The 72089-nt window shown below is 39.5% G+C and overlaps 1 protein-coding gene across 2 annotated transcripts; it reads right to left on the bottom strand.

The window, feature by feature from the left end:
- Positions 1-13690: 13690 nt before the first annotated feature.
- Positions 13691-61439, bottom strand: WDR75 (WD repeat domain 75). Of its 2 annotated transcripts, XM_066345565.1 has the most exons (22): positions 61306-61439; positions 57618-57747; positions 55331-55396; positions 54227-54317; positions 51025-51149; positions 48426-48496; positions 45135-45254; positions 44577-44665; positions 41644-41802; positions 40753-40812; positions 40546-40661; positions 39327-39502; positions 37522-37679; positions 36862-37042; positions 35985-36079; positions 35126-35221; positions 34353-34522; positions 33974-34033; positions 31871-32017; positions 31465-31553; positions 30824-31048; positions 13691-14640 (listed from the first exon to the last, which is right to left on the bottom strand). In XM_066345565.1, exons 1-21 carry the CDS (start codon positions 61392-61394, stop codon positions 30838-30840), a joined length of 2499 nt encoding a protein of 832 aa, XP_066201662.1. In that variant the 5' UTR covers positions 61395-61439; the 3' UTR covers positions 13691-14640; positions 30824-30837. The 2 variants fall into 2 exon arrangements, with proteins under 2 accessions (XP_066201662.1, XP_066201661.1); XM_066345564.1 differs by lacking the exon at positions 13691-14640 and having other exon boundaries at positions 30149-31048.
- Between the last annotated feature and the right edge of the window lie 10650 nt (positions 61440-72089).

Below are 72089 nucleotides of genomic sequence, written 5' to 3'. Positions count from 1 at the left end.
TCAATTCCTTTACTGACTACCCAAGTCCAGTGTGAACCTACCTGGCCTCGGCCATCAGCATTACAGACAATGAGGTTCTTCCTAATGAATATTAAAGGATATTTATTAAAATAGAAATAGAAGAAGTCTATAGAGCAAAAGGAACCAATCCCTTGTGGATATCAAGGAAAAACTTAAATTTTGGGGGGAGTCAAAAGTCATACTGAGATTTTCTATTGTGCAGTAGGGTGTCCCTAACCTCCTGCATTGTTCGAGTGAACTAGACTAACTTTCAGTTTTATTTTACTGAAATTATTTTCTTTAGAGGACAGCTTTTCTGTGGAAATTTTTCAATGAAGATTTTTTATTATTATTATTAGTGATGGAACATAGTATTTGACCTTTATTTGGGTGCATTATTACTATCAAAACTGATTTTCCCAGGTCAAATTTGCAAATCTAACTTTTACAAGGATATTGAATTCTTCCATTAATTTTAGGCAAATTTTTATTATGTATAGTTTTTCCAATTTTTTTTCTGGGTTAATGTGTGGAGCCAATTTCCTAACTATTTATTAATAATAAAGTGGGGTCTGGACCACACAGAGAGACCGAAGAAAGAAGTCGGGTGCAGAAAAGCAGGTAGATTTGGGGTGGGGACATGAGAGAATGTTTATCTAATAGCTTCTATTTTCCCGTGATGAATGAGGCAAGGCAAGCAACTAAGAGTGAAGGAGGAGAAGGATATGAGGGCGTTTTTGGAGAGAAGAAAATGTGATGTGGTTATTTTGGAGAAAGGAGAAGTCATCATATTAGGCAAGTATGGTAGGATTGTTGGTTCATGTTGTGATCTTTTGAGTTGGTGGCCATGGATTTTGAGTGAGACTAGCTGTGTCTTCCTCGCACTATGTTCAACTGCTTGAATTCAGGAGCATGACAGACAGTTGAGTTTCACCTGAGTTGGCTTCCTTAACATCTCCTCACATAATCTGATCAGGTGTGAATTTCACAAGAGTCATATTTATCTGCTAGATTGGTATAGAGTATTTTGCTCATATCCGTCCCAAATTTGATCTCCTAGTCTTCTAAGAGAGGCTTACGTATTATTCCAACTTGTGGAGGGTTAAGGAGGCTGATCATTCTTCATCCAAGAGGATCTTGGTGAACTAGGTGCCCTGCAGTACTGAGTGAGGCTTATTTAAGTACAAGCTTCACACCCACTTCTGAGAATGACTAGATTCTTGTCTTATGTTTTAAAATTTGGCTCTACGGTTCCCGTCACTGGCTGCCAGGCAGCGGCGAACAGTAGTGGAGTGGGAGAAGGGTTCTGCGACGATGGGCCGAGCGAAGGCCTTGGGGGAACCACTGGCGGTGCTGTAGCAGGGGCGGTGCAACACCGCACGCAGGGGTCGCCAAGTGGCCGGCACCAGATGCCACGTGGCTCGAAATCCAGTCCAAAATCTGTGTTCTCAGCTCTCAAGCCAAGCCAGTTCCAACTGTGCCTTGGGCAGCCCTTCATAAAGTGATTTTAATAGCAATGCTCAAATTGTCACTAGAAAGAACTGAATCATTAACAATTGTCAAGTATTATATGAACATCAAACACAGATTAAGTAGTGGAATAACTGAAATCTAGTCTCTGCGATTTAAGGAAGAAGAAACCAGACTTACTGTTTTATATTTTAATATTTTTCCTCTTAGTTTATTCTTTTGAAAGACTATAAAAATCTCAGATCCATGACCAAGTTTTTAAAGTGTGATGAACATTTTTTAACAGAATATTTTACAGGCTTTTGTGTGACTAAATTTATATAGTTAATATCTTTTATTGAGAAATACATTAGAAAAAGCTAGGTTGATTTGTTAGCATGTTTAAATACACTTGTATTTTATTAGTCATGGGCTGCTTGTGGTGTTGGGAAAGGGGAGCTCCAGAGTCAGATTGCCTGGTTTCTAATCCTGCTCCGTCACTTTCTAGTATGTAACACAGGGAACTTCTAGGCATCTCAGTTTCTTAATATTTAAAGTGGGGAATATAGTGTGGTAGGCAGTTAGGCATGAGCAGAGTAGGAAGGACAAGCCAGGCAAAGAGGGTCACCAGGGGGAAAGGTGCCTAGCAACAGGCAAAACTGGGAAAACAAGAACCTCACCCCCAGGATAACCTTTCCTCCACCAGCATGATCACTGGTTAGACCTCATTAGAGGGCAGATGACAAGGGGGGCAAATAATAGCTTTTAAGCATTAAGGCTTCAGGACAATGAGGTCCTGACCCATATCGAATACATCTAGGTCTCCCTTGTATTTCAACTCCTGGCCCAGAAAAGCAGCACAGCCAGACAAGCAATGCTAGGATTGCCTCAGGACCAGCTGCATTGACTAATGACACCCTGCTTTGGTGCTGACCCTTCAGGGGAGACAACCTAAACGGTCACAACTGGGAAGTTGATGAATATACTACTGAGACGCTCCCTTGGGACCTCCCCTAGGATCTCCACCCTTAAAGGCTTAAGAGCCCTTAGGACGAAGGCCCCAACTTGCTCTCCCTCCCAGGAGTATGCCCATGCCTTCCCCCTCTTCTTCCCCCCAGGTGTCTTTCTGTGTCTCCTAAGTTCTAAAGGACCCTGTAGACTAGAGGCAGTATTCGCAGCTGCCATCAAAGCCGCCTGGCCTGTGCAGGTTCAGGTTTGATTCGGACAGATGGTAAGGAATCAACAGAGCCGAAAACTGGTGGTCCATTTCCCTTTATTCTAGACTTGCACTCGGCAGATGAGTAAAGACACACAGTGGGCTCCAAAACCCACTTATTCAGTGCTCACAAAGCTACTGACTTATCCGAGTTTCCTAGAATCAAAGGCATCTCCCTCACCAGTCTTATTTACCTCTGTTCCCCATCTCCTTCTCCTCCGTGAACTGGATTCTCCTTCCCCATTCCGCCATTTTGGCTGCCTCTCTCCTCCACGTGGCCTTTCTCTGCCTTGTTATTGCATGGGCTGTTCCTCTCTACAAGAACGTGGCCACTCTCCCCCGGAACAAAGTGATCTCTCTCCAAATGGCCTCCTAGCTCCTCCTTTTAAAAACCTTTTGGGGCGAAAGCCCTCCCCTAACATGCATTAGCATAACCATACCCCTTCCTAAGCAAGAAGGGCAGTTAATATTATCACCTAGGTGACGACCATCCACGTGGGCAGTGCCATCTTTAACAAAGTGAGCAAAATATATTTTTTTTTGCCCGACAGATCCCAAGAGACTTGCAAACAGGGGAGCAATGGGCAGCAGCAGCTCATATAGGGCTAACCCTCTGAACCTGTCTCCAAGGCCTTCTTTTTTCAAACTTTCCCGTGAGCCAAAGCAGCCCTGCCTAGGCTCTCTCCTTTTGCTTTTTCTGTCCTAAACCTTTCCTTGTTTCACTGCCTTCCTGCTTGACTTCCTGCATGAAGTCAAGGAATTACACACTACTAGCCAGCCCTAGGCAGACCCGCTCTGGGCCAGGTCTCCTTTGGCAACCATTGTACTTACTCCATAGAGTTGGTTTGATGGGCCAATGATTTTTGACAACATAAGCACTTAGAAGAGTACCTGGTACATAATATATGCATTTTTAAAAAGAACACACATAATTCCGTTGGACTCATTTTTTTAGTCGACATGTAATCTCCAGAATGCTGTGTAATTTAGAGACTAAGAACTGAAGTCTTGCCCTGGCCAGTTGGCTCAGCAGTAGCACATCACACTTGTGCGTGGAAGTCCCGGGTTCTATTCCCAATTAGGGCACACAAGACAAATGACCATCTGCCTCTCCACCACCTGCCTCCTCCCCTCCTGCAGCCATGGCAAAGTTGGCCCTGAGCACTGAAGATGGCTCCATGGTCTCACCTCAGGCACTAAAATAGTTCAGTTGCTGAGCAACAGAGCAATGTCCCAGATGGGCAGGGCATTTCCCCCTAGTAGGCTTGCTGGGTGGATCCTGGTCAGGGCACATGTGGGTGTCTGCATCTGCCTCCCCACCTCTGTCATAATGATAATAATAATAATAATAATAATAATAATAATAGAATTGAATTCCTGGATGGCAGGGGCTGTGATGTTGATCTGCATCCTGAGCCCCATGCCTGGCAAGTAGTGGATGCCTGAGTGAATGAAATCAGACAAATTGGGTTCCAGTCATAGCTTTGCTATTTAAAAGCAACTACCTAAGTCTCTTGATCTTTCAGGTGTGTCAATGTAAAGACATTTCCAAACCTGTAAAAACTTTTATGAGTTTATTTGAGCCAAACTGCTGACAATTGCCAGGAAGCAACATCTCAACAGATTGAGGAAGTGCTCCAGAAAATGGTAGTTTCACCAGTAGAATCGAAGGGGAAATGTAAGGGGGTGACATGAAATTGATTGGTGATAGATTAGGGAGGCAGAAGAAAGCAAAGTGGGGGGGGGGATCTCTGGGATTAGGTAAAAAGTAAAAATGACATGTTGAAACTTCTTTTACATAAGGAGATAACACCAATGGCACAATCCATGAAAGAAAGAATTGATAAATTGAACTTCATTAAAATTAAAAACTTCCACTCTTGGAAAAACAATGTTAAGAGAATAAGAAGACAGCACAGACTGGGAGAAAATATCTGTAAAAGACACATTTCATAAAGGACTCTTATCCAAAATATATACAAAAGATCTCTTAAAACTCTACAATAAGAAAACAAACTGATTAAACAATGAGCTAAAGACACTGAAAGACACCTTACCAAAGAAGATATACATATGGCAATGAAACTGCATATAAAAAGATGCTTTATATCATAAGTGATCAGGGAAATGCAAATTAAAACAACAAGATACCACTGCACTCCTATTACAATGCCCAGATCTGAAACACTGACAGCGCCAAATAGTGACAAGGATGTGGAACAACAGAAACTCTGATTCATCGTTGGCAGGAATGCGAAATGGCACAGTCACTTTGAAAGTCAGTTTGGTGGTTTCTTACAAAACTAAACATATTCTTACCATGTAATTCAGCAACCACACTCCTGGGATTTACCCAGAGAACTTGACAACTCAAACAGAAACCTGCACATAGAAGTTTACAACTGCATTCATAATTGTTAAACCTGTAAGAAACCAAGTTGTTTTCAGTAGGTGAATAGATGAATAAACTGTGCTACATACTGACAATGAAATATTATTGAGTGCTAAAAAGAAGTGAGCTATAAAGCAATGAAAAGGACACAGAGGAGCCTTAAAAGCAAATTACCAAGTGAAAGAAGGCAATAAGAAAGGACTACATACTGTATGATTTTAGTTATATGACATTCTGGGAAAGACAACACTATAAAAACAATAAAAAGGATCATTGGTTTCCAGGTGTTACAGTGTGGAGTAAAAAAAAAACAATTATGTCATCTTAGATTATCACATACTCATTCCTCAGTATTCAATTCATGCCATATAGCACCAAGTGGTGCTTCAATGGATTCTTACACAATTTCTTTTCTTTTTTTTTTTAGTGAGCAAGAGATATGGAGGGACAGATAGGGACAGACAGACAGGAAGAGAGATAAAAACCATCAACCCTTTTTTTCCTTTATTTTTTTAAATGAGAGATAGGGAGGCAGACAGACAAGCTCCCACCTGCACCCTGACCAGAATTCACCAAGCAAGCCCCCACTGGACAACACTCTGCCCATGTGGGCTACTACTTTGTTGCTTGGCAACCAAGCTATTTTTAGCACCTGAGGCAAGGCCATGAAGCCATCCTCAGTGCTTAAATCATTGGAGCCATAGCTGCAGGAGGGGAAAAGAGACAGAGTGAGAGAAAGGGGAGAGGGAGGGGTGGAGAAGTAGATGGTCACTTTTCCTGTGTGCCCTGACTGGGAATCAAATCTAGGACTTCCACATGCTGGGCCAACACTCTACTGTTGAGCCAACAGCTAGGGCGGTACCTTAGTTTTCATTGATTGCTTCCTCATATGTGCCTTGACCGAGGGGCTCCAGCTGAGCCAGTGACCCCTTACTCAAGCCAGTGACCTTGGGCTTTGAGCCAGTGACCTTTGGGCTTAAGCCAGCAACCATAGAATTGTGTCTATGATCCCATACTCAAGCTGGTGAGCCCACACTCAAGCAGGGGACCTCAGGGTTTCAAATCTGGATCCTCAGCACCCCAAGCTGATGTTCTATTCACTGCACCACCAGCTGGTCAGGCTGCAATTTCTTAAACTGCTTTCTTTTAAGAATATTTAACAACTTTGCCTGATCTGTGGTGATGTAGTGAATAAAGCATCGACCTGGAATGTTGAAGTCGCCGGTTTGAAACACTGGGCTTACCCAGTTAAGGCACATATGGGAGTTGATGCTTCCTGCTCCTCCTCCACTTTTCTTTCTCTCTGTCTCTCTCTCTAAAATGAATAAATAAAATCTAAGAAAAAGAAGAATATTTAACACCTTTATGTCATAAGAAGTTGAACTACTCAAAGTAATCTATAGATTGAACACAATTTTTATAAAAAATCCAATGGCATATTTCATAGAACTAGAAGAAATAATCCAAAATTTTATATGGAACCATAAAAAATCCCAAATAGCTATTGCAATTTTGAGAAAGAAGAACAAAATTGGAGGAATCATGCTACCTGACATCAAATTATATTATAAGGTCATAGTAATCAAAACTACATGGTACTGGCATAAAAACAGACATACAGTATATATTAGTGGAACAGAATAGAGAGCCCCAAAATAAATCCATGCCTATATAGTCAATTAATATTGAACAAAGGAGAGAAGAAATTTAATAGGTAAAGAAAGTCTAGTCAATAAATGGTGCTTGGAAAATTGAACAGATAGATACATGCAAAAAAAAAAAAATGAAACTAGACAACCTTCTTTCACCATATACAAAAATAAAGTAAAGCCTGACCAGGCCATGGCACAGTGGATAGAGAATTAGCCTGGGATGCTGAGGACCGAGGTTCAAAACTCTGAGGTTACTGGCTTGAGTGCAGGCTCATCAGCTTGAGTGCAGGGTCACTGGCTTAAGCATGGGATCATATATGACCGCATGGTTGCTGGCTTGAGCTTAAAGGTCGCTGGCTTGGCTAGAGACCCCTGTTCAAGGCACATATAAGAAACCAATCAATGAGCAATTGGGTGCCAAAACTACGAGTTGACACTTCTCATCTCTCTCCCTTCCTGTCTGTCACAAAAATAAATAAATAAATAATAAAGTAAAAATGAATTAAAGACTTAAATGTAGGACTTGATATCATTTTAAAGATCCTAGAAGAAAACATAGGTGGCGGTAAAATCTTGGACATTGCTCTTAGTTATATATATATATATATATATATATATATATATATATATATATATATATATATACACATATATATATATTAATATATTCTTGGGCAAGGGAAATGAAAGGAAACTAAACTAAACAAATGGAACTACATCAAACTAAAAGTATTTGCACAGAAAAAAAATCATTAGCACAATAAAAAGACAACCTCCTGAATGAGAGAACATATTCACCCAACATAGATCTGATAAAGAGTTACTATCCAAAATTTACAAAGAACTTATAAAACTAAAGACCAAAAAACCAAACAAGCCAATTAAAAAGTGGGAAAAGGACTTGAGTAGATACTCCTTCAAAGAAAACATACAAATGGCAAACAGACATGAAAAGATGCTCAAAAGAGCCTTGGCTGGTTAGCTTGGTTGGTTAGAGCACTGTCCTGATAAACCAAGGTTTGGGTTTGATCCCTGGTCAGGGCACATACAAGAATCAACCAATAAATACATAAATAAGTGGAACAATAAATAGATCTCTCTCTCTTTTTCTGCCTCAAATAAAAAAAAAAAAGATGCTCAACATCATTAATCATCAGAGAAATGCAAATTAAAACAACAATGAGATATCACCTCACACCTATAAGAATGACTATCATCAATAAATTAACAAACAAGAAGTGTTGAAAAGGATGTATAGAAAAAGGAACCCTTATGCACTGTTGGTAGAAATGCACATTGGTGCAGCCACTGTGGAAAGCAGTATAGAAGTTCCTCAAAATATTAGAAATGCAACTGCCTTATGGTGCAGCAATTCCACTTCTGGATTCAAAGAAACCTGAAACACTAATTTGAAAGAATATATACACCCTATGTTCACTGGAGCATTATTTACAAATAGCCAAGCTATGAAAGCAGCTCAAGTGCCCATCAGTAGACAAGTGAATAAAAAAGTTATGGTACATATATACAATGAAATATTACTCAGCCATAATAAGGAACAAATTCTTAACCATTTGCAACAATATGAATGGATTTAGAGAGTATTATGCTAACTGAAATAAATCAGTTAGACAAATACCAAATAATTTCATTAATATGTGAACTCTATAAACAATATAAACAAAACAACAACAAATAACAGACTCATAGACACAGAGAACAGTCTAATGGTTGTCAGAAGGGAGGGAGATGAGGGCCAGGTGAAACAAGTGAAAGGATTCAGATGTACTAATTGGTAGTTACAAAATAGTCATGGGATGTAAAGTATAGCATAGGAAATACGGTCAATACTATGGAGCAGGTAAAATAGGCTTATGGTTTTTCATATGTAAAAAGACATGCAGAGTATGATTATTACAATGGCTTTATTAACTCAAAAAAATGTCACGGTTAAAATGACAATGCTCCTGCATATGGAGCAAAAGCATTTACTGTATTTTGTCAAACCTTTCGAATTATGTGTATTTCTTACAATCTTTAAAGTCAAGGTATTATTGAAGTGTACCCAGCAAATATTTTAAGGTCAATTTAAAAAAATTTAAAAGGGGGGAGTCATATCCTGGAACTCCTATGGTTCTACCATATTATACTTTTTACCTAAAAAAAATTTTAAATTTCTTTTGAATGCTGATGAACAGGAGACACCAAATCTTTTTCTCCTGCAAACTACTACCTTCTTTATTTGATCCAGATAATGAAACTTTTGTCTTTTTCCAAATAGCTCCAGATATATGGAAAAGATTTATATAGGTGGATGGGGATCCTCAAACCCCTCAGCGAGATCTGAACATGGCCTTTAAGATACCAAGAGCCAGAAAAAGCCCAATAGAGATCAGGGGAACTACCAGCTTTTAGGATACGCCCTTAAAGGCTCCAATGCCCCAAAGGGGTCTCATAGGATGCCATCTGGGTCCTGCTTCAATAGTGGAAAGGAAGGTCATTGAGCTAAAGCCTGCCAGACTTACATGCTTCGGCTGTGAGGAAACAGGGACACTGGAAGGTAGGCTTCTCCCTCGCTCCTCTAAGGGAGGGTTTAGTCTCTTCCAGCCCTGCTCCAGCCACCTATGACCTAACCTTGCCCAGAATGCTGGGGTTTGCCACTGAAGGCTGAAGGTGCCCACAGCCGTCGGCCCCATCTATGACACTGTGGACGAGCCTAGGGTATTTCTTCCAAGAAGCAGGTAAACTGATCTCATTTGCACAAGGGCCACTTAACTATGTCTTGCCTGAATAGTCAGGTTTTTTATTCTTCCTTCGAAGATCTCTGCTGTGGGTATTGGTAGTCCTATTTTCTGCTGCTTTGTTTAATATATAGTGTTTTCTTTATTCCTCCTACCTCAGTGCCCCACTCATATTTCAGACTGGGGCCTACTCCTAATTTAGAGCTCTCTTTCCCCCTTTTGCCAACTTCTATTATGAACCTACCTTTGCCACCCAGCTTAGTGTATCCCAAGGTTCTCTTTACCAAGCCACAGTTGCAGAGCTCCAGGGAAAAGCAACCTGGTCTCATCTCTCCAGGCAGAGGAGAACAGAAGCTCAATCTCCACACATGCTGCAGATGGCTTTTCCAGTCTACCTGAATCACTACCAGCTAGAAGCAGCAGTTGGGACTTGGATGTGAGCTGCAAAGTATAGAAATGTGACAACAATTCCAGTGCCATGCAGACTTTTCCTGGATGTGGACTTTCCCTGGTCTCCTGCTCCTTGTGACAGCTCATAACAGACTGATCTGGGGTTGGGTTGCATTTTTCAGGGATTTGGCATGGTGTTGGGGCCAACTTGGACTTGGTGAACATGTTAAGGACACTACTCTTTTATGGATTCTTGCTGTATTGGCCAAGAGTTTGCTTAAAGGCTTTAATCACTGTAAAAAAAAAATAGAAGACTGGATAAAGAAGATGTGGCACATATACACCATGCTATACTATTCAACCATAAGAAATGATGACATCGGATCACTTACAACAAAATGGTGGGATCTTGATAACATTATACAGAGTGAAATAAGTAAATCAGAAAAAAAACAAGAACTGCAGGATTCCATACATTGGTGGGACATAAAAACGAGACTAAGCCTGACCAGGAGGTGGCACAGTGGGTAGAGTGTTGGACTGGGATGCGGAAGGACCCAGGTTCGAGACCCCGAGGTCACCAGCTTGAGCGCGAGCTCATCTGGCTTGAGCAAAGCTCACCAGCTTGGACCCAAGGTCGCTGGCTCCAGCAAGGGGTTACTCGGTCTGCTGAAGGCCCATGGTCAAGACACATATGAGAAAGCAATCAATGAACAACTAAGGTGTCGCAACGAAAAACTGATGATTGATGCTTCTCATCTCTCTCTGTTCCTGTCTGTCTGTCCCTATCTGTCTCTCTCTCTCTGACTCTCTGTCCCTGTAAATAAATAAAATTAAATTAAAAAAAAAAAAGAGACTAAGAGACATGGACAAGAGTGTGGTGGTTACGGGGGGAGGGGGGAGAGAAGGAGGGAGAGGGGGAGGGGCACAAAGAAAACTAGATAGAAGGTGACGGAGGACAATCTGACTTTGGGTGATGGGTATGCAACAGAATTGAATGACAAGATAACCTGGACATGTTTTCTTTGAATATATGTACCCTGATTTATTGGTGTCACCCATTAAAATAAAAATTTATTTAAAAAAATGTCACAATGGCACTGTAGACCTTCTATTGCCTACCCCTGTATTGTAATAACTATGCATGGTGCCAGGTGAGTACTAGAAGTATCAGAGGGAACACTTTGTAAAGTATATGATTGTCTGACCACTATACTACATATCTGAAACTAATATAAAATAATATTAAATGTAAACTGTAATGGAAAAAAATTAAAAAATGAAGAGATTGAATGAGCCTGATTAGGCAGTGGTACAGTGGATGGAGCATCGAACTGAGATGAAGAGGACCCAGGTTTGAAACCCTGAAGTTGCCAGCTTGAGCATGGGCTCATCCAGCTTAAGTGTAGGTTCACCAGCTTGAGCATGGGGTTGCTGGCTTGAGCATGAGATCATAGACATAACCCCATGGTTGCTGGCTTGAGACCAAGGGTCACTGGCTTAAAGCTCAAAGTCACTGACTTGAGCCCAAGGTCATTGGCTTGAGCAAGGGGTCACACACTCTGCTGTCAAGGCACTCATGAAAAAGCAATCAATGAACAACTAACGTACCTCAGTGAAGAACTGATGCTTTTCATCTCTCTCCCTTCCTGTCTGTCTGTCCCTATCTGTTCCTCTTTCTATCTCTCTCTTGGTCTCTGTCACACACACAAAAAAGAAAAGAAGTTGAATGAGAGATACAGTTATTATAATCATTAAATTATAATAATAATGTTATTGGGTACTTACATAGTATTACATAGAACTCATTTAGTGAAAAAGAGTTTGATTTTATATTCAAAGATCTGAATTAGAATTTGAATTCTTGCCTGACCAGGTGGTGGCACAGTGGATAGAACATTGATCTGGGATGCAGAGAACCCAGATTTAAAACCCTGAAGTCACTGGTTTGAGCTCTGGCTCACCAGCTTGAGTGTGGGGTTGCTGGCTTGAGCGTGGGATCAGAGACATGACCCCATGGTCACTGGCTTGAGTCCAAGGTCACTGGCTCAGCTGAAAACCTCCAGTCAAGGTACTTATGAGAAAGAAGAACAAAAATGATACTTCTCATCTCTTTCCCTTTCAGTCTGTCCCCATCTGTCACTCTCTCTATCTCTGTCTCTCTCACTAAAAATAAAAAATAACAAAAATTTGAAATTTCTTGCTTATTTATCATATGACTTAAGTCAACTATTTAACAGAATAGTTAATCACTCTTTTTCCTAATATATACTTATAAAGATCCCTGAAGTATTCCATGGGCATTGTATTTTGTAAATTGTGGAGGGTTTTGGATATAAAAGTTTCTATTAGTAGTATGTATCTAGAACAGCTGTGCTAAGTACCAGTGAGGCAGCGATTTCCATGTGGCAGTTCTGAGCCGGTATATCTGGTTAGAATCTTCGCTTGCTGTTTAACAGTAAGCCTGCCTCATGGGCCTGCTCTGAAATTGTGTAAGCTTTCAGGTCCCACTGGCCTATACCCACTGATCACATGTATTGTGGCAACATGTGGACAGGAACCGCTGCTTTCTCGAGTCATCACAAAGTATAAACTCCAAAAATTATTGAATAAAATTGAATTTTTTAACACTAAAAATTTCCAGGCACTCCTTGGTATGATTAGAACACTGTGGATCTTCGCAGGGAAATAAAGATTCCCTGAATCTCCTGCTGCCCCAAGAGAAAGCCCTCCCCTCCCAACACTCCTCACAGACCATGAGTTGGATGTGGACCCACTTACTTGATTAAGGGCTCTGATCTTAAAACTGGGAAAATATCCACATTTGTGCTGCCTGTCACCACTCAGACAATTAAAGAGAGACAAGGATTGGTGATCTGAGAAGATGGAGGTTCTGTATCCAAAACCCACCTTAACACCTCGCCTCAGACAACCTTTTCTATAAGGGGAAGAACGGGGTCCGTAGGGGGGTTGGAATGTAGGGGAAAGTTAGTTAGATAAAACTTGCAGTCCAGGGATTCTTCTAGTATTTCTTCATCTGCTGACCAGTAATTCTTTATCTACATCCTTGTCAGCAAACATTCCATCCTTGGAGCATCAGGGGCCTAGATCCTGTTTTTTGTGGATCTCCTGGGCCTAGGGCACAAAGGTGGGTTGCTCACAGCCTCAGGATGTCATGTAGGCCCATTCATGTATCCAACTCCTAGAACAAAGCTTTTTACTTTCATTACTCATTAATCCTATTTATAATTTCGTACTATTACTAAATCTAAATTTCTAATTTTTTTTTAAAATTAAATTCATTGAGAAGAGGGTAGGTAGAGAGACAGAATCCCACATGCGCCCTGACTGGGATCCACCCATCAAGGCCATTAGAGGGCGATGTTCTGCCCATCTGGGGCCCTTGCAACTGGAACCACTTTTTTAAGCACCTGAGGTGGAGGCCGTGGAGCCATCCTTAGTGCTCAACTCATTCTAATCAAGCAAGGGCTGCAGGAGGTGGGGAGAAGAGAAAGAGAGAGAAGTGAGAGGGGGAAGGGTGGAGAAGCAGATGGGCGCTTCTCCTGTGTGCTGTGACCAGAAATTGAATCCGGGACATCCACACGCCAGGCTGATGCTCTACCACTGAGTCAACCGGCCAGGGCCAAATTTCTAACTCTTGAGTTACCCTATCAATCTGAAATAATAAAATAGCTCTTTTACCCCTGAGACAGCCACATATTTACAACACATACTAGGCCCCTAGGTTAAGCCCCAGGACAGCGGTTCTATCTCCTTTAGTGACAGAACTTGAAACCCAGACCTTGAAGAAATCTCTGGGCCATAAATATTGAGACACATGGGGGTATTGAGACACATAGAGGTATTTTTTTAATATAAGGATCCAGGACTCAGACTCATATTTCTAAGGGGACTTAGAAGGGGAAGGAAACAGCTGCCCCCTTCCTCTTGTAATGCAGAGAGAGAAAATTCACTTTTTGTCATTACACACCTATCTAGTGTCCAGCTACTTGTATAAGACATTTGACCTGGCTCTCATTGCAATACTGTGGGGGTGAGCACGTTTCGTATTTACAGTTAGGGAATCAACATGAAATCTGTCTCTGATCTAGAATATCTCGTGTGCATATTTAGGAAAAAATATTAAAGATTAATATTAAAACTTCAATAGTTTTGACATAATGACCAAGATGTGACCTGAATTGTCTGCCACATGCTTACATATACAAACACACTTTGTTTAGAAAAACACGTATGACTGTGGGGCTGGACCTAGGCAGAAGCATGCAATGACTGAGAAGTGAAAGGGGAGGGACACAGCTGGGACTTGGGAGGCCATAAGCCCCCATGCCTGGAGGGATTGCTGTGACAAGTTAAAGGGCCAGAGGTTGGAAGTCTTGGAAGTCAGAGTTCTTTTGTAAATTATCAGCTGCCTTTTGAGGAGTTACACCCTTGGGTGAGGGTGGGTGTTTCAGAGGGGGAGGGGGAGGCAGGCGGTGTCCCATCAGCCCCAGGGAGGCTCCTTCCCCAGCAGCCGCAGGTCCCCTCAGAGACAGACCATCCTGTCAGGAAGGGCCAGGATAGAAAGCAGCCCTTCACGGTGGGTCCACAGCCCCGGCTTGGCCTCCATGATGGGGAAGCTTCGGGGACCTGCAATCTCCGGGGCTTGCAGGGGTGATGAAATCCAGAAGCTTCAAAGCATCATCTCTTTAGCTCCATCTTCCAAAGGCGAGACTGCAGCAGCAGAGCCTAGGGTGGAGCCAGTCATTTTCTTGGCTTATTCAATGGGTATTTAAAAACCTGGGGGGGGAAAAAAGCAAAAACAAAAAAATAAGCCAACCCCAAAGTTGACAAGCATCACTATCTCTTTGATGACTCCTGTTCAAAAGGGAAATTCTTTATTGTCAAAGAAGCTTTCATTCACCCGTCCTCCTCAGAGATAATTCTTGGTGGGATACTCAGAGGCCCCCAGAGAGAGGTACCAGACCAGACAGACAGAGTAAAGAGCCATGGAATGGCGGCAGCCCTGGGTCCCTCAGAGGGCACTTCCAGCACACCAGCCTCTCCGCCCTGGCCCAGAAACAGGCTGCAGGCCGAGGGGGCCCAGGAACAGGGAGCCCACCCCTGCCACCAGGTGCTTGTCAAAATCCCTGATGTGGGTTGCCCAGCAGGTGGAGATTAGGGTCAGGACCGGGATGACAAAGATAATCCTGCAGATGAGCACCAGACAAACCATGGGCTCCTCGTCTTCCACCTGTTTCCAACAACTAGACCAACAGGCTCGGCAGGGCTACAAGGAAGATAAATATGCAGAGGGATGTAGGCAGCCAGCAGCTCCTGTCTGTCTATGTATCTAATCTCATACACATCTTTTTTCTCCTGAACCATTTACATTACCTGTGAATTTTAAATGGTCTGTATCATATTCTACACCTAAATACAAGGGTGGGCAAAACAGCAGGTTTATAGTTGTTCATGTGGTAAATGATGCAATAATTAATATATAACAATATAAGAATAAACTTTGTGTTTCATATACTCACAACTACAAACCTACTTTTTCCAACCCCCATATTTCATCATGTTATTTCCCAAGAACAAGAGCATGGACACATGACTACAATTCACTTATCACTTTCAGGAAATTTAACATTGGTATAATCCTATATCTAGAATTTGTATATATTCAGTTTCCCCCAGGTATCCCCAAAATGTCCTTTATAGTATTTCCCCCAGCTATTCCAGGATTATCCAGTGTATTTAATTATTATATCTTTTAGTCTCCTTCAATCTGCAATGGTTCCTTAGCTTTATTAATGTTTTTTTTTCCCAAAATTGTTTTGCAGAATGTCCTTTGATTTCGATAGACTTGTCTGTGTTCTTATGATTGGATTTAAGTTAAACGTTTTTTTTCCAGCAGTACCATGTAAGTGCTACTGCAGGTGGTAAGCTTTACAGTAGGTCCCAGTCCACCAAAGTGCTACCAGCCTGCTGTGGTTCTGCTTTTCATCTTGGATATGTGTTTTGTAAAGAACAAATAGGGTGATTCCTCAGCGAGGTCGGGCTGGGCTGAGAGCTGATCTGGACCTCCATGATATAAATTGGATTCGCTCAGAATTCTACTTCACTCTGCTACCTATAGCTCAAAAAGCAGAGGGTTGGTTTCTGTTACTGATAATCAAATCTTTTTATTTTAGAGCTTACACTTTGTACCTTCTTTTGTCTTAAAGGAACTTACTTGAAAAGCGGATACAATATGTTTGGCAATATGAATGTGTTAACCTCAAGATAAAGTTGATTCTTGCTGAATCTCATCCCCTAAACTAAAATTGAAATCCTTTTGCTGTTCAAGGGGATACATTTTAGCTAAGGTGACTAAATTTGCCAACTGCCTTGCTTTAACATTTGTACAAATGTTAAAATTTATATTTCTATGAATAGTTTTATCATACATGGTCGCATTTAATGTTCATAATAACCCTGTGAGGTTGAGAGATGACTGAAGCCTCAGAGAGGAGATTGGTCCTAATTCTAAGTGAGACTCATAGTCCACTGCTTGTTGAGACTGGTTTGCAACCATACACACGCTGCCTTCCCGTCCACCTGAGAAAGGTGGGGGTTGCAGAACTGGTTACTAAAACGATCAGGTTACCAGAGAGATTGGGCAAATTGAGATAAAACAAAAATCTCACTTTGGTTCATTGTTTTAATTGATATTACCTAATAAATTAAAACATTCCTTTGGTTATTCAGTTCTTAAACTTTCATTTGGAACTTGCTTTGCTAGATACAGGACTTGTTGGACATGATACTTGTTAAGATATACAAATATCATATTTGCATTTCCCTATATTCAAATGTTTCCAAAGACTTAAGATAGCATACAGCAATACATAGGATTTAACAACAAAAAATGTAAGCAACTGAGGTGAAAGAAAAATGCCAAGAATAAGGTTCACATATAGCATAAGGTGCAAGCTGTGAGATTTCATTGTCAAGGTTGAAGATACTTTAGTGTAACACATTCCTATGCCAAACAGAATGGGGAAAGTGAAGAACTGGAGGTAATGGGTGCTGGCGTGCAGTCCCAAGCAGACTGGCAAGAATGGGGCCAGTGCCGTGGGAGGAGGAATGAGAATTGGTCCCTCATGAATCTCAAAGGATATGCTCTTACACAGGGATGAAGCAGCAATGCTTTCAAGAGTCACTGTGGAACAGAAAGCGAGCCACACTTCCCTCCTGGTACTGAGAGATGTGGGGAGTGGGGAGTAGCTTCAAAGACCCAGTAGAACTCCGTACTCTGAGACTGAAAAACCTGTACTCAATTTTCTTCAGCTATCCCACTGCCTGACTAAAATTCATGGACCATACTGCCTGTGTTGTAGAATATATAACTCCTCAGTGGTTTCTGGGAGTACTTGGATCCTGGGAAATAGATTTGATTACATAGGACAAGCCTGGCCCTTCATTTTCACCTTGACTTTGAATATAAGTAAAATCAGTAAACCCATCTTCTCTTATTTTCTTTTCTCCTTCATTCAACCAAATATGAGTGCTTCTTGTCGGTCACACAGCCTGCTCCCTCATTCCACTTACTTTTGTCATAGTTTCCGGGGAAGTTGCTGATGAGGAGTTCTGACTCTAATCTGTTCTCCTGGGTACAGTCTGCAGAGATTCAGTCTAAGGGCATCTGGAGCCCAAGTAGGTGCAGGATCTACGTTCTTATTCAGAAATGAAATCTTTTAAGCTTCTTGTTTCCTCTTCTCTCCAGCAACAAAGGAGGCTGTAATTAATAATCAGTCCCACATACTTTTTAGAGTAGGACCAATAGAATTCTGTGTACTTCGGAGAATCACAATTTGAGAGTCAGGAAAGGGCCTCAGAGGACCATCTAATGCAGGGGTCCCCAAACTTTTTACACAGGGGGCCAGTTCACTGTCCCTCAGACTGTTGGAGGGCAGGACTATAAAAAAAAACTATGAACAAATCCCTATGCACACTGCACATATCTTATTTTAAAGTAAAAAAACAAAACAGGAACAAATAACAATATTTAAAATAAAGAACAAATAAATTTAAATCAACAAACTGACCAGTATTTCAATGGGAACTATGGGCCTGCTTTTGGCTAATGAGATGGTCAATGTCCGGTTCCATATTTGTCACTGCTAGCCGTAACAAGTGATATGACGTGCTTCCAGAGCCGTGACGGTGTGTCCCGCGTCACCGGAAGTAGTACTGTACGTGAGTGATGCTGCGCTTTGCAGGGCTGCCACATACAGTACTCTAGGAGCACAGGATGAGGATGCATCCTGTGCTCCTCTCACTGACCACCAATAAAAGAGGTGCCCCTTCTGGAAGTGTGGCAGGGGCCGGATAAATGACCTCAGGAGGCTGCATGCGGCCCACGGGCGGTAGTTTGGGGACCCCTGATCTAATGAAACACAGCTCACTTATTTTAGCGATGAACAAACTAAGGCCTCAAATAAACAATACGAGCGCAGTGCTACTAAAAGGGAGAGCTGGAGTTAGTGGTCTCCCTTTCTGGCATGAGACCTGCTCACCAAATAAAGCTGGACAAATGAACTCAAATTTCATAACTGCAGACAGGCGTTTCTGCGGGAACAAGGGCTTAAATTTATCTTCCTAAGTGAGCTAGGATATAACAGCCATATTTCCATTTCAAGTGCTTGTTTTCAGTAGGCACCATGGAATAACAAGGATTATCAAAACCTACCATGACAATGGGCGGAAGTGGTGCACTTTCATGTCTGATTATTTCTTTTTGAGAACTATGTGCTCTGATCTCCTAAGGAGTTTCCAAGCTAGAGGTGTGTCATGCCTAAAGATGGCAAACTAAGATAGCTACAACTTTAGGTATTTATATAAAACTCCAGAGATTTAGTACTTGCAAGACCAGGTTCTTGGCATTTGGGGGTCTGGGGTGTGAGGGGCGGGCTATAACATACCACTCTGGCTTCTAACACGGTCTTGTGGTCACAGAGTACCAGAGCTGGAAGAGATTATTTCATCTAATTCTACAATTCAGATGAAGAAACTGTGATTCAGAGAATAAGTTGTTTGTAAATGATTTTAGAAAAATAAAAACAGTTTGAGCAATCTACTCACTGATTATCTCTCTCTCTCTGGTTGATTCTATTCTGGTGTACTACTATCACATCCAGTTACTTCCACTCCCACTTCCTTTTCATTTCAATGATACATTATTTACCTGGGATCCCAAATCCTTCCTGGGTCTTATCTTTACCATTTCATTGAGGATTGTGTGGTGTTATCAGAACTTTGACTTGGATGTAAGATAATTTTGTGATTTTCATGGCTATCAAGAAGCCTGATGGGTAACAGAGAAAAACACCATTTTCAGAAGTAATAGTTCAGATAATACAGCCTCATAGTGCCATTTATAGGACTTCATTAATTTAAACCTAATAGTTATGCTTAGTTTAATAGGTTTCTGTTAAAGGCACCACTATAGTCATAGTACGAAGACCTGAAATTATTTAAGATATATTATGCACAACGTTAACAACATATTCTATAATTTCTATACTGGGTGCATGTGTATTATAATGGAAAAAAACAAATAAGGACTTTATTGAAGCACATTGACAATGAGCCTATTCTAATTAATATGCAGTCATTCAATTAGCCTAGATTTTCTATTAAAATTTTGCACATATTCAAGTGCATAATCTCATACAATATCCACATTTTATACACTTTCTTATATTTGAAATGTAATAGCACTATATAATAGGCAGACAACCAAAACCATTTACATGGGGGAGGGAGCACTTCATTTTACAAATGAGGGGGCAGAAACTCAGAATAAAGAAAGGACTTTAGCCAAGTCACAATGCTCACTAGCTTTTGTCTGCAGCTGGGACCAGCCCTAAATCTGAGCTGTCCATTGTTTGCTGATAAAAATTGCCCCCTAATCATACCTTTGTAATACTGACTAGCAGCCTTAAGTGTCTGGGAGACAATGTGCTCAGAAAGAGCACAGGATTTGGGATTTGACAAAGAAGGATTCATGTCTTAGCCCCACTTCTTGAGAGCTCAGTGATTGAGATAGAATTTACTGGCTCTCTGGTGAGTTTCCTCATTTGTAAAATTGAGGTAAATCCCGGACATATGGAGTCGATGTAGAGAAAGTATAATGCATGTGAAATGCATGGCACATAGTAGGTGGTTAACATGTGGTCCATCCCCCAGTGCGTGGAGAGTGTATACTTCCTGAAGTACAGGCTGCACTAGTGAGAGCACCAAGTCATGAGTTCATGCCGTGATAAATTAGAGAAATGAGGGAGGACAGAAGGTGAACAATCTTTATGGGTTCATTTACTATGATGGAACCAGTTTTCTGTGGAAAAAGAACTGAGAAACAGTATGTTGGGCAAACAAGTGTGTTAGGCTTGCTTGCATTTTGCCTGACTGGTGCATGAGCACAGGGCAGCACCATGTGTGTATAGTCTATGTAAGGCTGCAGGTGCTTGCTCTCAGGGCGGCAGATTGTAGATTGCAGATTGCTTGCTGCCATTGGGAGGGGCCATTTTTTGCTACTGTTTGCCAGAGAAAGGGATCCCCCCTACCCTGTTTACTAGTCAGCCCTGAGAGAGAGAAGCAGTCTTCCCTGTCTGCTTGCTCAAACCCCGTTGCAAGATTCTAATAAATAGAATGGCCCACCATTTTCTGGCTCCACAGTTCCTTTACTATGTGTCCACATTCAATGCGAATCTGGATGGCCACAGCCACCAGCCTTACACAGCATTACAGATCTTTAGAACAGAAGTCCAGATTTTACGGACTAGAGTGGCTATCTCCCATTTATCTATATAGTTGTCTTTGGAAAAAAGAAATTTATATTGGAGGAGGAATTAGAATAATTTAGTATGAATGATCAACTTTTTAGAAAAAGTAATTAGATCCACACTGACAAAGCAATTATTAAGATTATATAATAATCACTATTTTCAAAAGACGTGTTTCAAATTCACTTTAAGTCTTTTGATTTGAAAGTAAATAGCCTTTTTTATAACTAACTGCAAAATATAAGTGTTTCTTAAACTTGGAGGTACCCACATCAGTGTCTGAATATAAAAAAATAACAAAATTTGTTTGTAATTATGGCAATATGTCCCACCCCTTGGGGGTGGAAGTCCATAAGAATAGAGAGCTCTGGCTTTGAAACAGAGTTAAACTCAAGCCTAAGAGTGCTCTTGAAAACAATGGTGAGTTTGGTGGTAAGAAGTTTAGAGGATGCCAGTAGCTTCATAAGAGCAATAATCTAAACCACAAACAGCTAGTTCACCAGAAGGAACCAGGAAAAGAGACAGCTGAAAGAGAGTCCTTCCTTAATCAGAATAAACCTTAAAGACTAGCCTCAAAAACAAACCCTGTAAAGGTACCTAAATGTATAGATCAGACTGTGAAACAGTTTCGGCCCCACATAATGAAATAATGTGAAATGGTGCAGCTGCTTTGTAAAACAGTCTTGTGGTTCTTCAAAGGGTTAAACAGAGTTAGTTACCAAGTGACTTAGTACTTCTACTTCTAGGTATATACCCAGGAGAAAAGAAAACAATAAGGAATTAAGTACTGATACATGCTACAGCATGGGCGCTAAGTGAAAGAAACCAGTAACAGAAGACCACATACTGTATGATTCCATTTATATGCAATGCCCAGGATTGGCACGTCTATAGAGACAGAAATAGTAGTGGTTGCCTTGAGCATGAGGTAGGTAGGTAGGCTGAGAGAAATGGAGGGTAACTATTGAGTTTTCGGGTGATGAGAATGTTCTCAAGTTAATGGTGGTGATGATGTACAACTGAATATTCTTAAAAAAACACTACTGTATTATACATTTTAAATGGGTGACTTATATAGTGAGTTACATCTCAATCTAGCTATAAAGGCCTTACTTGAATACTGACTCAAAATGCACTAAAAAGCCATTTGCAGCAATTTTATGAACATTCCTTGAGATGTACTCTTATGATTAGTACATTTTACTGTATTTTTTAAAATGTTTTAAAAGTTTCTTTTTTAAAATCTATTTAAAAATATTTGACATATATTATAGCAGTTTCAGGTGTACAACATAGTGATTATACATTTACCTACCTGATGAAATGATGGTAGTCCAGTACCCATCTGACACCATACAGTTATTACAGTATTATTGACTATATTCCCTATGTTGTATTTTATGACTAATTTTATAACTGGTGATTTGTACTTAATTCCTTTCACCTTTTTCACCAACCCCCACCTCCCTCCTATGTGGCAATCATCAGTTTATTCTTTGTATCTATGAGTTTGTTTCTATTTTGTTTTTTTTTTTGTTTACTTATTTTAGATTCCAAATATAAGTGAGATCATATAGTATTTGACCTTCTCTGACTTATTTCACTTAGAATTATACTCTCTAGGTTGATCTATGTTATCGTAAATGGATTTTTATTGTTTTTTTATGGCTGAGTAACATTCCATCATATATATAATATATATATTCCACATCTTCTTTATCTGTTCATATATGGACACCTAGGTTGCTTCCATATTTTTGCTATTGTAAATAAAGCTGCAATCAATGTAGAAGTTTATATATCTTTTTGAATTAGTTGTCGGGCAGAAAAATGCATTTAGGTTTGCTTGCTTGTCTTTTGCATTGGCACTGGGCAGCGCCACTTGTGTATGGTCGTGGGGGGCTGGGGTGCTTGCCCTCAGGGCAGCAGATTGTAAATTGTGGACTGCCTGCCACCATGGGGAGGAGCAATTGTTTGCCCGAGTAGGGGTATTTCCATCCAGCCTATTTTGCTGGAGAGTGACGATGGGCTCCAATACTGCTGAGGCTGGTGGGGGCCTGTGAGTTCGGGAGAATCCGGAGAGAGAAAGGGAAGCGATCTTCCCTGCCTGTTTGCTTGTCTGCCATTATGAGACTTTAATAAACGAAATGGTCCACCAGTTTCTGGCTCCACAGTTCCTTTACCATCTGCCCAAATCCAATGAGAACCTGCATGGCCATGGTGATGGCCACTGGCCTTACAATTAGTGTTTTTAATTTCTCTGGATAAATACCTGGAAGTACTGGGTCATATGGTGGTTCTGTTTTTATATTTTTGAGGAATCTCCACACTGTTTTCCGTAGTGGTGGGACTAGTTTACAATCACACCAACACCGAATGAGGGTTTTCTTTTGCATCCTTGCTTTATGGCCAGTAGTCGTTGCTGTCGTGGCCATGCACATGCAGGTTCTCACTGGATTCGGGGAGATGGTAAAGCAATAGTGGAGCCCCAAAATGGTGGCCATTCCTTTATTAAAGTCTCGCACCGGCCAACGAGCACCACACAGGGAAAACTTTTCCCTCTTCACTCATTCCAAACTCCCAAAGCCCTGACACATTATCCGGTTCCACAACCAGGAGAATCTTCTCCGGTTCCTCCTAGAATCAAAGGCCCCACCAGTCTCAGTGGAGCTCACAGAGCCCCTCAGCTCTGGTTCCCCATCTGCACCCCTTCTCCTCCCTGCACAAACTGGCTTCTTCATCAGCACTCTGCATTCTCTCTGCTCTCCCTACAAAACATGGCTTCTCTCTGCCTCTTCTTCTTCTCGTCCCTTTTCAAAACTTTCTGAACTGAAAACCTCTCCTCCAGCAAACATTAGCAAAACAACGGCCCTTCCCAAGCAGGAAGGTAATTTGCAATTTCACAGACCAGTATACCTGCTGCTGCCCAGAGCCATTTTTAACAATAAAAGTGAGCAAACTCAAAAAATACAAATTTTGCAAACTCATTTGTCCAACACTTGCCAAACCTTATTCCTTTTATTTTTTTGGTAACAGCCATTCTGACAGGTGTGTGCTGATATTTCATTGTAGTTTTCATTTATATTTCTCTGATGATTAGTGATGTTGAGCATATCTTTTCACATCTGTTAGCCATCTGTATGTCCATTTTGGAGAAATGTCTATTTCCACTGCCCATTTTTAAATTGAATTGTATTTTCAATGTTGAATTGTATGAGTTCTGTATATTTTAGATATTGACCATTTATTATATATATTATTTGAAAATATTTTCTCCCATTGAGTAGACTGCCTTTTTGTTTTATGGATGGTGTGGGTCAAATAAGTTTGTAAATATGATACATATGTTTGCTCGCTTACAGTTTGCATTGGGTGTGGGGGACAGGCTGTAAGCAGGCAGGGTGGTTATATCCTAAGGCTTAGTTTTAAGAGTAAGCCTTTCCCACCCTTTTAATACTAAGATCTTTTCAAAACTAAGCTTTTCCCCAAACCCTTGACTGTTGCATGATGTGGGGTGGTGCGCTCTTATGAGGAATCCCATTATGCCTCAGATAAGTGACTTTGTATCAGAGAATTCCTTGTTTGTATATTGGATTAAAGGTTTTGATTTCTACACTATAAAGTGGGGCAGAGGAGCCCATGCAGGAGGAGAGCAGAGAAAGGCTACGTGGAGGAGAGGAGAAGCAGCCAAGATGGCGGAGTGCTGAAGGAGAAGCCAGTTTGTGCAGAGAGAAGGAGATGGGGAACAGAGGTGAATAAGGTGGTGAGGTAGAAACCTTTGATTGTAGGAAACTTGGATAAGTCAGTGGCTTTGGGAGCCCTGAATGGAAAGGGAAGTGTTTTCCCACTGTGTGTATTTCTTGCCCGCCGGTGCAAGCTAGGATTAAAGCTAATGGCCCACCAGTTCTTGGCTCCATTGTTTCATTACCGTCTGTCTGAATCAAATGTGAACCTGCATGGACCAGGTGGCTGTGATGGTGGCCGTGGCTGTGGCTACTGGCCTTTCAGATGCAAAAATGTTTTAATTTAAAGTAAGCCCATTTGTTTACTTTTGCTTTTGTTGTCTTTGACCTAGGAGACATACCCTCAAAAATATTGCTCAGACAAATGTCAGAGTTTTTGCCTACCTTTTCTTCTAGGAGTTTTATGGCTTTGGGTCTGTGGACAAAAATTTTTTTTTAATAAATCAAGAAGTGGCCAGGAGCTGAACCTGACAAGCTCAGGAAAAGCCTGCACAGTTGCCTTGCAAATAGGTAAACACAAGATGGTTTAAATCAAACCTTTCTAACTAAAAGCAGTTTATGGTGGGTAGTCACGTCCTAGGGAAGAACTTCCTTTAAACAGAGATCAATGCTTGCTTTTACTCAAGCCTGTCTGCTGTCCTTTGCATCTATGATAATACACCTGATAACATGCCTTTGGAATGTAAGGGTCATCTTCCTTCTTCATCAGGCCAGACATGCCACCAGAGCAGAAGCCAACAGACTCCTCACTGTTATTATGTGAACCATTAACTGTTAACTGTCCTGTCCCTGCCTGTGTAAACGTTTCAACAACATACCTCGGCATTTTCACTTTTACCTATCCCCAGAGGTTTCCCGCTTTACCTTCACCCGCCTCCCCAATCAATTTCATGTAACCCCTTCCATCTTCCCCTCTGATTCTAATGTATTTATATAAAATAAGTGGTGAAACTGCCATTTGCTGGAACATTTTCTCAATCCTTTGAGACTTTGCTTCCTGACAATTGTTGACAGTTTGGCACAAATAAATTCGTAAAATTCTTACAGGTTTAGAAGTTATTTTTTCATTGACAGGTCTTACATATATGTCTTTAATTCATTTCAAGTTTATTTTGTATATTGTGTAAGAGAGTAGTCTAGTTTCATTTTTTTGCATGAATCTGTATCATCTTCCCAATTCCATTTATTGAAGAACCTGTCTTTACCCCACTATATATTCTTGCCTTCTTTGTCATAGGTTGTTTGACCAAATAAGTGTTTTTTCCCCCTAGGCTCTCTATTCTGTTCCACTGATATAGTACCTATTTTTGTGCCAGTACCATACTTTTTGATTACTACAGCTTTGTGGTATTTTAGTTTGAAATCAAGTCACATGTTACCTCCAATTTTGTTTTTAATATTGCTTCATATATTTGGGTTTTTTTGTGGTTCCATATAAATGTTAGGATTATTCTAGTTCTGTGAAAAATGCCATTGGTATTTTGATATGATTGCACAGAATCTGTATATCACTTTGGATAAAATAGACATTTTAAGTTATTACTTTTTTCAGTCAAGAGGCATTTCTTTCGATTTTTGTGTCTTCTTTGAATATTTTTATCAAAGTGTTATAATTTCCAAAGTACAGATCTTATACCTACTTGGTTAAAAAATTTATTCCTAGGTATTTTTTTCTTGATACAGTTATGAGATTTTCTTCATTTTTCTAATAGTTCATTATTATAATATAAAAATGCAACCAATTTCTGAATGTGTCCTGCAACTTTACTGAATTCATTTATTAGTTCTAATAGTTTTTTGGTAAAATCTTTAGGGTTTTCTATATATAGTATCATGTCATCTGCAAATGGTGAAAATTTTATTTCTTCCTTACTGATTTAAATGTCTTTTATTTCTTACTCTTGTCTGTTTTCTGTGGCTATACTCTTTTCCAATACTATGTTGAATAAAAATGGTGAGACTGGGCATCCTTCTCTTATTCTTGATCTTAGGTAAAAAACTTTCAGCTTTTCACCATTATGATGTTAGGTATGGGTTTATCATATATGGCCTTTATATAATCTTGAGGTATATTCCCTATCCTTCCTTTGCTGATGTTTTTTTTTTTTTTTTTTTAAATCATAAATGGGTGGATCTTGTCAAACTTTTTCTGCATCTATTGATATGATTTTTATCTTTCATTTTGTTTATGTGATATTTCACATTGATTTGTGGATATTGAGCCAAACTTGCATCCCTGGAATGAATACTACTTGATTAGGTATATGATCTTTTTAATGTGTATGATCCTTTTAATGTTTTGCTAAATCTGGTTTGTTAATATTTTATTGAGGAATTTTGCATCTATGTTCATCAGGGATATTGGCATATAATTTTTATTTTTTGCAGTATTTTTGTCTAGTTTTGGTATTGGAAATTCTGGCCTCATAGAGTGAGTTTGGGAAGTATAGGTATTAATTTGTCTTTGAATATTTGGTATAATTCACCTGCGAAGTTATTTGGTTCAGGACTTTTATTTGTTGTAAGGTTCTTTTTGATTACTGATTGCATTTTGTTACTAGTGATCTGTTCATATTTTCTGTATCTTCTTGATTCGGTCCTGTAGGATTGTATGTTTCCAGGAATTTATCCATTTCCTCCGGCTTGTCCGAATTGTTGATGTTTAACTGCTTGTAGTATTTTCTTATAATCCTTTGTTTTCTGTGGTGTTGGCTGTTACTTGGCTTTCATTTCTGATTTTACAATTTTTCTTGACTATTCTAGCTATTGGTTTATCAATTTTATTTTTTCAAAGAACCTATTAGTTTCATTGATCTTTTCTACTTTTGTCTTTATTTCATTTATTTTGCTCTGATTTTACTGCTATGAATTTTCAACATAGACTGCTTTTGCTGTGTCCTATAGATTTTAGTCATTGTGCTTCTGGATTTTTCTTAATTTATCTTTTGATTTCCTCATTACCCATTGATTCTTTACTAGTATGTTGTTTACCCTCCACATATCAGTGTTTTTTTCTGGTTTTCTTCTTGCAATTGATTTCTAGTTTCCATTGATTGGAGAAGATGCGTGGTACAATTTTAAATTTCTTAAAAATATTAAGACTTGTTATGTGGCTTAATACAGGGTCTATCCTGGAATATATTCCATATGCACTTGAAAAAATGTGTATTCTGTTTTGTGTGAAATGCTTTGTAAATATTAATAAGTTCATGAGGTCTAAAAAATTTTTGTTTTTAGCTAGAGAAAGAGAAGGGCTGATAGGGCAGACTGACAAGAAGGGGGATGAGAAACATCAATTCTTTTTTTTTTTAATTTTTTTAAAAAATTTTTATTTATTCATTTTAGAGAGGAGAGGGAGAGACAGAGAGAGAGAGAAAGAGAGAGAGAGGAGAGACAGAGAGAGAGAAGGGGGGAGGAGCTGGAAGCATCAACTCCCATATGTGCCTTGACCAGGCAAGCCCAGGGTTTCGAACCGGCGACTTCAGCATTTCCAGGTCGACGCTTTATCCACTGCGCCACCACAGGTCAGGCAAGAGAAACATCAATTCTTTGTTGTGGCTCCTTAGTTGCTCATTGATTGCTTTCTCATATGTGCCTTGACCAGGGGCTAAAGTGGAATGAGTGACCTCTTGCTCAAGCCAGTGACCTTAGGTTTCAAGCCAAAGACCATGGGGTCATGTCTATGATCCCACGCTCAAGCCAGTGACCTCGGTTTCGCACCTGGGTCCCGTGTCCTAGTCTGACGCTCTATCCACTGCACCACTGCCTTGTCAGGCTGATCCTTTTATCTTTATGTCTTGTCTCATTACAATTTTTGTCTACAAGAATTGCTATCTCAGATTTCTTGTTTCGATTTGTATGAAATATTTTATTCTATCCCTTCACTTTCAGCCTGTTTTTCCATCTGAAGTGAGTCTGTTGTAGGCAGCATATATGCAGGGTTCATTTATTTTCCAGCTACCCAGTGCGTGTTTGTATGTTACAGTGGTACCTTAAGATACAAACAGACCAACATATGTATTTTTTTTTTTTTTTTTTTAAGATAGGAGCTGCGACTTGGTCCGTAGTTTTGTTCAAGATCTGAGCGAAATTCCGAGATACGAGTCGTGATTCAGGAAGCTGCTGCTACTTGGTGTGTTGGTGCACAGGTCCGGTATCGGCAGTTTGATATACAGAGTTGACTGACTTACGAGCTTGGTAACAGAACGAATTAAATTCATATCTCAAGGTACCACTGTATTTGGTAGACCCACCACATATCCCACCTTGAGAGCGGCTTATGTAGTTGATGTCCTCTGGGGCCCAGTGATGCAGTATCCCCTGGTCAACTGAGTCAGGTAGTCTAGGGGTGCCCATGTGGGTTCCATGTGCTCACCTGTTGTATGTACAATAATTGGGCCTTGATTGCCACAGGCATATCAATGGGTGGGGTTAATTTTTAGGATGGTTGGCTCTGAGTACTGACTCCATGGAACAAGAGGTGCTTAAGTAGGGTTCTGGTCCCAGCTGAGGCTGCCTGTTGGGTGTATCAGTTGTGCAGCAGTTTAGGTAGGGCTCTGGTGTGGTCTGAGGCTGGCCCCCACTTGTGTCTGGCTTAGGGATGCTTAGTAGGAGCTGCAATGCAAGGCGACAGTAGTTGCCATTTGTGCTGAGTTCGGGCTGCTTGGTAGGAGCTATGTTGCAAGCCAGGACTGGATGCCATTTATTCTAGGCTTGGGGCCACTTGGCGGGAGCTACAGTGCAAGCGGAGTCCTGCTGCAACTTGTGCGGGGCTTGAGGCTGCTTGGAAGGAGCTACAACGTGAGCCGAGGCTGGCTCCACTTGTGTGGAGATTGTGGGCTTTTGGGAAAGACTGCAGGGCACTCTGAGGCTGGTTGCCACTTGTGTGGGGCCAGTAGAAGAGGTTCTGGCTGGGTGAGTGGGTTGGCTGGGGCAGGGCAAAGCGTCAGGCAGATTAATGGAGAACTGAGTTTTCGCTTGCCTGCACCATGCCATCTAGGTGGGAGAAGAGCTCAGTGAAAGAACAGTGGTAGCTGCCAGCACTTCCTTACCGAAGGCTTCCCGGTTCCCTTCCCTAGTCTTCGCCTGAGAGTTAGTCAACTTAATTCCTCTCCACATGACCCCAGTGCCTCTAGAGATGCTGCTTCTGTGCTGGAGCAAGTGAGTTTGTTTAAGACTCTCCCGTCTCTCTGGAATCTGATCCCTGCTGGTTTTCCAAGACAGATGTTACTGGGACTTTTTCCTGGCACAGGTGCACCAGTCTGGGAAGCCTGGGGTGAGGCTGGGACCCTAACACTTCTAAGGGGGCACCTTTGCAGCCAAGCTCTCTCTCCCGTTTCTCTATCACACTGTGGATGTGGGATCTGCCTGGAACATGTCTCTAACCCCCTGTTTGTCTAGATGTGACTTGTTTATATCCTTAGTTATAGGAACTCTGTGCAGGTAGCTATTCAGGTGGTTCTCAGTGATGGTTGTTATATAATTTAGTTGTAATGCTAAAGTGTTCATGGAAGGAGGGGAGTTCAGAATTTACCCACTCCACCTCCTTACATTAACTTTTTATATACTATAGTTTTTATAGAAGTTTTATAGAAGTTTATCAGGTAACTGAAAAATTCTAAATACTAAGTGAAAATGTGGCACTTTACTACTTTTACATAATATAGAGGACACAGATACCTTTCTATTAACAATGGGACTATGGTTAAAAATTAGTTGTTCTTTGACTCAATATAAGCATTCCCCATTTTATTGCACTGCACAGATACTGTTTTTTACAAATTTAAGGCAAGACCTTCCACCAGAAGAAAAATTACTACCATCTTTCTGCAATACTCATTTTTGCAGTGGTCTGAAAATGAACCCACAGTATCTATAAGGTATACCTTATTACATAGACCTGACACAGAGTAATACCAGCAAGTCTTACCTTCCAAGGCTGTCATGAAAATTATATTAATATTTAAAAGTATGGTGGATAATCCTTTATCTGAAAGGCTTGGGGCCAGATGATTTGAATTTAAAATTTTTCAGATTTTGGGTCATCCATATTATTATATAACACGCTCAGCGGGATCTGTGCAATAACATATAATTAAATCAATTTTCTAGATTTCTCAAAAGAAACAAATATACTGAGATATGAATCAACACTATCGAAAACCTATCAGTTTGGATCACATTTGGCCCAAATAAACTTTGGTGTCAAACTTGAAAAAAAAAAGTATCAACAACAAAAGAATGATATATATGAATGAAGGCAGAAAACAGAAAGCATGATGCAAATACAATTTCATATTATCAGTATCTAAAAAATAAATCCTGTTAATATTTATTTGAAAAACAGAAAATTACATTAAAATAGGTATTTCTGGAGTATCAACATAAAAAAGAAGTGCAAGAAATCACCTCCATCTCTGAGGCTAGAGAGCAGCTATCCAGCTGTAGTCCACTTTCCTGAGCTTCCTCAGTTCTTTTTCTTCAGACCTTGACAACTGATGTATAATGTCCTCCCCATCTTCTGCCAAATCAGTGGTACTGGTATTCTGATCCTTTTCAGTGAAATCATTTTCATCTGAACTGTCACTTTCTTTTTCTTCTTCCATATCTACATCATCAGGAATTTCTTCAGTGCTTTAACAATAACAGAATAAAACATAAACTTACTATTTAATTATACATAGTTCTAAAACAAAACTTTCTAATTTATCTATGTAGAAATATAATCATATAGACAAAGTAAATAAAAAATCTTGTTATTCTGTGCAGTTTAAAAATTATGGGCTATTATATAAAAGCAGATAAATTTACAAAAAGTTTCATTTTGAATTATATGTCAAAGCCTTATAACCTACATACAAAAAGACTCTTTTGTAACACTTATTTTCAATGTATTTTATTTACTTGATTTAATAATCCCATGTTCTTTAACTACATGTTAAATCCAAAATAAAGAGAAATACAGTGGAAGAATATTTCAATAAAGGGTAACAAAAACCATCCTGTTTCCACAAACAGGATAGCTACACATATTCTAAGAATTCCGTTACCTCTTAGTCTTCTTAGACAGCAGTGAATTTATAAACATGGAGCACAGGAAAGAAGCAGGTGGCAGTACATGGGCCGGCGTATGAAGAAGCTGGAGTACAAACAGAAAACTAGTTTCATCTAAGATTAAATGCCAATAGCCAAACACAACAGGCTTTCCACACAGAAAAACCAAACCAAAGCAAAATCTATTCCTACCTTCCTACATTTACATAAACAACCCCTTCCCTCACCTCAAATAATTTGAAATCGTAAGTTTGTGCTATTTGGCTTAGATATTAAAGTTGCACAGTATATAAGTAATTATTCAAAAGTTATTTTTTACAGATTGAATGTATAAAAAGTCTAATTTAAGGTGCTTTAGCACATTAAATCTGTTTCACATTGTATACTTTAATAATTACTTACCTCACTAATGGCAGGTATGTTTTCTGTTAAGGGTAGCTGTACCAGTTCATTCTCCAAAGTTTCATTTAATTTTTCATCCTGCTGTTGTCTGTGCTTCCCCAGTATGAAATAAAACGGGGTTGTTGGAAGACTTTCTTCTGCTAGTAGCTATAAGGGTTTAAGACAAAGGGAAATTAATCTGGAAAAAGAAACTGCCTTTGACTCAGTAAGAAGTACTATAGAGTCACTGAAAGTCAGGGATGGAAGAGCTACAGAACCTTCCAGTATCTCTTATTCCTCTCCTCATAATTCTAATCACTTAAAGTACCACATACTAACTTATTTCATTCTTGTTATTTGTCTGTATCGTCCTGTTAAACTGCAAACAAAACTGGTTTAGAGACTTGCTCACTGATGTATCTCAAACTTTTAGACATAGTAGATGATCCACAAAAAGTTGCTGAATGAATTCAGTGAGTAAAGGATCAAGAATAAGAATCATATTTGGCTTCTAGTAAAACTCAAAACTATAACACAGGAGAAAAACACCTTTAAAGTTCTAAGAGAAAATGTTTTTAACCTAGAAATCTATACTCAACCAATCAAGTAGGAGAAAATAAAAACATTTCCAAACATGGAAAGTCTTACACATTTAACTCCCATGGCCCAACTGAAAGAGCTTCAGCAAAGGGAGTGACTGCAGAAAGAGGGGGACTGGGGTTCTCTTACAGGAAAGGTGAAACAAATCCTCTGAACCATGGCAAATACAGATTCAACATTACTGTGCACTGGATTTATAGGGCAACCAGTTCAGATGGAAGCAGGTCAGAAGGCTCTTAAAAATATTTATACAAGCCCTGGCCGGTTGGCTCAGCGGTAGAGCGTCGGCCTGGCGTGTGGGAGACCCGGGTTCGATTCCCGGCCAGGGCACATAGGAGAAGCGCCCATTTGCTTCTCCACCCCCACCCCCTCCTTCCTCTCTGTCTCTCTCTTCCCCTCCTGCAGCCAAGGCTCCATTGGAGCAAGGATGGCCCGGGCGCTGGGGATGGCTCCTTGGCCTCTGTCCCAGGCACTAGAGTGGCTCTGGTCGCCGCAGAGCGACGCCCCGGAGGGGCAGAGCATCGCCCCCTGGTGGGCGTGCCGGGTGGATCCTGGTCGGGCACATGCGGGAGTCTGTCTGACTGTCTCTCCCCGTTTCCAGCTTCAGAAAAAATACAAAAAAAAAAAAAAATTTATACAAGAGTTGAAAGAGTACCTGATGTGTCTGAAAATACTGATAAGGCGGCTTGCCCAACTAGAATCAAGTTTGGGGTGAAGTAGGTAAGAAATAGAAAACTAAGCAAATAAAGGGAGAAGATAATTACCAATCCAGAGGAAAAAGTTGGTCACAAAGGAAAAAACAATCTGTCTCTTATACATGGCTTATCTATGATTGTGTTTACTTGGTTTAATGATGAATTCTGACACGACCCATTTTAAGATTTATCCATATTGGGAAACTGGGAAAAAGGAAGGGTATATGTGTGTGCTGTGTATGTGTGTGGAGTGGTAGTGTGAGGAAGGGCTACAACTTCAACTTCAAAAGATCAGAGTCAACGGATAACACCTAAATCTGAAAAATCAGGATCAGCAACACAAATGTGTTTCTCAGAGATATGAACGACTGTGGGTAGCGGCAGTGGTATTGAAAAAGTTTTTCCTGCAAAGTCTTACAGAACTACTTGACTCTTTAAATCACAGGCATATAATACTGATATTACAAACTAAAACTGCATTTTAAAAGAACAATAAAACTTCCAAAGAGGCAAGTAGTTTGTTTATTTTTCAGATTGTATTTACTGATTACAGAGGGAGGAGGGAAAGACGGGGCAGCACGGCCTCACAGCTGCCTCTCGGACGTGCCCTGACCAGGCAGCCCGGGCCTCGAGCCGGCGACCTCCGTGTTCAGGCCGACACCCTATCCACTCTGCCTCCACAGGTCAGGCCTCAAGGAGTTTGTAAGTATGGCTTTTAATTGAATTTTAGGGCCAGACAAAACATTTTTCCTCATAGTTGCATTCTAAAAGATTACCCTATTTTTGTAGGGAAGCAATGAAGTCTGTACCACGAGTGGCTAGAACATACCTGTTTATTTGTTGGTGTGAGTTTCTCTTCTGGAGACTTTGTGCTGAATGTTAATAAACTCTGAAAAGAGAGATCAATCAATAATGCAAAAAATAAATTGCAGCATGCAAACCTAAACATGATATTAAAGTTAGAAAATGAGGTCAATTTTTTGTTTTGCCATATAAACATATACTTACAAAACCTTGAAGGTGTGGGTAATCAAATCGGTGCACAGACACACTAGTAATACTGCTGCACTGAACATATTAGACAATTTTTTAGGAAGTTATCCTTTAATAAAAGTATTGCACCTCTCACAGGCTATTACTCTCAAATATTAAAGCAACTGACAATTATACATACAAAGTGATTGCCTTTTTTGAGGAAGAATGGATACCTGTGATTTTGTTAGAAAGTAAAACTGTGATCTGTTCAGCCACTGGTGAGCTTCTGAGGTGAATGATTCAGGGACATCTCGTGGAACAAACACTCCCCACTGGACTTCCTCTCTACAAATATTCTTTTGAACATACAATGGCCTTGGCTCACTAGGTTTAAATACAAACACTAGAGGAAAAAAAACAAACAGAAAATAACATTTCGCATGTACAGGTTAGTTCTAGCCTCAGACTGGCAGACTACACTAATCCTGGGACTTACCCCATTGAGTAAATAACACAGGTCATGATTATTTTAAGTTTTCATTCAACAAATATCTACTGGGTGCCTACTATGTGCCAAGCAGGCTAGGAATGAGGCTCATGAGGATGAAAAAGAAAAGGAATCTCAGTTCCAGAGACCGGAGCCTAATGCAAAAGACAGCTACCAAAATATCAAGGCAGTTTTGTCTTAAGTAGTAGCACAGAGATATGTAGAAAGTGTTTTAAGATCATAGAGGAGGAATGATTAAAGCTCCTCAGGGAAATCAGGAACGTTTCAGAGGTGAAATCTCTCCCAATACAAGCTGAGTAGGAACTGGCACACTGAACAAGGAGGCATGTACTGAAGCTGTCCTAGCATTGAGTACAATGCCTAAGTAACAAGATGTTGGAATAAGAACTCAAGAAAGAAAAAGGTAGTGCCTCAGGCATAATGGCTTCAAACATCAGATCTGAAGGCAAGTTTGACTCAAGTTATATTAAAGATGTTAAGGAAAAAAACCCGACTTACAGTCCGAACCCACTGAAGACTTAGAAACTGCAGCAACATTCTCTGAATTAGGATCAGGTTCCATAACTGTAATATTTAATTTTGTACTCCACTCCACTGGGGGGGGAAAAAAAGAAATTCACCTGTAAGAGATTTACCTAAAACTTTTCAAAGCTCGTTAAAGTAGGTCACCTTAATCTTTACTGGGACAATCAATTCTAATCTCCTTAGGAAGAAGTATTTTACACTTGCAAATGCACATGCAGACACTGAAGGTATCTGTGGAAGGGAGCAGCTAGAGAGGGAAGGGAGCAGAACAAGCGCTCCCTCCACACGACGAATCGGGCAACACTGGCAGGTGCTTTTCTGCTCCTACTATACACGGGCAAAATGTTCACCCAAGCCACTTGGAGAATATAATCAATGTTATCACACACACTCATTACTAAGCAATGACCATGCCTTCCAGATGAGTCAAATGTCACTAAGTTCACATCTGTTAGGAAGTTGGTGGCAGGCTGCATTCAAATATAAAGCTGTAAGGTGTACTGTGGGTTAATATGCATTACGAATTAGCAGAAACACTCCTCAAGCTGTTAGGAGGATGGAGACTAGGGAGGGTAGCAGTCATACACACGGAAGACACTGGAGAAAGGCGAGGATAATGGAGTTTACTTACTGACAACAGGCTGTTTATAAATAATCAGGTCTATTACAGGCCTACCACTCCAAATTTTAGTGGTATAATGTATCATTTATAAAACTATATATTCTCTGCGTAGAGACATGAAAATATAATCCAGAAATCCTAAAATGTCAAAGTATACCGGCCACTCCCTACTCACTTTGCCAGGTCACTTTACAGTAAAAAGTACCTTACATGCACAACTAAGCAGATTCCAGCAGCAAAGAATCCCATTTTCAGTAGCACCAAGAAGATACTTCGAACAAGTCAGTCTCCCAAAGCAAAGGTGCCTAGATGAAAACCACAGGGTAGTTAAAAAGTGAGTTGTATCACACTTTGTTACAAATGACCGCAGACTTTCTGCAAAGCTGTTTCTTAGACATATATTTTTGTTCATAATTACCTTGCAGAAAAAGGGACTAAGTAGTATAAAAGGAAAGACTTATTTAGATATATTGTTTCTTCAGAAAAACAGGTGTGCTGACCAATTCCAGTGATTCTTTTCTCTAATAATGCTGAGTGGTATATAAATTAAGACATACAAAAAATGTATGTAAAATGTACGGTCATTTAATAAAAACCCTTTTTAATGCTCATTTATTTACCTAAAGATGGCAGTTTGCAAAATGAATTCTGAAGGAAGTTTTACAAAGTAAATTCAAAATCAAAAATGTTGGGAAATAGGAACAGTTTCAAAAGTCATCTGCCATTCTGTCCTCAAATGGTGTCACATGAAATAAAATGGCAGGTACTGCTGATAAACATTGTTTGGAACCACTGAGGTATAAGTATAGCTTCTATTATTATGTAGCACAACCACGAAAGTATTATTACAAAGAAAAAATGTGTAGGCCTAGAATTAAATGTTAATCTTAATCTCAGAAATTGGTAAATCATAGCACATGGTTCATATGCAAAGAATTTTTAGCTTCCCAGCACTCTGGTTAGCTGCAGGCCCCACTGACCCAAGGCTACCTTTAGTGAAAGGATAAATTACTACTAAAGTTTATGTAGAAAGGCTTGTTTAAATAACAATAAAAAGTACTTCATATTCCCCAAATTAATTACCTACCTTATATTCCCAGCTCGTTGACAAAATGTGCATTTTAGTTCCCATGTCTCTGAATCCCACATTGTAACGATTTCCTCAAAACTAACTGCCAGTAAAGAGCCATCTTCAGAGAAACAACAATTAGTTGCTTGGTATTTGTGATAACTACCCATAAAGTCACAGGTCCAGCCAACAGCTTCTTCTGTGGAAATATAGACCATAGGTTCAGAAACTGTATAAATGCTAGATAACATTTTAGGGAAGCAATGAAAATTAATAAACAAATAAACAACAGAAAAACGTGCTCCCCATAACTTTACTAAGTAATGCTACAAAGCATTGACAGATTTGAAATTCATGTCCCTTCCTGTAGACCCTGACCTCCCTCTAGTGGAGCAGTGCAAAGAGTACCCACAGAAGGAAGCCCTTTTTAGTGTCCCTGCAAACCGGAAAAAGAATAATCAGCAAATGATTAATCAAGTAGGCCACAAAAAAAGTAGAGATTTGGAGAAAAGACATGTAGTAACATAATCTCTTAAACCTTTTCAAAATTAGGCAATATCCTATAGAATTAAACAAGACAGAAAATGCCCTCCCAGAATGGATACAATTCATAAGAAGTAAATATATCAATTCTTAAAATTGTGTGGTCTTCAGATATACTATATTTAATTAACTTACTGTATATATCCGAATCATCTGTTAATATCCATACTTTGAAGTGACCATCTTTACTAGCTGTCACCAAGGTGGGGGTTTCATATTTTTCTGCATTACAGAAACAGAGAGCTGTGATGTGGTCTTCATGTGGCATGTTAACCTTTGTATTAAGAACAAACCTAGTAGGAAGAAAATCACCAATTTATTCTTACACCAGGACAGTATGATATACTGTCATATAAGAATTTTTTACATGTTGTATATCTTACAATAGCATCTGTAAGAAGGGGCAACAAACACATTATATCACGTAGAATGACAAACAATTGAGTGCTCTGTCTCTAATGGCCACAGAATGGAGAGTCCTAACAGATTAGTTCTGTCCTGTGTAATTATATAATATAGATGATTATGCATAATGTCAGCTTAATGATACAAAATAGTAGTCATCAAAAAATAATACCTGAAAGCCTACTGTACTACAGAAAAATTGTATAGAATACAGATGCCTCACTATCTACTTTTGAAAATAAGCAAAGAATGAAATAACTATAAAAGACTCTATTGTGACATGAAAACAGAAAGAAATCTACCTAAACTGTCCTAATCAGTATTTAATATTTATAAAGGGGTCCTTGGGCTACGACAGTCTTGACATACGACATTTTGAGTTTACAATGCTCACTACCATAAAAACTTTAAAATTTGACACATAAATTACTCTGGCTTACGCCGTTAGCATTGTCCTCAACAGACCACGTGGGCGAACCAGTTTGGTTGTGTGCGGCGAGAGAATATGCAGTATTCTTCTTCTGTGGCTTAGTTGTGTTTTTAAGTTCTAGATTATGATTTTACAACTGTGCTAGGATAGGTTAAGCGACTTAGGCTAGGGTGGTGTTTCGACTTACACCAAAATTCGTGTTTCATCACTGCCATAGGAACGGAATTGTGTCGTAACCTGACACCTCTATAATCACCCAAACTACTTTTCAAAGCTTGTTTCCGGGCATGACTATGAACGAAAGATAAACTGCTAGGACTATGCACTTTGAAAACATCAGAATAAGATAATGTGGTTTTAAAAAGTTCAGGCTTGTTTCCTCACCTATGAAATCTTGGGAAGATTAGTGAGACAATGGGCACAAAGGCCAGTTCTTGGCACACAGCAAGGACTGAGAAACGGCTAATATAGACAGGGTATGAGAAAGTGGTGGGCTCCTTATTTAATCAAAACACACACTACACTACAACTTCTCTGCTGTCCACCGTTGCCATTTATCCAAAGAATAATAGTATAATATAATATTATTAAAAGAGGAAAGGAGCTAAGACAGTCAGATTCTACTCCTGGATTTGCCTGGAATGGGCAGTATGTCCTCTGGGGTTACCCCTTCCCCATTTTCTCATTTACACAATGAGACGACACGGTAACTAGGAGGACACTTGTGCTTTCTCAGAGCAGAAAGCTTAAACGCTTTTTTTTTTTAAAGATAATTTTTTTTTTTAGATTTATTGACTTTTGGAGAGAGGGGAGGGGAGAGAATGAGGGGCAAGAAGCAAGAAGCACCTACTTGTAGTAGTTGCTTCCTGTATATGCCTTGACCAGGCAAGCTCAGGGATTTGAACCGGTAACCTCAGTGTTCCAGGTCAACGCGTTATCCACTGTGCCACCATGCTTAAAGGCTTTATTAGATAAATAATACCTCCTTCATTACTCTGAATTTAAAACTTATTAAAATAAAACATCTTAAAAACCAAGAACTGAAACCAAATACAGAAAGTAAAATATTTTCTTTAAAACTTAATGGCTATAGAAATAGTATTACCCTTGTGTTTTCTTATTATATGTCCACAGTTTCATTTGCAATTCAAGCTCAGTTTCCTTTTCTTGACGTTGTTCCACTGTTGCAAGCCAGTTACCAGAGCAGCCAAATGCAGCCCTGGTTAGCTGACTTTGGATCAGACCATAATCATTGATATATTCTTGCTGCACAATATCTAACTGATGGGTTAAAAAAAAGTCCAAAATGTTTATTAATGTAAATACATGTAAGTTAAAGCATTCAAAGAATAGTAACCACATGATATATAACTTTTAGAATCTATAGTAATAGACTTAAAAAAGAAAAGTAAACTAATTGTTATTTATGGATATCAAATTTGCAATTAAAAAATGGAGTGCATTATATAGTACCAATTCGGTGATGATTAGTCTTCAATGTGCTTGGATATTAGTGATTACTATGACCCATTTATACGATACAACAGAGCCTTTAGATAGTAATACTTTTCACTTGTTTCTAAGAACAAATAGCTTTAAGTAAAATCTTAAGGCTAGATTCCACATCACTAGAAACACAAACAAAAATAAATCTCAAATTTTTAAGAAGAGAAAATAGAAATACTGTTAAGTAGGCCAGCATTTTATTTACTGTTGTTTTTTTAAATCCCACTTTGTTTACTAAACATGTATTAAGTGCCTACTATTTCCAGGCATAGTAGAAATGTACAAAGATCAATAGTTTCCTATCTTTGAGGGGTTTAAAAGTGAAGAAGAGAAATAAAGCGTTATGCCCCCTGCCAGCAATCTGTAAAGGGCACTGTGGGGAACAAAGGGAAAACGGGAAGGCTGAATTGCATTTATCAGGATGATAGGAAGCCTTCCTCTTTAATCTACACTCAACATTTACTCTTCAGTGTACTGCTTCACCACAAAGCAGAGGCATATTTGTATTGTCAAGCTCTATCCTCTCATTTCCTAGCCTTGTGACTCGAAGTCACAGATACGTGTGACAGCTAATTAGAGTGTAGCCTGAATCACAATAAAATAGAGACTGCCCAAGAGCGCCACCTAGCTTACATGTAGACTTAGTCTGTGACTATGGCTATTAGAATTATGCTGTAAACAACCGATAGTACTGACTATGCTCAAGCAAACACAGGCAACAAGACCTTGTTTTACAAGCTACTAAGTCAACTACAGACCCTGGCAGTACTGTAGAGTTTTCATTAGTTTTAAGGCTAGTTAATGGGTCAAAATCTTACATTATATAACTGCTTATCACTTTGGAGAGAATAAAATTGCAAGTGGCCAGGTTTTCCATTTAAAACCAGAGCTTTAGTTCTTGGATCAATCATCAAACCGGTCAAGATACTGCTGTCTGCAAAAAGGGTGACAAATGATAGCTGAAGTCAGACAAATATTCACTTTTAAAATGTACACAATTCCAAATCCACTGCATTCTACAATACCTTTAACGAGGCCCTGAATCACTGCGGTTGCCTCCAGATTTCGGTGAATGACTATTATCTCTGGGGGTGAAAAAATATTTAAACATACATAGGTCAGAACTTCAAGTTAAAAAAAAATTAACTGAATTTGTTATTCTGAAATATACCAGAATATAAAACAAGTGAGTGTGCTCAATTTAGTTAAGTGTTACTAGAAAATCAAGAACGTATTTTTATGATTTAACCGGATGGGGAGATTTGGAGATTTTCTGTTGGAAACTCTAAGTTTTAACAGTCGTGCCTATGAATACAATTTAAGGGTTAATTCAGAAGCTTATATACCGTGAAAGTAACAGATAATTCCCTTTGAAATGAGTTATAACACTAATGTACTGCTCAGTTATGTTCTGTTTTGAAGGGGAAGGAGGCAACAGACTATGGGATCTACACCTAGGCTGAGTAGTCACAGGATGAATAAAACAAACAAGACTGCCCCCTTCTGGAAGAATCTACAGAACTCCCACACTGACATGATGGCTATCTCAAAGAAGAATCTTAGTGTTCTTTCGAAAAGGCCATTGTATCTTTGAAAGCACAAATGCCCATTTCAAAACTCTTTCTTTACTTCCCCACATCATTCCACATAAAAAAGTTCTGAAATACAAATGGCACAACAAAACCCAAATACACTTGGCCCTACATTTTCCCAATAACAATTCTGAAAATACTGGATTCTGGTGGCATCTTGAGGCAGAAAGGGGTGACAAAAACAGGAGGATGTAGGAAAAAACTGCTCACTAAATCTGGTGCCAGTCTTAGTTTGAGGTCTCTGACTTTCTGTCCCTCACAGATGTCAGGTGACTTGAGGCATTACACAAACTGTGTTCTTCACAATAACAACTTGAGACTTACTGTTATCCGAGTGAGACGTACAGAACAAGTCCCCCGCCGGGGAGACCGAGATGTGTTCGATAGTAGCTCCTAGCCGGGGGAGGAACTCCTTATTCTTCTCTGCGGCGTCACGCCACTCGACAAGGACAGATTCCCGCCCGCCACTCAGCAGGCTGGTGCCTTCGCATCCAGCCATGGAAATGAAAAGGACAGTGTTTTGGGAGAAAAAAATAGAAGGAAAAATATAATTAGCATTTTAATTTTTCTGACCATGTTAAGAGAAATGAACTATTTTTAGAAACATGTAAACAAGGGCATTCGTATCTTTTAATATACTCTGAAGACAAAAGATTTAAAGATCACTGATTTAGAAATTTTCCTTTCCAGTAATATATGATTAGTTGCTGCTGACCAACTCATCCTCTGATAACAAGAAAAAAACCGAATGAAATAAATATCCTCTAGGCCAACATGGCTTTGCTAGTGAGTTTTCCCAAATAGCAAGAAATAAATAAACCAATTCTAACTCTTTCAAAAAGAAGAGGGCACTTCCCAATCTGTTTCACAGACCAGCATAATCCTGTGTCCGACCAAGTACATCATGAAAAAATTCTACACCAATTTCATGACAGATGAAAATTCCCAAACAAAATACAATTAGCAAGCTGAATCCAATGATCTATTAAAAGGATAAGACATCACTGCAGAGGAATGTGAAGTTGTTTTAATGTTGGAAAAACATGAACATAATTAATTCCACTTACAGAATAAAGGGGAAAATCACAAGTACCTTAACATATGCAGAAAAAGTATTAAATGATAAGATTCTATCCTTATAACAACATTCAGCAATGATGGGACCTTTATATTTTCATCATTTATACCAAGAGAAAATCTATAGCAAACATTACTTTAAGGAATACAATGCTGAACACTTTCCTCTATGTTTGGGAACACTATTACCACTTTTATTCAACATTATCTGGAAGTCCTAAGATATGAGAGGCTTAAGGATTAGAAAAAGCAACAATTACTTCAGTGTTCACACACAGCATGACTGGGTTCAAAGCAGAGCCCAAACAGTTTATACTGATCCTATTTGCCTTAACTTACAAAGGTTCTCAAAACAACCATAATGTATAGTTTGTTTTACACAGCTAAGTAATTTCTTTCTTCTTCTATTAATTTTCTTATACCTACACAGGGTCAATATTGACAACCATGTACTGTATGTAACCATTACTTTTCATTTATAAATACTCACACAACTTAAAATATAAAAATCAAGAATTCAGCACTGATAACCACGATTACCTATAGTACCTCCTATATCGAAGCCCTGGCTAAAGGTAGAAGCATTTAGTATTCTTCAAGTGCCGATAACCACCTGAAAAAGCCAATCCTGAATGTCTCAGGGCTCAAGAGTAACTAAGGTCACCACTGAAAGCTGTGACTGCTAGCTATATGAGAGGAGATGGATAAAGTGAAAAAATAGAGAAAAGTCACAGTGACAATAAATTCAATTTGTCTTGGCCCTGACTTGGGCCGGGACCACAGCAGAGAAGTTGAGGAGGAAGGGAGAAGAACTGATGTTAGGTTAGGAGAGAATAAAGACACTACTTGGAACATTATGTATGTATGTACATATGCATGTTTGTCTGTACTTTTGGGGGGATGTAGGGGGAGGACAGTGGGGAAGATAAGAGTAGCCCACATCTTTTTTTGTAGGCTTAATATCCTTTTTATTCTAAGTTCCCACACACTGAGAATGTACTCCTGCTATACTACTCTCGGCGTATTATCTACCAGTCACTGTTCCCCAAACCCAAGCACGGCGGCTGGAGACGCCTCCTACCTCCGGAGACTCCAGTGGGTTAAACCCAAGTACCCTGCAACGATCCAGGGAGCGTGGAGAAGACCTGGTCTCCATCTAGCCTGTGGGAGGAAGATCCCTCTCTCCAGGCACATCATCTTCCCTAGCACCCAGCTCTCTCTTCTTTCAGGACCAGACTAATGCTGATCCAACGCTCGTCACATGGGCATGAGGGTGCTGGGTGCTGAAAGTAACCAAAGATACAATGTATTTCTCCAAACTTCTGTTGAAGAACATCCTACTATATTTTCAAGGAGGTGGTTTTACTATACTATAGCCACACTCTCACATAGCTTAAATGAAACAAAGGTCTTAATTAATTTTAAAAAGTGAATGCCAATGAGGTAATCTTACACTTAAAACAAGCCTTTGAATTAGACCTATGTCCAAATCCAACTTACTAGCCTTGGGACTTGAGGCAAATTAGATCTCAATTATAAACTTCATTTCCTACATTTGTGAAATGAGAATAATGAAAGCTTGTTTCATAGGGTCAAGGAATAAATGAGGTAATGGAGTCATCCTCAGTGCCTGGGGCCAACTCGCTCCAATTGAGCTATGGCTGCAGGAGGGAGGGGGAGAAGAAAGAGAGAAAGAGAGAGAGAAGTGAGAGGAGAAGAGGTAGAGAAGCAGATGGGAGCTTGTTCTGTGTGCCCTGACAGGTAATCAAACTTGGGACATCCATACGCAAGGCCAACGCTCTACCACTGAGCCAACTGGCCAGGGCCATAAACGAGGTAATGGATCTAAAGCACTAATCATGTAGCTACACATGGAAAATAAGCACCAAGCTATGCAGACATACTTTAAAAGAAACAGGTATTATAATTTACATGGGTTCTTTAGGTTAATAACAGAGACTTTATTACAGTTGTACACTTTGAAATATTCTGAAGGGCTCTGAAAGTTAAAGTATATGGTTTGGTGCTGAGCAATGCTCAGAATACAGGAGTGATATACAAGTGTTCACAATTCATTTGGCTCATGCAATTCTAAATATTTCAAATTATAAATACAGTGAATTTAAGTACTAGATTCACATGCTTCAAAATTTCATTTTAATTACTAAATCTGCACTTACCTGTCACTGAAAAAGCCAAATCCATGACCCTATCATGGTGCCAATGCAGACATGTATATGTGTACTTCTTATCGTCATCAAAATGCCTCCTATTGGGGAAAACCCGAATTTTAAATTTCATTCAAGGCATAAATTAGAAAAATAATGGCAGGGTATGCCTCAAATAGCAAATTATATAAAGCTTATGGGTCTTAATGTCCAAAAACTACATTTCTACTTCTAACCGGAGTCACTTCTATAAACAACAGGCCATCTGTGCGTCTATTTAAATATTCCGTATTGTCACTCTTTCCTTTTTACTTAAAGGCAGACAAAAGAAAGTTCTCTTCAATAAAATGACTATAGGCAAAACTGAAAATTTCCCTCCACGTAAAACAGTAAGTCGATGCAAGAAGAATATAACAGCAGACATGGAGGACGTCAGCACAGCCTCATCTTTCTTGCCAGTAGTGGTTTTTCAGTGCCATTCTTTTCCCTGGGCCCACAGACAGCCATGTTCTGCAGCACTAAGATAAAACAGCACAGAAATCACCAGCATGCTCTTCATAAGTTACTGACCAAAGACGGATTTTGCCATCCTTGTGACCAGTTGCTATGCAATCTTCCTTTGGGTGACATGTTACACATGTAAAATTGTTCTTTGCATGTTTTTTATTTCTTGAAGATGACAAAGTAAACCTAAAAGAAAACAATATTTTCTAAATTATTATCATTTTTTTGTGACAGAGACAGAGAGAGAGGGACAGATAGTAAGGGAGAGAGATGAGAAGCATCAGTTCTTTGTTACAGCGCCTTAGTTGTTCATTGATTGCTTTCTCATATGAACCTTGACCAGAGGGCTACAGCAGAGGAAATGACCCCTTGCTCAAGCCAGCAACCTTGGAGTTTGGAACCTGGGCCCTCTGCATTCTAGTTCGATGCTCTTATCTACAGTGCCACCAACTAGTCAGGCTTGATTATTATTAATTTTTTTCTAGCAAGGGGTGGGGACAGGCAGGCAGGGAGATGAGAAGCATCAATTCTCCATTGTGGCACTTTAGTTGTTCACTGATTGCTTTCTCATATGTGCCTTGACCAGGAGGGGGGGGAGGCTCCAGCAGAGCCAGTGACCCTGCACTCAAGATTGCAACCTTGGGTTTCGAACCTGGGTCCTCAGCATCCCAGGCCAATGCTGTATTGTTCTATCCGCTGTGCCACCACCTGGTCAGGCAGTTTCTTTCTTTCTTTCTTTTTTTTTTTTAACAGAGACAAGAGAGAGAGAGTCAGAGAGAGGAATAGATAGGGACAGACAGACAGGAACGGAGAGAGATGAGAAGCATCAATCATTAGTTTTTCGTTGCGACACCTTAGTTGTTCACTGATTGCTTTCTCATATGTGCCTTGACCGTGGGGCTACAGCAGACCGAGTAACCCCTTGCTCAAGCCAGCAACCTCAGGTCCAAGCTGGTGAGCTTTGCTCAAACCAGATGAGTCTGCACTCTAACTGGCGACCTCGGGGTCTCGAACTTGGGTCCTCTGCATCCCAGTCTGACGCTCTATCCACTGCACCACTGCCTGGTCAGGCAGGGAGTTTCTTGATTATTAAAGTCTTTTGGTTAAGGGGTGATGTAGTTAAGTAAAAGGTACTTCTTATCTTTTTCAAACGAAATGGGAGAGCTCTCAGAATTCACTGAATAGAAATGCCGGACTTGAATACTTCATGTGACTAACATTCTATCATAACTTGCTTGCGGAGGCCAGTGACATTGAAATAAAAAAAAAAGGTATTCCTTTTAGTGGCTTTTTGCCTGGACACAAAGTTTGTTCAAATTTCTTGTCAAAGCTAATTTAGCATCAGATACGCATGCATAAGCCTAAGAAATTCTGAGAAAATTGGCTGATGTATCTAAAAATGCTGGAATTCTCATTTATACTGCAAAGAAAAACAAATGCTAATACTGACATGGTCAAAGGGAAGAAGGAACAGTGTCATCAGAGAAGTGACTCCTCATGCCTAGCACTAGGCTCTTTAAATATGTTATCTTATTCATCTTTATAACTCTATTAGAAAGATATTATCCCCGTTTAAAATATACGTTAATTTGAGGTACAGCAAAATTCACATGAATTAATTTTGACTCATTTTAAACTCAGGTCTTCCAAAGCCTATCTTAGTCCTACAGCTTTAACAAGGCAATAAGGATTATCTTGAGAAGCATTTTCTTTTATTTTTTTTTCTTTTATTTAGTGAGAGAGAGAGATGGACAGAGAGATGAGAAGCATCAACTCGTTGTGGTACCTTTAGTTATTCACTGGTTGCTTTCTCATGTATATCTTGATCAGGGGGCTCCAGCAGAGCCAGTGACCCCTTGGGCTCAAGCCAGTAACCATGGGGTTGTGTCTATGATCCCATGCTCAAATCAGCGACCCCATGCTCAAGCTGGTGAGCCTGTGCTCAAGCCAGTGACCTCAGGGTTTTGAACCTGGGTCCTCTGTGTCCCAAGCTGATGCTCTGTCCACTGAGCCACCGCCTGGTCAGGTGAAAAGCATTTCCAAATCAAAGCCAATTCTGACATAAATGTGCACACCAGAATCTTGGTGTACAAGGGGTTTTGGCTAGAAAAAGCTCCCCAGGGTTTTGTGACTAAAGATCCCTCAAACCCACACATTATGGATTAAAAACTGAAACCTAAAAAATAAAATAAGCCAAAGAGAAACAGAGAACTGATGGTTGCCAGGTGGTAAGGGGGTTGAGAGGCTGGGTGAAAAAGGTAAAGGGATTAAGAAGTACAAATTGGTAGTTACAACAGTCATCAGGATGTAAAGTACAGCATGGGGAATGTCATCAATAATACTATAATAACTGTGTATGGTGTCAGGTGGCTATTAGACTTTTTTTTGGTGTGTGACAGAGAGAGGGACAGGTAGAAACAGACAGGCAGGAAGGGAGAGAGATGAGAAGCATAATTCTTCGCTGAGGCTCCTTAGTTGTTCATTGATTGCTTTCTCACATGTGCCTTGACTGGGGGGCTACAGCAGAGTGACCCCTGCTCAAGCCAGTGACCTTGGGCTTTAAGTCAGCAACCTTTGGGCTTAAGCCAGCGACCATGGGTCATGTCTATGATCCCATGCTTAAGACAGTGACCCCGCGCTCAAGCTGGCAACCTTGGGTTTCGAACCTGGGTCCTCCACGTCCCAATCCGATGCCCTATCCACTGTGCCACCGCCTGGTCAGGCTGTACTAGACTTTGTAAGTTAAATAAAGGTCTATGCTGAACACCTATAACTAATATATGTTAACTGTAATTAAAAAATAAAAAGAAATTTGAAGAAATGTGGCCAAAAGTAACATTTGTCTTACAAGGCCAAGTCATAGATCAGATAAAGAAAATATGTCAAAGTCTGCCATAATCCACCAAGTTAATACAAAATATAGTGTTGTAATTAATAGTTAAATGTTATTAGGTGGCAGGCCAAAAACTCCCCTGCCCCAATAAAAACAAAAACCCCAAACCAAAACTACCTCTATATCTGTGGTTTCACAATCATTTGTAATATGAAACTAGTAACAGTTTTAGATCACAGGTGTGAGAACGAAAGAAAAAACTTAAAAAAAATTGTTTTCTATTTATTTATTTTAGAGGGGAGAGGGGAGGGAGAGAGAGAGAGAGAGAGAGAGAGAGAGAGAGAGAGAGTGAGAAGGGGGAGGAGCAGGAAGCATCAACTCCCATATGTGCCTTGACCGGGCAAGCCCAGGGTTTTGAACTGGCGACCTCAGCGTTCCAGGTCGACACTTTATCCACTGCGCCACTGCAGGTCAGGCAAAATAAAAATCTCGAGTAAATAAAGCTATCAGGAAGGATTTCGTACCTTGATGTTTTTTTTCTTTTGAAAAAGTAAACAGATAAGTAAAAGTCCCGTACTGCAGCCACATACTCTCCCTGGGGATTCAGAGAAGGTAACAGTCACAAAAATAGCCAACACTCTTAGTAACAACAATTTTATTTGCAAATTAAGAGTATTAATATAAAACAACTTATCATAGTTAAGTTATGAATATACTAATCCTACTTTAGTATCATAGAAATTAAAAGAACTTAGGTTCTAAATCCTAAGACTAGGCTATCCAGCTTTAGGTATAAAACACAAGTACCATATGATTTCACTTATATGTGAAATCTAATGAACAAAATCTAATAAACAAAATAGAAATAGACCATAGAGAACAGACTGACAGCTGTCACAGGACAGGGGGTTGGGAACTGGGTGAAAAAGGTGACAGGATTAAACAGAGGAAAACAACTCACAGACACAGACAACAGTGTGGTGATTACCAGAGGGAAAGGGGAAGGTAGGGAAGGTAGAAGGAGACAAATGGTGAAGGAAGGAGACTTGCCCTTGTTGGTGAACACACAAAACAATGTACAGATGAAGTATTATAAAACCATAGACCTGGAACCTACTGTATTTCCCCATGTACAAGACGCATCCTTCCCCAAAACATTGGGGTCTAACAACTGTGTGCGTCTTATACAGTGGTTGTAGATATTTTACTTGCATTTCCCGCTTTTTTGACAGTAATGAGGAGTTGTATGAATTTTACGATGAATAAAACTTGAGTTCAAAACCTTTATGTAATACATTTTCCCCCAAATTTCAGGCCCCAAAATTAAGGTGCGTCTTATACATGAGTGTCTTATACATGGGGAAATACGGTGTACTGATTTATTAACCAATGTCACCCCAGTAAATTCAATAAAAATATGATTTAAATTTTTTCCATTATGGCATAACTTACATATAATAAAATGCAATGTCTCACACATATGTGTATATCCATGTAACCATCACTACCAATAAGGATTAATGTTCCCTTGTTTCTCCTTCCAGTAGTTCCCAATGTCCTCACCCTGGCCAGCAACTATTGGTTTCTATAACCATATCCCTGCCTCTTCTAGAACGTCACACAAACAGAATGGTACAGTAAATACTTCATCGTTTCTGAACTCTTTAGCTCAGCATCTCCTTTCTGAGAGTCACCCACACTCTATGTGTATCATCAGTTCCTTTTTATTATGAATCAGCATTCTAATGAATATACTGTATATATTCTCTTACTGATGTACATTTGGGTTATTTCCATTTTGTATCTATGATGAATATTAATCATTCTGGCATGTCATTCTCTGGTAACGGTCTCATTTCTCTACAAAGGAGTGGAACTGCTGGGTCCGTGTAAAGGCGTGTTGAACTTTGCTCCGTATCTTGCCAACACTCAGTACTGTCATTCTTTTAATTTTAGCTGCTCTAGTGAATATGAAGTGGTATCTTACTATAACTTAATTTGCATTTAACTGATGACTATAAGGCTAAAGATTTTATAACATTAAAGAGTTTACTCTTAAGAAATTAGCCCTTTTCAGGACAAAGCCAAAATAATGCTATAAAGCAGGGGTCCCCAAACTTTTTACACAGGGGGCCAGTTCACTGTCCCTCAGACCGTTGGAGGGCCAGACTATAAAAAAAACTATGAACAAATCCCTATGCACACTGCACATATCTTATTTTAAAGTAAAAAACAAAATGGGAACAAATATAATATTTAAAATAAAGAACAAGTAAATTTAAATCAACAAACTGACCAGTATTTCAATGGGAACTCTGCTCCTCTCACTGACCACCAAGGAAAGAGGTGCCCTTCCGGAAATGCTGCAAGGGCCGAATAAATGGCCTCAGGGGGCCGGATGTGGCCCGCGGGCCGTAGTTTGGGGACCCCTGCTATAAAGCTTAAGACTAAAGAAACGTTTTCTAGAGCCTTTTGGTGGTACTTGATTTTAATAAAGTGATTATTAATAGGTGATGGCTGAATAAGTCACGGTATGAACATCACACAATCATTATTTCTGATGAATATGAAAGTACACACTCATGTTGCAATGTTCAGTTAAAAAAAGAAAAAGATGTGAGATACAATTTAGTTGGGGAAAAGTTATATATGTTTAGGAAAAAGTAGAAGATTCCTTATATATTATCACTGATAAGATTTAATTTCTTCATTATATTTTCCTGTCATTTCCAAATTTTCTATAATGGGCATATTAATGATAGGGAGGTCATATTTTCTAAAGAAAAAATAGTCTAAATGAAAAGATTCAAGTAGCTTTTACATGAGACAGACTAAGAAATACAGTGCAAATGCAAAAATACTGATTACGTTTGGGGCAATCGGAGAGTTCATGAGAGCAATACAGAACAGACAAAATTAGGATAGTCCTAAAAACCTCTACCATTAATACATGCTAAACTAATGAAACAAGACTTCTTAGTTACTAACAAAGTATCTTAGTTACTAACAAACGTATTGTAACTCAAGGTATTATTAAATCACTATAATGTAAAATGTTCAGAGGAAAGATCATAGGAAACAGATTTTATGTACAAAAAAGAAGACCAACAAAATAGATTTTACCTCACTTCCAAAGGCAATGCACTTGGGTGACTGGTTTATGTAATCCAAAACAAAGGAGAGCTCCTTGGCTTCTACTTCCTGGCTTGATGATTTGGGCAGTTTCACTGAAACCAGCTGAAATACATCTAGCCAAAGCAAGTTATATTAATTAATATAGAGCTTTGCTAGATAAAGTATACAAATGCATTCATTCACATGAAACTTAACCAGTACTCTAGAATACACGGGATGCCAAGATAACTCCCATCTTGAACAAAATGTACCTTAAAGTTGGACTCTTCTTTTGAATATACAAGGTTTTTTTGGGTTTTTTTTAGCAAGAGAGAGAGATGGGGGAGGGAAGGAGGAAGGGAAAGATATAGAGGGACAGACAGGAAGGAGAGATGAGAAGCATCAACTCAGAGCTGCAGCACCTTAGTTGTTCATTGCTTGCGTTCTCATATGTGCCTTAACTGAAGGGCTCCAGCAGAGCCAGTGACCCCTTGCTCAAGCCAGCAACCATGGGGACATGTCTATGATCCTGTGCTCAAGCAGACGACCCCATGCCCAAGCTGGCAGCCTTGGGGTTTCAAACATGGGACCTCAGCGTTCCAGGCTGACACTCTACTGTGCCACTGCCTAGACAGGCTGAATACACAAGTTTTAAATGTAAGTCTAATTCCACAACTCATATACATATATGCTCAATATATATAAAAACAAAACAATTTGTTTTACTGGTGTAGTCTATATTCCAAAGTTCTAAGCTGAGCTTTAAAATTGAGATGGAATTATAATATTGGTGAACCAAACAGCCAAAAGCAACAAACCATTCAAGTTTTTAGAAATGCTACGGGCTTTCCACACATTCACAGAATAAACCTCATTTTCTATAATACTGACACGCTTCTTCTCTCTACATCCTGTTTAGAAAATTTCCACAAGGGGGAAGTATTTTACTGTGCTATTTATCCTCCTAGTCTTTATGATCAACCATTTTCCTGTTTCCCAGCTTTCTTATTTAGTATATGCTCTGAACTCGTGATTCTTCTAGCCTTAGTCATCTAAAACTTTACATGTCCAAACCCTGAATTCTTGATTCTTCTAAAATCAGTCTTCTCTTATAATGCCCACTGCAGGAAATGGCACCACCCTTTACCCAGCTGCTGGGACTAAATCTTCAAGTCATCTTTGACTTCTCAGATCCCACATTAAACTCATCAGCAAACCCTGTCTGGCTTTATCTTAAAAACTATATCCAGACCTAGTCTAAAGCCATGATCATGTTTCATACTCTAAGTGACTGAAACAATGACAATTCTCCCTACTTCCCACCTTTGTCCCCCTTTAGTATTCTAAACACAGAAGTCAGTATTACAACTAAGTCAGATAATGTCCTTCTGCTCAAAACCCATCAATGGCTTTTTATCTAGTCAGAGTAAAAACCAGTCCTTCAATAGCCTACAAGGCTCTATATTCTTTATTCTCCCTTGGCTCACTCCAATCCAGCCTCCCTGCTATTGCTCAAACATGCCAGGAAGAGTGTTTTTCAACTACTGGTCCATGGACTGGTCCACCGGAAATTTAAGGCTGGTCCATAAAAGAGTTAACCACTCTGATGTTGTATGAAAATTATAGATTCAATGATCTCAAATTTGCTTATGCTCAGGGTAATTTAATCAATCCCCAGGTATAGAAAGGTTGAACACTACTGATATAGAATATGTTTCTCCAATATTGCTGCACAGCTCAATCTCCTCTCAGGACCTTCAGTGAGCACTAAGTCGAAAACCTGTGTATAACTTTAGACTCTCCAAAAACTTAATACCTATTGTCAGGAAGCCTTACCAATAACATGAACAGTTCAGCAACATACTTTATATGTTATATGTATTATATATTATAATCTTACAATAAAGTAAGCTAGAGAAAAAATGTTATTTAAAAAAATACTTGACTGTATTTATTGAAAAAAAATCTGCACATAAGTGGACCTGCATTGTTCAAGGGTTAACTGTTTATTTTGAGAATCAAATCACATGAAATCTTTTAGAGCCCGATTCATATGTTTATGCAATAGATTACTAGATTTTCACATGCTGAGGGCCCATGATGTGCCAGAGTGCTGGAAGTAACACTAAACCCCACCATGAATACAATTCAGATTGTCACAGAAAAAGTTTGCAGTTAACTTCAAAAGGCTAATGACCAAGGTCTTTACTTTAGATCAGCAGTTTGCTACAGTGGCTTACACACTGGACTCTACTGGGGAATATTTAAGTAAACAAATAGGCCCCATAATAGAGAATCTTACATTTTAATTTCCTGGAAGTAATTCCAATGTGCAAACAATGTTAAGGATCACTGGTGTCATTGATATGGATAAAAAGTTTTGTTTCTGCTATTGGTAACTTCTCTTTCAATTAAGGAATCATGGGGTGAGTATGAAGAATGACTACCAAATATGAGTGATGAACATACTAATGAAAATGCAGTGATGAAAATGCAGATTCCTAGACTGAATCTGAGAGCTAGTGAATCAGTTAACTGTCAGGGAGACGAGGAATCTGAATTTTTAGTAAGCACATGGACAGACACTAAGAATCTACATAATCATATACAAAACAGAACCTTAATATTAAAGTGTTACCTTTAAAGTAGTCATTGGGAAGGCAACTTAATTATGTTAAAATGTTGCCATTTCCAGAACATTTCTGGACTATCCTTTAGAGATGGCTTATGAGTTACATAAAAGCAAAATGAAACAAAACAAAAAAATATACTTACTGTTTTTTGTTAATGTAATAGTTTAATAAATAAAATATTATTCACTAACAGACTTGGCACCAAATAAATTTTAACAAAAAAGAAAAATTAGCTTTCACAGTTTAGACTATTCTCAGGTTACTTAAAGGTCCAAGATATATAACAATCTGCAGATTTGTTTCAGCCAACTCCCCCACCCCACCAAAAAGGAAAACAATCCCCTCCCCGCACAAAATACAAAAAACCAGGACCCCGGAAAGGATTCACTTAGCTAATGAGCTGTGAGCCAATCTGACTGCCCCAGTATCCATCTCCAAGCTGCTTTGTACTTCGAATTCTGAAAACAACCATATTGTATCGAGGATAATACAGGATGCAGTGGCGTTGCTGAATTTGAGAAACTATAAAATGTAAAGAGTCACTCAATGCTATATAAAACAAAATAGTTAAACTGTACCTGGTTTTTCTTTATTTACTGTAACAAAGACAGAATCCTCAGCATTGGCATGAGTAAAGAGGGCATGAAGTTTATGTCCAACTATGAAAGTCTGAAAGAATACCATATTGTTAATTGGCTGTCTTATCTACCCCCCACATCGCCCCAAAACATAAGTTTCCATAAAGGGCAGCTGTTTTATTTCTATTTTGCTCACTGATGTATCCCCAATATCAGAAGAGCACCTAGCATATAGAAGACACTCAGTACATAAATAACCTTTCAAGTTAACATATAGAAATCTAGCATTTTAAAAAATGGTTGTATAGCATACTATTGAATGAATATCACATTTTAACTGACATCAACGTTCTATTCAATTATTTTTCTATCATAAACAATGTTTTAAGGACTACATATATACACGCCATTATTTCATCAAGAGATTCCCAGAGGTGACATTGCTGGAGCAAAGATTCATTTTCAGTTTTATTTTCATTGGTTGTGTTCAAAAGTATGTTTCTCTACAGTTATCAATAATTTTTTTTTTCAATCTGCAATTTGGCTACACTGGTAGGGAAAAATACAGGGTCATCTGTTATAATGTACATTTCTTTAGTTATTAATGAGGTTTATAAGCATCTCTTTATACACTGCTCACAAAGATTAGGGGATCAGGGAATGTGGATACATACTCCAGTACTTTCAGCTTTTTGCTCAGTGCATTTTCACCAGTGAAATAAAAGTTGGTTTTTCACCCCATTTGCATAATCAAACAACTTTCTTTGACTTGTAGTTTGCTTTTCTGATGTTGTTTAATAAAAAAAAATCAAATGCTTCTTTTTTTATCCCTTCATATCATTTTGAAATATCCCCTAATTTTTGAGAGCAGTATATTTATTAGATAATATCTCTTATAAACATTTTCTTCTAGTTTTATTGTTCAGTTTTTGTTGGAAGTTTAAAATTTTCATATAATCAAATTAGTCTTTGACAGTGTATGAATTTCACAACTTGTTTAAAAATGCTATCTAAATGGACTTATAGAAAGGAGTAATGTATCTGTCATTAAATTATGTTGCCATTCCTTTTCACATAATAAAAATGAAAGATCAATCTACGTACCTTTATCAAAATGCCATCTAGATAGTCCCACAGTTTAATTGTACCATCTAAGGAACAAGAATACAGCTAAAAGGGTAAAAATAGCACAAAAATGATTAAACATTGAAACTCCATTAAGATATTAAATGAAGTAACTGCTGATACAGAAGGCATTTTTAAAATTAATTAATTATTTGCTTTAGAGCAGTGAGATCATTTATATTGTTTCCTCAAAACTCACATTGTTGTGACATTCTCATCACAGCTCTTTGTAGGAAGCAGATCCATCAATTTAAAGTTTTAATTAAAACGAGGGGGGGAAAGGCCAACCCTCTGTCTTCAGGAGGGAGATGATACAGTATTGATATGAAAAACACTTAAGAGCTTTTTGTTATCTTCCTTATTTTATTAGAACTGCTTTAATCTTACATGAGTATTTAAAGGAGTGCTTCTCAATTGATAAGAATGTATTAGTTTTCTTTATTTTTTAAATTTCCAACACATCAAGGACCAATACTTTTGTGAAACACAATGTAAGTTATGTACTTGGATGCTGTGGCAATGTCAAAGTGCTCTGAAGTTTAGGATACTCAATTTCTGTACTTATCTCCTTGCAGACCAGTCACCAGCCACTGTGGCACTGGTCTGTGCACTACACTTCCATAGCACGAGAAGACCTTAACACACATTCTTGCTTTTGAAACAATGGACACTACATTTTTTTGTTGCTGTTATTGTGAAAAGACTTTGCTTATAATGTTTACAAAGGACTTTAATTTTTTTGAAGGAAACTGGCAATTTTAAGATTTCTACCAATGAGGACACGAAATCATACTAGAAATAAAAGAATGTGGAAAATATTATCTAAGTAAAAGATTTATATTAAGTTAAAAGTACACATCACAATTACTACATATAATCTAGGAATCATGAACATGGATTAGGCATGGCATGTACACTCAGTACATATTTGTTAAATAACCTTTTAAGTTAATACACAGAGATCTAGCATTTTAAAAAATGGTTGTATAGCATACTATTGAATGAATATCACTCCTCCTCTCACCAAAATAAATAAATAAACAATAAAAAACTACAGCTAATACAAACACTGACTCCAAAGTCCACACAATCTCTAGCACCTAACCCTTCATCTCAACCAAACGGGTTGTTAAAATTGTCCTAATTTTATTAGCTTTTAATTCTATGAAATAGATCTTTTATGCATGCAATGTGTATACAGTTTTTCATTTTGCTATCAAACTTAGTAATACAGACTTCACAAATTCCAAGTTTAACAAAAGGATATTCCTGTTACAAAATAATTAAAATGCTACACATGACAATAAACTGTTCTCAACCCTCAGAGTACAGCAAGGAAAAAATGTGCTTGAACCCTGCAGAAAAACTACTTAATTGATTTACAAGAGTGGCTCATTTAGTTTTGGAAAGAAAAAATCAGTGTTACTTTATGTCCTACTTTTTTTGTGATAATGTGATGAATGACAATGCAAATCCACTTTTAAATCCAGCAACAACTTCCACGTTGGCTGTGACTAATCCAGAAGAGTGGAACTTGATCAAAAAGGAGAGCAAGAGCAAAGTATTTTTGAGATAGATCTTTGGCAGCTTTGCTGGAACTCATGAACAGAATTAAGATAACCATTTTTTATTCTTGAATTCTGAGAAGAGTTGTGTTGTGGAGGGGGTGGGGAGGCCCAAGTTTGTCCTAAAATTAACAGGTTGATCTACTGACTAAAGCATCCCTTCTTCTTGTCCAGGCTGGCCTTACCATTAGATGACATTTGCATTAAAACTAAAAAGCCTCATTTCTAAAGTAACAGATCTACAAAATCAATACCTCTTGGTCAACATTAAAAAAAAAAAAATGTGTTCCAAAAACAAGACTTCAGAGGTCAAACAAATTGAGAAACACCAAATACTATACACCCCTTTTGCATATTCACATATATAAAGGAACCTAAGAAGACCCCAATCACGAAAGTCACTTATGTGCCAAACCCTTAATTTCAGAAACTCATACAGCCAAGAACCCTTTCATTCAACTAACAGCCGTCAGAATTCTGTGTAACAACTTGTTAACAGAATGCACCATAGGCAATGTATGTAGTTCTGGGCTGTGGCCCTATTTTGATAATTAAAAATAACTGAAAAATATTCTAAATCAGAAAATCTACATAGTTCTTGCCCTGATCACAAACGGGAGTTTCCCATTCAAATTCAATTCAAATTTTTCTGGCAACCAAAAAGCTAATATTAAAATATGCGATTATGAATGCTTTAGCACCTGTAGATGATTGTTGGGGTTGAGCTGGATTCCCGTCACCAGATTTCTGTGCCCTTGCAGCACGTGCACACATTCTTCTGTAGCGGTGCTGTACACTTTAACAAAGTCTCCAGAGACACAGAAGATATACCTAGAAACAAGAGAGAAAAGTTTCACATCTCCATAGCTGTAAAATCTCTTTATTGTCCATGAAAATATATAACCTGCAACAAAAATTTTTTCCAAAGCAATAGTAAAAAAACCTGCATATTCAAATTTGTGTGCTGTTTAAGTCTACAGGGACATCTAAGACTGAATAGTTCATTAACTCTGAAAAGGTATTAATGAGGAAAAATAGTACCTGTGATGGGTTCCAGGAATAGAGGCTTATGGAACCATCCAACTTAACCTAGCTGTCTGCTCACTAATGGATGCAGACACTGTGCTATGCACTTACTATCAGTTCTTACTACTATATTTAATGGTTCTGCTAACAGCAGCGTGTTCACATGTCCCCCAACTTTCCATCGTTCACTGGGGACACCAGCTTACAAAAACACCAAGTCAAAGGTTCTCTCTTGTAAGTGCGGTCTTTTCTTTAGCAAAGTGCACACATCATGACAGCTCTTTTCTTACTGTTAAAATGCAAGTTTTGCTTTTGCTTTTCTGGATTTGTGGCTTCCTTCCATACAGCAGAGACTACTAAATTATTAAGAGTGGTGAAGTTGAGGTATTTGTTTGACTATTTTCATAATAGATATAACCATAGGACAAGGCTCAGAAACGTCTATCTTCTAGTATCTATAAAATAAAGTGATTGCTTTCGCCTATTACATTTAACACTGTCCATGTCTCATTGTTTCTCCATACACTGTAGAAGGTACAGTCACAGAATCCTTAGGCTGGACCTCTTCTTTGTGATCCCAAAGTATTTCTCACTGTGTTAACATTACTTGTTTACATACACATATATAAAATATACCTCCTTTACCTGACCGTAAGATCCTACAGGGCAGAGATATTATTTATGTTTGATTCCCAATGTCTAGTCCAGTTCGTTGAACAGAACTTGCCTGAACTTTAAAGGTAGGTAAAATGAACCAATAAACAGTTATTACAAAATAATATTAAATATTCTGATGCTGACTGGGGTCACTACTGTTTTACCAATTCTAAGACTCTTGATTTTTCACATGTTCACTCTTTGAAAGCAGGATGCATCTTATAAATGCTCTTGCTAGGTGGCCATCATGGCATGGTTGTGTGCAACTGTTACAGTAAGATCAAGAGAGCGTGAGCATCAGCGTATCTGAGGTCTATGGTCTACCTACTAGCTGGGTCTCCTCTCCATTCCCCTGAGTACCTTAGGTCAGAGTCTTACCATCTCCAGCCTGGACCACTTTTAAAGACTTCCTCTAGTCTCCTGATGTGGCCCTTCTATTCAACTTTCATACTTGTATGAGACTAATATTGCGGACCTTATCATATTACTTCCTTAAATTAAGAAAATTAAATTTAAATTCTTCAATGTTTTCCCACTGCCTTCAGGATATGATCCAAACTCCAAAGGCCTTTGGTAGTTTGACCCCCATCTGACTGGGACTAGCTGTTCACTTAAACACTGCGTCAAGTGGTTCATAACTCCACCAACCTTCTCCCCCCTAAGACATACCCCATTAGTACCAATAAACAGGTCCTTTCGGCAGAGTCTCCTTCAGATGATGGTGGGTACTATGTGCCAAGAACACTCCCTATAATTGATTCTGAGATGCTTCCCCAAAGGAAAGGAATCTCCTTTCCTCCTTCCCATGATCCTCAGCAGAGACTAATGGCTTTAATTATTTGAATGCAAGTCTCCAAAGGAAACTCTCGAGGCTTTTGCACATTCTGCTCTCTACATACTTCTTTCTTTCCAACTACTCTAAGATTCAGCTCAGGTCTCTTTCCTCTACAATCCTCCCCTCATGTTCTTATTCCGGATTAGCACCCGCCTCAGTGTGCTTCTACTGGATGGGGGGCTTGGCTCTGTCACAGCATTTACCAAACACGGCATTATGGAAGACCTCTCCTAAGTGACTGTGAGATCCCTGATAGGAAAAATTTTTGTTCACTTATTATAAACAATATTAGAAATATGGAATGGTGGAAGAAGTGAACCTTTTAAGAAGTCAAACACAAATGGGTTTGAATGCCCGCTTTACTATGTATTGGCTGAACAATGTTGGTGAATTTACTTAACTTCCCTAAACCTGTTATCCTCTGTAAAGTGCAGGTACCACCTTCTCATAGTGTTATTATGAGGAGTAAATGAAAAAAAAAAAAAAAAGCATGCAAATACAGGTTTAGCTTATGTAGCAAGTACTCACTAAGTCAGTGGTTCTCAACCTTTCTAATGCTGTGACCCCGCAATACAGTTCCTCATGTTGCGGTGACCCCAAACCAAAAACTAATTTTGGTGGCTACTTCATAACTGTAATTTTGCTACAGTTATGATTCGGAATGTAAATACCTGATATGCATTATGTATTTTCTGATGGCTTTAGGCGACCCCGCCGGGGTCGCGACCCACAGGTTGAGAACCGCTGCACTAAATGCTTCTGTAAAATAAAGATAACACCTAAACCTTGCAGACAGGAATATGTGTAAAGCACCCACCACAGTGCCTGTCACACAGGACTCAATCATCTTTGATGATGGAGAGAAGAACTTAGGCAAATTCTTAAGCAGAAACCTGGATTTAAATGAAGATCTGAAGGATGTGTGATTTAAGAGCTGAGAAGGAAAACAAACAGCAACACGAGGAAAAGGAGAAAATAATTAACATGGTTCCTATGAGTGACAAGGGACGTGCCTATCGAACAACAAGATGTGCACAAGGAAACACAAGTGGGTATGATGCAGAGTTAAGCTAGCTGGCCCTGAAACCAGGCAGAAGGGCTATAATTAAGGAAGGCAACGGAAGACTGGTCCGGGGTTCTAAACAAGATTAGGAATAGGGTTAGGATAATGTTATGATGGTTAACACTTGAGGAAAACTACTACAGCAACAGTATCTAGAACGAGCTTCAAGGTAAAACCATTTTGAATAAGGAACACAGATAGCTCTTCATAACTTAGAAATGAGAAAGGCAAGAATGACCCATATTTTTAGGTTAAGAAGTTGTAAAAGATGTTTGCACACAATGGGAAACCAGGTTTTGAACCCAGGTCAGGATCAGGGATTACATATGCTTTTATCCCGCAGGTTCTAACACCACTATTGACACAAAGCTCCAAAAGGGTGTCAAAATGTATTTGAGGGTGGTGGTGGGGGGGAGTAGAGGAGTGTGGAGAAAGAGAAGTATTTAATAGTTTAATAATTCCGACTCACGACGCTGTCCCTGTCATCCATGCTTGGACCATTTTCTAGCCGCCCCAACACAGCGGATTCCAGGCACGTAGGTCCGCCCCTTGGGCCTCTCAATTTACCTGCGCAGGTAACCCGTCCCGGGAGAAGGAAGCGCGCCGAGGCCCGAGGTGTCAGGGGACTGAAAGGCCTCTCCTCCCACAGCACAGACACCGGCTCCCGCCCGCGTGCCCCGGGGTCTCCCACGCGCGCCCGCACCCTGAGTCCAGATCTGCCGCCGGCAAGCCTGGACATCTGACAGTTTCTTCCCCCGCCCCGGGGACGCGCCCCCTCAGCCGGCGGCAAAGCGCAGTGGGCCCATACTTAGAATCCGCGGAAAACACCGCTCTTCGGAAACTCAACTCGCTGCCGCCACTGCGAACCACGCGGAGGCTCTCCTCCTCCTCCACCATCTTCACGGAGACGCCGCAAGCCCGCCGGCAGCCCCGCCCCGGACTTCCTTTACGGCCGGCTGAAAGGACGTGACAGCCGTCGCGCATGCGCCTCTAGGTCTGCGTCTCTATGGTAGAACCCGACGCCTGCGCTGCCATCTTTTGTTTGGGCTGTGTCGATTTGAACTCGGTGACAGTGAAAGAGACGCAGAGGCACTAGTTTATAATGGGGAATCTCTAAATCCTTATCTAGCACGGATAAATTTCCCTCCCGCCTTTGGGGGTGGAGAAGCAGATGATTGCTTCTTTGGACCCTGACGTGGGATGGAACCTGGGATATCCACTACTGAGTCAACCGGGCAGGGCTTGTAAATTCATTTTTAAGAACAAATTAATATAGAATTCAATAATAAGCTTTCTATTTTTCTTAAATATTTTTACGTCCACCATGTAAAGCAAATAGACTCAATGCTGGATTTACTTTTATTTATTTATTTATTTATTTGACAGATAGGTAGGGAGAGAGATAAGCATCAATTCTTTGTTCCACCATGTTAGTTAAGGCGACCAACTTTTTTACAATGAAAAGGAGGACAAAAATAAATAGAAGAAAACAATATTGTAAATAAAAGAAACATTTTATTCATTGCAACAATAATATACTATAATATGATAAATGCATAATAAAAATATTTAATATTTTATATTGTAATTATACTTAATTCCTATTAATTTTTAATAATTGTAAGAAAAAAGTACTCATTTAGTAAACAATATCAAACAAAATCATTAATTTGGAGTGCTGTTTGGGTGTATTTGTCATTCTAATTAAAAAAGTCTGTTTTATGCAACTATTTAATCAAAATGCATTATTGATATGGTTTGGCATTAGATTTCCACTTTAAAACTTAAATTTTGGGAAAATATGTGTAAATGAAATTATATGTATTTAGAAGTTATTAAATAGATAATGAATTAATAAAATGTGAATTGTGCTTACATGTCTATGATTGAATATTCACTGAGAAAGAAATAATCGTAAGTCTACAATGTTGTATGTGCCCTGGTCGTGTTTCAGTAAGAAGTACACAAAGCCCTTTGCCCACTCAGTATATAACGTGCTCTCTCAAGGTCTCCCGTGAGGAGTCGTGTCCTGCCACACTGTACTGATCTTTGATGAATCGTCATGTCAAATACAAATACGTCACATCACATAGAATGGATCGACTCTGCATTAGTTGACTATGGAGATTTACAGATTAGTCTTCCAATGTAAAAAAGGATGACACTTTTCGAGGGAGGATGGAACTTACAAAAGAAGGACTATCCTCCCTAAAGGAGGATGATTGGTCACCTTACCTTAGTTCATCAATTGCTTTGTCATATGTGCCTTGACTAGGGGGCTCCAACAGACATAGTGACCCCTTGCTTAAACTAGTGACCTTGGGTTCAAGCCAGCGACCATGGGGTCATGTCTATGATTCCATGCTCAAGCCAGTAACCCTGTGCTCAAGTTGGATGAGCTTGCACTAAACCGGCAACCTGGGGGTTTCAAACCTGGGCCCTCCTGTCCCAGTCCAACACTCTATCCACTGCTCCACCACCTGGTCAGGTTGGATTTACTTTTACTTGTATATCCAAGTCTCATCTTGCAATTGTTCCAGTGTTTTTTTCCTTTATCTGATGCTTCTTTTCTCCAACATACCCTACATTACATTCTCCTTCCCCAACACACACTGTGTTACACTCTCTCCTCAATACAGATGACGATTTTAGATTTGTATTTTTATTTAATGATACCTGTATCTGAAATGCCCTCGTTTTTTTTTTTTTGTTTTTGTTTTTTTTTTTTACATTTTTTTTTTTCATTTTTCTGAAGCTGGAAACGGAGAGAGACAGTCAGACAGACTCCCGCATGCGCCCGACCGGGATCCACCCGACACGCCCACCAGGGGCTACGCTCTGCCCACCAGGGGGCGATAATCTGCCCATCCTGGGCGTCGCCATGTTGTGACCAGAGCCACTCTAGCGCCTGAGGCAGAGGCCACAGAGCCATCCCCAGCGCCCGGGCCATCTTTGCTCCAGTGGAGCCTTGGCTGCGGGAGGGGAAGAGAGAGACAGAGAGGAAAGTGCGGCGGAGGGGTGGAGAAGCAAATGGGCGCTTCTCCTGTGTGCCCTGGCCGGGAATCGAACCTGGGTCCTCCGCACGCTAGGCCGACGCTCTACCGCTGAGCCAACCGGCCAGGGCCGCCCTCGTTTTTATTCTCACACCTAAATCCTTTCCAAGAGCCTAAAAACCTCTCAGTTCTCTTATATGAACATTGTCATATATGCTTTTCCACTCATAGCACTTAAAATTTGTTTTACCATTCATAGCCACTGAATTATGTAACTGCCCTTGAATTGTCTCACATTAATGCTTGATTTGTTTGTGTTTTATGTTAACAGGTGTACAGTATGCTCTCTGAAGACAAAATGATATACTGTTCTAACTACCATAATACAATGAATGTTTCCTGCATTTTGGGCAACTGGTAGCTATTATTGATTGTGATTCATTTATATGTAAATTATCTTGGAAAAGATCCTATATTCCTAATGTCTTTAATAGTATTTCCATACCAGAAGTCTGAGTTGCTGATGGTGACTTCAGAACTATTATTGTAGGTATGACCATTATTATTCAGTTGAACAAGTGCAAAAATATAGACAAACCACATGGTGGCAGCAAAGATACATCATTATGTTTGCAGATTTATATTATACTTCAAGCTACCAGAAATTGTAATTATCCTATTAGCACACTGAAAAGATATTAAAAATTTTTTTTTTAAATATATTGATTTTAGCTAGAAAGGAAAGGAGAGAAAAAGAGAGACAGGAACATCAATCTGCTGCTGTATGTGCCCTGACCAGGGATCGAACTGGCAACCTATGCGATTCGTGATGACACTCTAACCAAACCAAGTTATCTAACTATATAATATATATAAATATATATATTATTTTAAGTGTTTTTGTATTGATATTAGAGAGGGAGAGAGAGACAGAACATTGATCTGCTGCTGTTTATGTCCTGAATGGGGTTCAAGCCCATGCAACCTCTGCATTTCTGGACACTACTCTAACCAACTGAGCAATCCAGCCAGGGCAAAGGCATGTTTTCAATGTCTGATAATAACTAAGCTTACTGGAATGTTACAGAATAAACATTTTTTTAGTATAAGGAAATTCAAAAATATCTTTGGATCTTTAATTGTCTTTATTTACAAAGAAAGCAGCTCTTTAAATTCTAGAACTTCTCTGTATTGTTTTGGAATCAGATTCTTCTGCTCTCGCCATCTTAGCCCTCTTTAATAATAAACGCTTCATGAACATTTGGAGCTGATCTTTGACATTTGTATTTTGAGACTGGGGTCATTGGTGACTCACAGGAAATTATGCTGTGTAGTGAGTGTGTGGACCTATACAAATTCCAGCTGTTGATGGTACACGTATTTCTTTGCAGACAGGCTTCTTAGGCATGTTGCCGAAGTTTAATTTCCATGTATAAAGTCATACTTAAAGTATGTAAACTGAAACAGATGTTAGTACTCTGAGAATGTATTTGGTGCATGAAGGAACAGTTCCTTAGCCTCTGCTTCCACCCCTATTTTATTTTGAAAGGCCTTTTGAATAGAAAAAGGTCTCTGGAGAACCAGAGACTCTAGTGTCTTTGACCCTATTAGCATGTAGCAATTCATTCCTGGGAAACAGTTTCTGCAAATAAATGTTAAACTCTGTTTTAGACTCCTTCATAACCATATCCTTTTATTTTTCTTCCCCATAAGCTTTGTTCTTTCATTAGGAAGTTCTTCACTCTAATAATACAGGCTTTCTTAAAACCAAACTAGATCGTACTGATATTATCATTTAAATAACAACTCTAAACTTTCATTTATTTAAAGATTAGCAGTCAAAGCATATGTTTTTGCAACACCTATGCACCTTCTCACTGCTGTGGTGACAGATGTTAAAGCACTATATTTGAAAATAATGAAATAATGTTTAACTATTTTCTATGTATCTTCTTACTCTGTCCTCTCTTTCTCTTTTCTTTCTCCTTTTTGTGACAGAGAGAGAGAGAGAGAGAGAGAGACAGCTAGAGGGACAGATAGGGACAGACAGGAAGGGAGAGAGATGAGAAGCATTAATTCTTCTTTGCAGCACCTTAGTTGTTCATTGATTGCTTTCTTATATGTGCCTTAATGGGTGGGGGGAGCTACAGCAGAGCGAGTGACCCCTTGCTCAAGCCAGTGACCTTGAGCTCAAGCCAGCAACCTTGGACTCAAGCCAGCAACCATGGGGTCATGTCTATGATTCCATGCTCAAGCCAGCAACCCTGCGCTCAAGCTGGTTGAGCCTGCACTCAAGCTGACAACCTGGGGTTTTGAACCTGGGTCCTCTATGTCACAGTCTGATGCTGTATCCACTGTGCCACTGCCTGATCAGGTATCTTTTCTCTTTTCTTTTTTTTTTTTTTTTCCTGAAGTTGGAAACGGGGAGGCAGTCAGACAGACTCCCGCATGCGCCCAACCGGGACCCACCCGGCATGCCCACGAGGGGGTGATGCTCTGCCCATCTGGGGCATTGCTCTGTTGCGACCAGAGCCATTCTAGCGCCTGAGGCAGAGGCCATGGAACCATCCTCAGCGCCCGGGCCAACTTTGCTCCAATGGAGCCTTGGCTGCGGGGGGGGGAAGAGAGAGACAGAGAGGAAGGAGAGGGGGAAGGGTGGAGAAGCAGATGGGCGCCTCTCCTGTGTGCCCTGGCCAGGAATCGAACCTGGGACTCCTGCATGCCAGGCCGATGCTCTACCACTGAGCAAACCGGCTAGGGCCACCTTTTCTCTTTTCAAAAGTATTTGTTAAGGGCCTACTTCAAGTACTATGCTGAGCTCAAAACAGGATTTTTTTCTGGACAGACACTTGTCTTAAGGAATAGTAAATATAACTTAGAAAAGAAACACAAATTAAAAATCTCTGACAGCACAGAAGACCCAACCCATAATTCTGGAGAACTAAAGAAGGTTTTATAGAGGAGATGATATTGGTGCTAGATAATGAATGATGGAGGAGAATTTCTCTAGGTAGTGAGGGGGAAAGCAGATTTTCTAGGCAGCAGAATGGAATGACACTGGATTTGTGGAACATGAAGAACTCTGCTGTGGTTTTCTTAACAGATACATGGTAGTAGTGGGGATTAGGTGATTAAAATAGAAAGAAGGTGAGATCATATTTAATTATGTCTAAAGGGTTGGAGATATATGCAAAATCTTTGTTTAATTAAATATTACTGATTATAGTTTTAAAGTTTTGATGCATATTTTGGTTTATGATAAAGTTTGAATTTGTTATTTCAAGGTGATAATATATGACCCTTTTACTGCAATGGTAAAAATTAAGTCAAATATAATAGCTGATGTTAGTTAAAGGTAATGAATTACCCTCTACATGTATCAGTAAAATGAATTAATTAACTAAAAATTTATGCAATTTTATGTATATTCACATAATTTTTGCTTTGTTATGTAAGCATAAAAAGCTTCTTAGAATTTTTCTTTAAAGTTTTTTTTTTTTTTTTGATAGAGACAGAGAGAGTATCAGAGAGAGGAACAGATAGAGACAGACAGACAGGAAGGGAGAGAGATAAGCATCAATTCTTTGTTGCAGCACCTTAGTTGTTCATTGATTGCTTTCTCATATGTCCTTGACTAGGGGGCTACAGCAGATCGAGTGACCCCTTGCTCAGGCCAGCAACATTGGGTTCAAGCCAGCAAACTTGGGCTTCAAGCCAGAAACCATGAAGTCATGTCTATGATCCCATGCTCAAGCCAGTGACCCTGCGCTCAAGCTGGTGAGCCCACACTCAAGCTAGCAACTTCGGGTTTTCGAACCTTGGTCCTCCATGTCCCAGTCCGACGCCCTATCCACTGCACCACCACCTGATCAGACTAGATTTTTTTTTATATTTAATAATTCAAGTCCGTGGACATTTAGCTTCTAGATTAAGAGGCACATCTTTAGTGAAAAATATGTATTAGGCACTTATATAATTATAATAATACAGGTGTGTAATATAATGTATTGGTAATTAACTGATAAATTGGCCTTTATTAATGGCTAACTTGGCTAAATGATTGCTCTGGTAAATGTAACAGAAATGATTTAATTATCAATATAGTATTTTTCTCAAAAAGTAAAACTAAATCCAAAGTTTTGTAGAGGAACTATGTTCAAAAATTAAGTTGTGTTATTTTGTCTAGCTTTTGAATCACTGATGGAAGTGTATCTATAGCTGCTTTTTAGGTAGTTCCACATTACTATTTTATAAAAATAAGTTAAATTTTCTACTTCTGGCTTTAATATTTGTTTTATTCTCAAACCATACAACTTGATCATGCCACTACAATTTTAGTTGCATGAAAATAAGTGATGTTGTTTGTTGGGGCATATATGGATGTCTTTAAAAATGTTATTGGAAGTTTGGCCTGAGAATATTATATGTATCTTATTTTTCTATTAGATCAGAATAAAGCATACTTCTAAATTAATAGGGAAAACTTTATATTGCTCTCTTTCATTTAATGCCTGATATTGAACTCCCTCTTTATTTTTTCAGCCTGAATTATAATTCTAAAACAAACAGATTCTAAGTGTTTGCCTTTCCATTTTAAAGTTTCCATTAAACTGGGGTTCAAGAGTGGATATAAAATTATGAAGACATTCTTTAGGTTTTCTAGTGTGCTTGAATGATTTCATAAATAAACAGTAAAGCTTTAGTAATTTCATTTATGAAAGCCACTTGAAAAAATAATTGGCTAGTAATATCAGAAATAAATACGGTCTTAAAAAGGAGTGTTATAAATATTGTCCTTTTATTTTTTTACATTAAAATATTTTTATTTCTTGGATGAAGTGAATAGGTTTTGAGAAATTAATTGATAGTTTTAATCTAAATTTTTAGAATTACTTAAGATTTCCTTGCCTCCCAATTAGAAATAAAATCTGTCATCTCTAGCACTTCTCAGAGATAATACTAAGGAGAAACTAAAGATAATTACTTTGTTTCATGGATTCCTTACACAATACTGTGAAACAATGCTAATTGAGCAATTAGACTTCTATTTCTGACTTACTAGGGCACCAATTTTCAACTGGTGTGCCACAAGAATTTTTAAAACATGCAATACCTGACTACTTAGGGTCACCGACTTCTTTTCCCTTAGATTGTCAAATAAAAAAAAAATGATACCAGTCAACACAACAGTAGCTATTTGGTGTAAATGCATCAAAATTATACCTATTTTTTTTTTGTTAGAACAGCAAAAAATAGGGTTTTCTGGGTGTGCCACAGAATTTTAGTAATTAGTTTATGCGTGCCAGGAGATGAAAAAGGTTGATAATCTGTACTATAAATAGCATGTGTTCTAGCATTGAGTGGATTTATAAAAATCAATAAAATTTAAGGTATTTCTAGAATTCTGTGAGTGGAATCTATTCTGTGTCACTTTGTGAGTGTAATTTTATGTTGAAACAAAGAAACAATGATGATTTTTAGAAAGATGTATATCATTAAACAAGAATAAATGTCATGAAGTGAACATGTTATAAACAAAATGTCAAATAAGGGAATGGGTTGGTGCTGACCTTCAGGTAAATAACTGTAGTCATTAAAATTGTAAAGTACTCAGAACTTGGACACTTTTAGTTCACTTTTCTTTGATTGTCTCCAGGTTGGGTTTTTACAACTGAAGTCAAGAGATCAGTTAACTAAATAATCCAGTTCTTTATGTTGAAACACCGGATGCATTCACAGGCCTTCCTGGATAACTCAGGATAATGTGGTTAAATGATTGTGTCAGGACTTAGATGGAATGGCTTTCATCACTAGACACCACTATGGTTCGGGTCCACATAAGGTCAAGGAAATAGTCAAGGTGGTGATTATATCTTGTTTGACTTCTATCCAGTGTTTAGAAAGATGATTTAAAGTAAGGTTGGTGGCAAAAAAAGTAAAACAGTATATATGAATCATGGTGTTGGGAAAACAGCTGTGTTATGCTTGCTTACTGGCTTAAGTCTGCAAGCACTTAGCACAATTAGTGCATGAGCACGTGGCGGTGCCATGTGTATGTAGGTCTATGTAAGGCTACAGGTGCTTGCCTTCAGGGCAGATGGTGAATTGCGGATTGCCTGCTCACTACTGTGAGGGACTGTTTTTGCTGTTTATTCACTTGTTGCCATGAGAAGAGGTTTTCCCTGCCTGTTTGCTCATCCACCATTGCAAGACTTTATTAAACAGTAATGGCCCAATTATTTCCGGCTCCACAGTTTTTCTACCATCTGTCTGAATGCAATGTGGACCTGCCTGGCCTCAACCACCAGCAGTACATCTGGCGCTGTGAGCAGGATTCAGATCAGATCAGTATGGAGCCGCCAACACCCTTGAAGGGTGGGATAGAGGAGTGGTCATTGTTCTCCAACATATGGTTTCCCATGACTGTCCTTTTGGGGGCTGTGGGCTGGGTGTTTTTTACAACCCTGTGAGAAGAAAGCAAGAGCTCTGTTTGAGAGGCTTCCCAAGGTCAAAAGCTCTAGAATGAGCTGCAGATAGAGTGCTGACAGCAGTGTGAAGTGCAATAGTTGCTGTAGAAGGAGACTGACCAAGTTCTCAAGCTGCAGTGTGAAATACAGGCTGAGCACCAATGGTGCCTGGAACTGGAATGGTTTCTGGAGAAGGAATTACAGTTTTGTAAGCTCCAGTTTTCCCTGGAAGCTGAATGTTGGCAGCAACAGTTGTTGAAGTCGCTGAAGTGGGGACTGAAGACTGAGCTGCATCTGTACCTGCAGAGTGGCTTTGAGTCAGCAGGAGCAAGCACTTCCTAATCCTCTTCTGAGATGGAGGTTTGAGCTGAAACTGCCATCTGCAGACTCAGAGCCTGGCTGGTGGTCACCCAGAAGGTGAAAACCCAGCAGCCAAGAGTCCCTCAGGGGTAGGCACAGCCCCCTCCAGAGGTAGTTGAGCACTCTGTGGTCTGGCCCTATACCCAGGCAGACCTAATGGAGTTGAGGGCATAATTCAGGCAGAAACCCATCAAGCCCCTGGCAGCCTGGTTGCTGTGGTTGTGGGACATAGGTCTGGCATCATGCACTCCAGAAGAGAGATGGGGAAATTGGCTGCCATTACCATGCACTCCTCCCTGAGGCAGCATCTTCAGAACTGCCATGACAACCCAGGAAACTATACCCTATTAGAATGGGTGGGTGATGGCTGCCATTCGTACAGTCTGGAAGAATGCTGGAGACTTGCCAGGGGCAGTGAGTTGGTAGCAGTCATATGCTGAGCTGCCAAAGGTCCTGTGCAAACTCAGTCTGAGGAATGCTGCTCTCAACTGGACATCCTGTAAGCCAGATGAAGTGTTTATGGCAGGGATGAGGGACCTTGTTCTCCACAACACCTCATCAGCCCTTTTTGGGTCACTAGCGGTTATCTTGAGACCCTTTGTGGGGCAGCCCATCAATGCGGTTACACAGATGGCAACAGATTTGGGGGAGTTGGAGACAGCATGGGACCTTAAGGCTGTGAGGGTAGCTGCCCATGTTGCCCTCACAACTAACAAGAGGAATGGGCCTATAAAGGTTACCTAAACACTATGTGGGTAGATTTGGCTGTGGCTGGGACAGATAAAAAAAATTAGATGGCAAGTCGAATAAAATCTTGTTAGAGCTTTGGCGGCAGCTTGAGCCAGAACAGAAGTCCAAGCTGCTGAAAAAGCAGGGGGGGGGAGGGCAGCCCTGGCAGCTGCCAAGAAGATGGCTGGTGTTCAGGTCGCAGGGTTGCAGGATTATTTGATGGAGGCAGCTGGGCTGTTTATTGTGAACTGATTATTGAGCAGTATAATTGACTCTTAGACTGTGACCAGAGGGTGGCACCGGCTCCCTTGTTGGATAGACACACTGCTGTGGACAGTACTATAAGAGACCTCGATGGGGAGAGGAGTTGGCACATCTGTGGAGGCCCTCTTGTGCTGGGAAGCTGCTCCCATCCAGTTGTAGAGATGCACCAAAGGCATTTTATGGTTTCAATGGACATAGCCCTGGACTATACAGGTCCTCCCACCTACCATGGGTTAGGGGGCTAGAGGTAGGTAAGCCTCCAGTTAACTCCAGGTAGAGTGCTCAGGGAGATATTGTAAAGGGCTCCTTTGTAGTTATTATAAACTTGTGCTGTTGCTATAGTCTGTTTGTTTATGTAATGTACCTCACTCCTCATGCAGAGACCTGAGAAAGATACCTGTCATGTAAATTGTGAAGTGAGCAACCTGAAAGGGGTGGAATGTTGAGAGAACAGATATGTTAGTCTTGTTTGCTAGTTTACCAGCTGCTAGCACTTAGCACAATTAGTGTGTGAGTATGTGGCAGTGCCACATGTATATATAGTCTATGTAAGGCTATGAGTACTTGCCATTAGGGCAGATGGCAGATTGTGGATTGTGGTCATTTTTGCTGTTCATTCACTTGTTGCTATGAGAAGAGGTTTTCCCCTGTTTCCTTGTCTGCCATTACAAGACTTTCTTAAACATTAATGGCCAAATGGTTTGTGGCTCTACAGTTTTTCTACCATCTGCCCTAATCCAATATGGACCTGCCTGGCCCCAGCCACTGGCATTACATGT

The sequence above is a fragment of the Saccopteryx leptura genome, chromosome 7, assembly GCF_036850995.1.
Source record: "Saccopteryx leptura isolate mSacLep1 chromosome 7, mSacLep1_pri_phased_curated, whole genome shotgun sequence".
In the NCBI taxonomy this organism is placed as follows: domain Eukaryota; kingdom Metazoa; phylum Chordata; class Mammalia; order Chiroptera; family Emballonuridae; genus Saccopteryx; species Saccopteryx leptura.
This window is presented reverse-complemented; position numbering and strand designations above follow the sequence as displayed.

What these genes read in the sequence shown, in the direction of transcription:
- WDR75 (XM_066345565.1), bottom strand. Translation starts at nt 61,394, where the DNA reads ATGGTGGAGGAGGAGGAGAGCCTCCGCGTGGTTCGCAGTGGCGGCAGC. An exon ending in AAAAGAAAAAAAACATCAAG is followed by an intron (nt 45,255 to 48,425) that starts GTACGAAATCCT and finishes GTTTTCTTTTAG; the next exon opens with GTTTACTTTGTCATCTTCAA. An exon ending in GATTCAGGGCCTCGTTAAAG is followed by an intron (nt 40,662 to 40,752) that starts GTATTGTAGAAT and finishes CCCTTTTTGCAG; the next exon opens with ACAGCAGTATCTTGACCGGT.